At 45.0% G+C, this 72,089-nt stretch overlaps 1 long non-coding RNA gene across 1 annotated transcript; it reads right to left on the bottom strand.

The window, feature by feature from the left end:
• Nucleotides 1-21,566: 21,566 nt before the first annotated feature.
• LOC141060573 (uncharacterized) lies at nt 21,567-59,788 on the bottom strand. Its single transcript, XR_012222722.1, has 3 exons — nt 59,736-59,788; nt 23,260-23,439; nt 21,567-23,013 (listed from the first exon to the last, which is right to left on the bottom strand). It is a non-coding gene; the product is annotated as an uncharacterized lncRNA (long non-coding RNA).
• Between the last annotated feature and the right edge of the window lie 12,301 nt (nt 59,789-72,089).

Here is a 72,089-nt window from a genome sequence, read left to right on the forward strand (position 1 = left end):
GGAGGAGGATGATGATGGGGATGATTACTTAGGGGAGGAGGATGCATCTCGTGGGGCAAGTGAAAATGTTGGCGTGGCAAGGTCTGGTACAGGGTTTGTGCGTGACTGGAGGGATGTGGCTTTGCCAGAAAGTGCTCCTCCACCCAGCACTCGCAGTGCATCATTGACACCGGGAACATTGGCCCACATGTCAGATTATGCCTTGCGGATCCTAAAAAGGGACCCCTGTATTGCCAAAATGATGAACGATGACGACTACTGGTTGGCCAGCATCCTGGATCCACGCTATAAAGGCAAATTACAAAACATCATGCCACAGGAGAACCTTGACCTAATATTGGCTAATAAACAAGCAACTCTGGTAAATCGGTTGCTTGAGGCATTCCCAGCACACAGCAGCGGTGATGGTTCTCACACGAGCCGTACGGGCCGGGGGCAGCTTGGCAGAGGTGTTCGTGGTGCACACAGCAGAAGTGGCGTTGGAGACAGGGGTTTCATGACAATGTTGTGGACTGATTTTTCAAATACCGCTCACACAACTGGTAATACTGCATCGATGGAAAGTGACAGGAGACAGCAGTTGTCAACTATGGTTACAAACTACTTTTCCTCCCATATCGATGTTCTCCCACACAGGTCATTCCCCTTTGACTATTGGGCCGCTAAACTGGACACCTGGCCTGAATTGGCCCAATATGCCTTACAGGAGCTCGCTTGCCCAGCTGCAAGTGTGCTATCGGAAAGAGTCTTCAGTGCAGCTGGATCAATCCTGACAGAAAAAAGGACCCGTCTGTCAACCCAAAATGTGGATGATCTAACCTTCATTAAAATGAACCACGCATGGGTTTCCAAGGATTTTGTCCCACCTTCCCCTGATGACACATAGGGTGACAGAAAAATGGCTTGCTTTGGTCCACCTCTTCCTGGTACTTCACCTATTTCGCCTTTTGCATCAGCTGAATGTCCAACATCAACATATGCCACTTTCTAAAACTCCCTAACTGTGCTGCCTCCCCCCCCATGGCCGGGGTCACCACCTAGCGCACGACACCATGCGAGTGCCGTTGCCCTGGACAGGTGGGTAGGCCGACTCTTGGGCGCGGGCACTGGCACAGGGTCCCTCATAGTGCAATCAAGTGTCTCTGACGGTGGTGGTGCACACCCGCCGTCAGACACACCGCTGTACTATGAGGGGCCCAGTGCCAGTACCGACACCCACGAGTGGGCCCCCCTTGCTTGGGCAGGGCCCCAGCATTTGCAATCTTTACCTCTCCCTGCTCCTCCGCTGTGTAATCTGGGCCGTCAAATCCATACTGTGCCTGACACCGTCTGAGCCTGCCTCCTGAGACATATATTTTGAATGTGTACGCTATCCATACATGTTATCTGGGGATACGGTACCCTTTCTAACCTTTGTGCAATCACGTGCAATCCATACTGGGCCTAACACCGTCTGAGCCTGCCTCATGCTGTATAGACATATATTTTGAATGTGTACGCTATCCATACATGTTATCCGGTGATACGGTACCCTTTCTAACCTTTGTGCAATCACGTGCAATCCATACTGGGCCTAACACCGTCTGAGCCTGCCTCATGCTGTATAGACATATATTTTGAATGTGTACGCTATCCATACATGTTATCCGGGGATACGGTACCCTTTCTAACCTTTGTGCAATCACGTGCAATCCATACTGGGCCTAACACCGTCTGAGCCTGCCTCATGCTGTATAGACATATATTTTGAATGTGTACGCTATCCATACATGTTATCCGGTGATACGGTACCCTTTCTAACCTTTGTGCAATCACGTGCAATCCATACTGGGCCTAACACCGTCTGAGCCTGCCTCATGCTGTATAGACATATATTTTGAATGTGTACGCTATCCATACATGTTATCCGGGGATACGGTACCCTTTCTAACCTTTGTGCAATCACGTGCAATCCATACTGGGCCTAACACCGTCTGAGCCTGCCTCATGCTGTATAGACATATATTTTGAATGTGTACGCTATCCATACATGTTATCCGGTGATACGGTACCCTTTCTAACCTTTGTGCAATCACGTGCAATCCATACTGGGCCTAACACCGTCTGAGCCTGCCTCATGCTGTATAGACATATATTTTGAATGTGTACGCTATCCATACATGTTATCCAGGGATACGGTACCCTTTCTAACCTTTGTGCAATCACGTGCAATCCATACTGGGCCTAACACCGTCTGAGCCTGCCTCATGCTGTATAGACATATATTTTGAATGTGTACGCTATCCATACATGTTATCCAGGGATACGGTACCCTTTCTAACCTTTGTGCAATCACGTGCAATCCATACTGGGCCTAACACCGTCTGAGCCTGCCTCCTGAGACATATATTTTGAATGTGTATGCTATCCATACATGTTATCCAGGGATACGGTACCCTTTCTAACCTTTGTGCAATCACGTGCAATCCATACTGGGCCTAACACCGTCTGAGCCTGCCTCCTGAGACATATATTTTGAATGTGTACGCTATCCATACATGTTATCTGGGGATACGGTACCCTTTCTCACCTTTGTGCAATCACGTGTAATCCATACTGGGCGTGAGAACGGCTGGCGAGCTGTTAAGCAAGCTACAGCACCTGTCCAGACAAGTACAGGGATTCCCTAGCGAGGAGACTTATTTGATTGTTTTCAATGTTGGGACAGCAATTTTTGGCGAGCACTATACTCTGGAGAATGATAGATGGGGCCCACCATACACTGGAACATTCCAAAGGTGGACATCAGACACTGGAGCAGCATTTACAGGGCCCATTATACACTAGAGCATTAGAAATGGGGCCCATTATATTTGGAGCATTATTTGGGCCCATAAGACAGTGGAGCTTCATCCATGGGGACCAACATGTACTGTAGCATTATGTGGAGCTCATCATATACTGTTTCAAACATTATATTGGACCAATGATTCTGTATGGAGAAATAGATGGGCCTCGTCATGAGATGTAAAAAGTGAGGTATTTTTCATTGTACTATACCGCTATTTCTCTGCCGTATCGGAGCATGATGAGTTGTGGTATGTGTTAAAGGGGCGATCTTTCGCCCAGGGCACATGAAAACCTGCAGCCAGCCCTCCCCCCCCCACAACTTTAGCCAAATAACCCCCATTTTTCAGTGCGTAACTTGTATTATGAAGTTAATTAAGGTTGACAAGCTTAAGTAAGAAGAATTGATGCTTTTGGCATTCAAATGGGCACTGTAGGTGTGTTTCCTGTCCTCCTCTCACTGCCAACTTTTATTCCCCATTGACTTACATTGGGTTTCGTGTTTCGGGACGACCCCGACTTTTCCCTATAATCGGACGATCTTGCTCGACCCGACTTTTGGAAAAGTCGGGTTTCACGAAACGAAACGCGACCCTAAAAAACCAAAAGTCGCTCAACTCTAGTGACGGATGTATGACTCTGGTGACTGACTCATTTGAAACCCCTTCCCTCTGATATTACGCATGTGGATAGGGAATTAGTTCAGCAGTCAGCGCCAGTCAGTGGCAAGCCTTAGGCCACTGTGCACACCGCGCCTCTACACTAGCGTCCGATTGTGCTACTCCCCACGGCACTATCGTCTCGCGGCAGTGTCCTACACCGCGCTGCAGCTCTCTTTGGCGCCCGCTGTAGCGATGCCGCGCACACGGTAGGTCTAGATGGACGCAGTTCCTTCTGCCTTGTGTCCTGCACCTGTCACCTGATACCGTGTGTGCATATATCTGAGACCTGTGACGCTAACAGGCTCAGCCTTTTTGTGTTTACCCTTACTGGCATCTCTGTGATTAAACAGGGATTGCTCTGCGCACCTGGGTGACGTTTAACCCCGTGCGCATTATACCGCCATATAGCACGTCTGCCATTACTTAGCAGCAGTTATAACACCTTCTGCACGGTGAACCCCGAGCGGCGAACGCACTTTATTATTTATTTTATTTAGTGCGTTCCGCCGTTCCTAACACAAGTGGCATCCAAATGCTGTTCGTATTTTACTGTTTGAAGGGTATGTGTGTTTTCCAGCATTTTCAGGTAAAAAATGCTGTGGAAAAATGTAATTTTAACATCAATAACAAAATTGTAAAATTTACATTGTTAGCATTTCGGTTTTTGCCTTTTTTGTAAGTAACATTTTTGGGGCAGTATATATTTCTTTCAAAATGCAGAAAACTGAAATGTAGGATCTAAATATTACAAAAAATATATGCTTAAAATGTTGTGGAGAAAAAGACCAAAAGAAAAAAATATCAAAAAGATTAAAATTCATGCCTTTTTTTTTTTACAAGAGCTGAACAACACTGAAAAGAGGTGCATGAAGAAGCCCTTAGATGGCACATAACAGTGTACTGGAAGGTGGCACTCGTGTAAAGTTACTGGTGGTGATGGCAGTAGAGAGCATGCACTGTATGTAAATCAACATAACCTATTATGTATTCCCTGAAACATATATGGCTATGTGGTTGTCAATAAACAAACAATAAATAACATTATACTAATTTTTTTCCCTATATTATTAGCTCAGGCAAGAGTAGATACAGACAGATAAGGGACCTTGTACAACATCAGTATATGGGCCCTTTTCAGTCCAATAGCTCACCATAATGCCCAACTCCAGCTGTTTTACAGATAATAGTGGGCCCCCTTACCTCTTGGGTCTCTGTGCAGCTCCGCATGTTGCACCAATGGTAATGTGTTTTCCTGGCAAATAAATATCCTTAAAATATTATAAATTAGAATAAGTCTGGGTCAGACGGGCATATGAAAAATCATCCAAATTTCATCCAGAATACTCAGACGTTTCATCCATGCGACATCCATATGTCCGTTTTTACACCCTTGTGACATTCGTGTGACTTCCGAATGTGATTTGTGCTTATAAATCTGCATTCATAAGTGTACAAGACCAAATACAGTTTCCTAGCTTAATAATGGAAATGTATCCACAAATGTCAGATGCTGCATCGATGATTTTTTTTTTGTGGAATTCGTTTTTTTTAAATCCAACCATAGACCCGATTGGGCAAGTCTCATCCGTAATAAGAGAATAGTGCATGCTGCGGTTTTATTTTTTACATGGACACTGAAAAAAAATTGTCATCAGAACAGTCCTATTGTGTTACATTGGTCAGTGTGCTATTCAATTTTAACGCAGATAGCACAGATTCAGATCATATGCACATCTGAATGAGCCCTTAAGTTGTTTTCACACCACTTAGGAACAGAAAGAATGTATGAAATATGGATAAAAGGGGGCAGTCTAGCATGTAGCTATTGTTAATCTATGAATCAATTCACAATGACGTATAAAATATGTGCGTATTTTAATAACGTAGCATGGACTAAGTTTAGTTGTTGACAAAACACCCATTGATGTCTTATGGAGATTACCTAAAATATGTATGCATCAATATTGCATCTATATTTACATTATCATTTGCTTTCGTTGGTATTATTTCCCACTAGATGTGTGCCCGATGCTATCGCATCGGGAGGGCAGTAACATCACAATGGGGGCAGCTTTGTGACACTAGGGTGGCGGCCCACCCACTTCCGTGCAGTCACATCCGGCAGGAAAGACGGTGTTTTGCGGCCTGTGCTGGAGATGGTGTGCGGCGCCACCAGAGGGTGGCCGCACCCAGTCTCCAGCACAGACCTCAAGCCGTGGTCTTTCCTGCCGGCTGTGACTGCACGGAGGTGGATGGGCAGGCAGCGGCGGGATTCGGCGTGTGTAATCAGGCAGTGGGTTCTGGTGGGGGTCCGGCGGCGGCATCCCTCTCGTTACACCCCCTCATTATACCCCCTTCATTACACCCCTCTCATTATACCCCCTCTTCACACCCCTTTCACAGCCTCGTGATCACAGCAGCGGCCTGGACCCGAGCGGCAACTAGGATCCGAGCGGTGGCTGGGATCCAAGCAGCGGCCAGGATCCCAGCGGTGGTCGGGATGGCAGCGCAGCCTGGATCCGAGCGGCAGCTGGGATCGCAGCAGTGACCTGGATCCAAGCGGCAGCTGAGATCCCAGCGGCCGCTAAAATACTAATGGAATACTAATGCTTCTGTTTTGACATAATTATTGGAGATTCATTTTACAGATCTCTTACACACGTGGTCAAAATTGCTGGTACCCCTCGTTTAATGACAGAGAACCCCACAATGATCACAGAAATAACTTGAATCTGACAAAAGTAATAAATCAAAAATCTATGAAAATGAACAAATGAAAGTCAGACATTGCTTTTCACTGATGCTTCCACAGAATTTAAAAAAATAAAACTCATGAAATAGGTCTGGACAGAAATGATGGTATCCTTTAAAATGTGGCAAAAGGGACAGGTGTGTCCACTAATTAGCATCACAGGTGTCTACAATCTTGGAATCAGTGAGTGGGCCTGTATAGAGGGCTACAGATACTCACTGTGCTGTTTGGTGACATGGTGTGTATCACACTCAACATGGACCAGAGGAAGCGAAGGAAAGAGTTGTCTCAGGAGATTAGAAAGAAAATTATAGGCAAACATATTAAAGGTAAAAGTTATAAGACCATCTCCAAGCAGCTTGATGTACCTGTGACTACAGTTGCACATATTATTCAGAAATTTAAACTCCATGGGACTGTAGCCAACCTCCCTGGACTTGGCCGCAGGAGGAAAATTGATGAAAAATCAAAAAGACTGATAATACGAATGGTAACAAGAGAGCTCAGAAAAATTTTCAATACAGATTAAAGGTCAACTTCAAGCTCAAGGAACATCAGTGTCAGATCGCACTAACTGTTGTTGTATGAGCCAAAGTGGACTTCATGTGAGGCGACCAAGGAGGACACCATTGTTGAAAAAAATCATAAAAAAGCCAGACTGGAATTTGCCAAACTACATGTTGACAAGCATCTGGGAGAATGTCCTATAGACAAATGAGACAAAAATGGAACTTTTTGGCAAGGCACATCAGCTCTATGTTCACAGATGGGAAAAATGAAGCATATCAAGAAAAGACCACTGTCCCTTCTATGAAACATGGAGGAGGCTCTGTTATGTTCTGGGGCTGCTTTGCTGCATCTGGCACAGCGTGTCTAGAATCTGTGCAGAAACATGCAAAACACAAGCCGCGGAGACACCATCACATGTTTCTCAACGCAAGCAATGACTAGCCAGGTCTTTCCCCGGGAAGGAACAACCACGGGAAGGGCAGTATCCAATGAAGGAAACCACCTATGCCAAAACATGGTATCCATCCACAGACAGCTGTTTCGGGATATTGCCCCTCATCAGTGTGGAGTAGGAAACTGGCCAGTAGGAGCAATGCCTAGTAAAAGACTGTGAAAAATGAGGATGAATGAACTCATGGAGATCAACATCCAACACTGCAGAGACACCATCACATGTTTCTCAATGCAGTGATTCTAGAGCAATGCCCCCATCCCTTATGGGAAATATGTAAAAACACAAGCTGCGGAGACACCATCACGTTTCTCAACGCAAGCAATGACTAGCCAGGTTTTGCCTCTCTATCTGGACACCTCACATCTATGAATTGGCTGGTTCCTTATTGTGCCTCCTGATGAACCATGTGGACGGGGAAATGCGTCGAGACTGGAACCTAAGTTTGGGTTAACCCCCAGCTGTTTCTTTGATTTTTTCTGGCAATTGATATCATTTATTGCCTTCTATGGGAACCAATATGGATATAATTCTGATGTTCCTTCATTGAACCACGCTATTTACCTCTTGTTTGAGCTTGTCTGATTTACTGCAGAGAGATTGTTTTTGGTTCTATCTGATAATGCATTTGGAATCTATGCTTTCTGTAGTCTATTAATACCCAAAAAGACAAGATTGCTATTATCTACTGGTAGCTTATGGAATCTATATTTTCTGTGGTCTATTAATGCCAAAAAAGACAAGACTTGCTACTATTAGTTATACAAGAGTTTTCTCTATGTTTACATGTAATAGGCTGTCTTATATATTATATATTAATAGCCTGTGTATTATATTAAGCACTATCTTTTTCATCTTTCTTTATTTGCTTATTGTTTTCCCACCTGTAGTTTATAAGGGTCATTTAGGGCGAGTCTGGGAGAGTCGCCACAGAGTGGGGGCGCCAAATAATCGTATCTTTTAGCGTGCCAACCTCCACTGTCAAGAAGGGATAGCAGGCTAGCGTAGGGCTATCGTAGGTTATTAATGTATAGAGTTTGTAATTGTGTCATTGCATATCTTTTCTTGCAATGCAAGATTGTAAAAAGATGTGATTAACTATATAGCAGCCAGTGCATAGGAGATGTGATTAGAAATCTGTGTATTTCCATGTAAAGTTTGCATCACACTGTATACTTTCCTGTTAATTGTAAGTGTTAGCTGTGTGAATATTTGCCTAATACTTACCTATGTCATTTGTACTCTTACAGTTTTACCGCATGTTCTATACCTGTTCACAAATATACAAGTTAGACTACAGAGAACAGTCTGCTTATTTGGAAGACAGAAAGAGGTTTATGCTGTATGCTAGATTGCACACTGGTCAACGTGTATGAAGGCAGAACAATAAAACAATTGCTAGATGCCTGTGATAGCGAATACGACTTAAGGAGCCACTTGTACCCATATCCCACTGCCTGCGGATACTGCAGCGGCCGCCATACAGTCACAAGTACCTAGAGTGCAGCCTACCAAGTGCTTCATCATTCCCGCCACGCGGAAGACGCCGCACAGACTGTTTCCCGCTAATATACTCAGCAGTATGCAGCTAAGCACACAATGTCTCGAAACAGCACATCCTCACTCAAAACAAGGTCACGAGCAAGCTCCAGCAGGTCATCATTAGCAGAGCTCGCTGCTGTCGCTCGTGCCAAAGCCAAAGCAGCCAAAGCAAGATCCTCCTTCGCCAAAAGAGAGATGCATTTAAAGCTGAGACAGGCAGAGCAAGATGCAGAAACCGCACATCTGCAAGCCGAAACCGCATGTTTACAGGCAGTGAGAGAGACGGAAGCCGCACGTCTGCAGGCAGAGAGAGAGGCCAAAACCGCATATCTGCAAGCCGAAACCACACGTTTGCAGGCAGAGAGAGAAGCGGAAACTGTACTTTTGCAAGCAGAGCTAGCAAAACTTGCGGCAGACAAAAAGACAGCAGCTGCAATAGCTAAGGCAGAGTATTTGGAAGCTATGAAGGATCCTGATTATGAGAGACGCAGTAACATTCCCGGACCAGATCTAGAGCAGCAAGATCCAGCCCAGCGTGTCGCAGAATATGTCCGTCAATATTCCGGCATGGATGACAGCCCTGACACACCACATCGATCAGCCTATGCCGATTACCAGCGATCCATCCCGAATTTCACTACCATCGGCAAGGAGACGTCCAGCACAGAGATGTCGACCACAGCTACCGTTCCACAGAACAGAAGGTACAGCCTCTACGCAGACTGAAAGGGACACCCTTTGCATCAGATCGGTATTATACAGACTATCCTAAGCCAGAAGCTCCTTACAGGTATGATAACACTCAGCATGACAACTGCACACCAGCTCATGTTGGCGCTGACCCAGCCACAATGAACTTTGTGAGGTTCTTTGCCCGCCGGGAACTGGTGACCAAGGGTCTTGTAAAATTCATCAATCGAGCTGAGAGCTATAGAGCATGGCGAGCCTCCTTCTGGAATGCCATTAGAGACTTAGATCTTTCTAGTAGTGAAGAGTTATATCTATTGGTAAAGTGGCTTGGGAACGAGTCAGCTGAACACGCCAAAAGAATCAGAAACATTAACATAAATTACCCACACATAGGCCTCCGTATGGTGTGGGAGAGACTTGATGAATGTTATGGGCCAGTAGAAGCTATTGAAAATCCCTTGGGTTGCCCTCCCAGGGCCGTGGGGTACTCTGTACCGGGCCGGTATCCATGGGATGTGTCACAGCGGCGGCGACCCGGACTGTGGCCCTGGGCGCCCAAGTAATAGGAAGATGTGAATGTTATTAAATGAATAGTTCGTGACGCCACCTGTGGTGTTCGGCAAGGGAGGTGTTAAGCCGACGCTGCAGACAGATCCTCTGGGACAGATGGTGTGGTGCAGCAAGGATGGTATAGCCCTCCACAGGCAGGGCTGTTGTTCCAGGGCAGTGTAGATGTGGAAGCACCTAGATGGTGTAGTGTCCGGCGCAGGGGATGTAGTAGTGTCAGGCGGACGGACGCAGGAAGGAATGGAGGACACCAGGGCATGTAGTTCCAAAGTTTTACTCACAGTCTGTAGTGCCCGCTTCTGTGCCGTGTCCTCCGGGTCAGGGACTCAGTCAACCTCCAGGTAAGATGGAATGCTCCCTTCCACACTCCGCTTATGTGCCTTTCCTGAACGTCTCCTCTATAGCGCCTTTAAGTGTGAAGATCTCCAGTACCGTGTTACACTGGAGTTCCTCCTGACAGATGTTCCCAAGAACTCTACTTGCACTGCAAACAGCTGAAGCCTGCTTCGGGGACTCTCTACTCCTAAGTCCCGGCTCTCTATCCGTATTGCTGATGTGCCCTCAAGTCTTAGATGGGAGTAGCGCATTTACAGCCCACTACTCCACCGGTGTCTGCTGCAGAACCATTAGTGTTCATACAACCTCGGGGACCGGGCCCCGGCCTTGCGCTTAGAACTTCTAGGCAGGGTTCTTCCTCTAACCCACGTCCTCTGTGTTCACTTTTACTCCTACGTTCCGTACTTGTCCTTTCCCTTCTATGGAAGCTCAGGCTTCAGTTCAACGTCCTTCTTTCCTTTCCCGTGCCAGCTGGCTCAGGTCACTGAGGCAGCTGCAGCATTCCTTCCTCCATCCCTTCTTCCAGGAATCCCCACTCCTCCTGAGTGGCTTCATTCCTCACTGACCTCCTGTCAGACTGACTGACTGAACTGACCTCTCATCCTAAACCATCCCATATATATATATATATATATATATATATATATATATATATATATTTTCTGAACTCCACCCACCTCCCAGCACGTCTAGTGTTCCAAGCAGGGAACCACCAAAGGTGCTCTGCCTCTCTCTAAGCAAGGAGCCGCAATGTGGTTATGCTGAACTACTCTATTGTGTGGGATGCGAGAGTTGGAGCGTGGTCAGGAGCCCCCAACTTACCTGGATGGTGGGGCACCACACCTTAGGAAAAGGTGCAGTACCTCTGTGGTGACTGAGCCTCAGGGGCGCCACAGCCTTGTATAAAAGACTTGATGATTTCCCTAGAATAGTGAATAAGGGTTATCAATCACTCATGGAACTGAGTGACTTGTTAATGGAGGAACAAGTTGCTCAGACAGAATGGGACCTGCCAGGGTTGGCATACCTGGACACTGCCAGAGGTGTCAACCCAATTGCTCAAAAACTCCTTTACAATCTACAAGAGAAGTGGATCAGTCACGGGTCCCGTTACAAACAGACTCATAAGGTCGCATTTCCCCCTTTCAAGGTGTTCGTAGGCTTTGTTACTCAACAAGCAAGAGTTAGAAATGACCCCAGTTTTGATTTCACTATGTCGTGTAGCACTGCCCCTGGTGTCAAACCCTGTAAAACATCAGTGACAGTTCACAAAACTAATGTTACTCCCACAGGGTTTCCTTACAGGGCAACCAAGTCCTCCCTGAAGGAAGAAAAACCTCAGGATCTCAGCAAACACTGCCCCCTACAAAAGAAGCCACATCCTCTGCTAAAATGCAGAGCCTCCAGGGAAAAGTCTCTAGAGGACCACAAAGGTTTCCTCAAAGAAAACAAGATAATCCTGAATGCTATCTATGTGTTTTCAACTCTGCAAACTTATATCTGGTAACCAGCTTTTCCAATCTCTGCTCTGAATCCACTCCTGTGTCTCCATTCAATGTCAGCAAGCAGTTAATCCTGAATGCTATCTATGTGTTTTCAACTCTGCAAACTTATATCTGGTAACCAGCTTTTCCAATCTGTGCTCTGAATCCACTCCTGTGTCTCCATTCAATGTCAGCAAGCAGTTAATCCTGAATGCTATCTATGTGTTTTCAACTCTGCAAACTTATATCTGGTAACCAGCTTTTCCAATCTCTGCTCTGAATCCACTCCTGTGTCTCCATTCAATGTCAGCAAGCAGTTAATCCTGAATGCTATCTATGTGTTTTCAACTCTGCAAACTTATATCTGGTATATAGTTTTCTTCAACTTACTCTGCTTGTCCCCTTATGTTGTGAGGTCAAGAAACTTTTCAAAGTGCTTTATGATCCATGTAGTGCTGGACATGTGTTTATTTGACCACAACATTTTATTGGGTCCTGGTGTCTCAATTTAGTGTGATTGATTAACGAGAAGAGAGAGCCAAAAAAAAAAAAAAAAAAACCTTAGCCTTAACCTCCTATATATTCAGACATAGCTAGGGGGAGCATTTATGCAGGGGTGGCATTTATGCACATGTAATCGAAGTACATGTATCAAAGTACTTCTGGCAGTTATAACATGGCAGTTAGACAGGGCAGGAGACAGATAAGAGATTTATATACATCTACTCCCCGTACATTTGGAGTACAAGAAATATATACCATATGCATTTGTGTAATTTATATCCTGGCCGCTGCATTCACACACATCCACCGCCCTGGCATTAACTCTCCACACTCCATCCATATTGGCCCCTCGCTTCTTTCCTCTCCTATGTATAGCACTCACGCTCTTTTCACATTGTTAAATTGCACAGATCCAGGCAGTCCCACCATTCAACACCAGAGACGCTCTCACAAATCACTTAACCATCTGCTCACTCTTTCTATCCTCCTTCTCCTAGTCGCAGGAGACATTGCTCCCAACCCTGGTCCCCCATGTTATAGAAAGTCAAACCCCTCCACTGCTACACTCAGAAACCCCTCTAATCTTATTAATATTCCCTGCATGCCATCTGTCTCTCTTAATTGTGCACTTTGGAATTCTCGCTCAGTGTGTAACAAACTCTCCTTCATTCATGACTTCTTCCTTTCTAATTCTCTTAACCTTCTGGCTCTTACTGAAACCTGGATCCAGCAGTCAGATACTACCGCTGCTGCTGCTCTTTCATACGGGGGGCTACACTTCTCTCATACCCCAAGATCAGACAATAGAGCTGGTGGAGGCGTTGGTCTGCTCCTATCACCAAAATGTACCTTTCAGGTTATCCCTCAAGTACCCTCACTTGTCTTCCCTTCTTTTGAGGTCCATGCCGTCAGACTCTACACCCCCTTCTCCATGCAAGTGGCGGTGGTGTATCGTCCTCCCGGCCCCTCCCATCAGTTCCTGGATCATTTTGCCACTTGGCTTCCACATTTTCTCTCCTGTGACATCCCTACCCTCATCATGGGAGATTTCAACATCCCCATTGCTCTTCCCCTCTCCCCATCTGCTACTCACCTTTTATCTCTAACCTCCTCATTTGGCCTTTCGCAGCTTACTAATTCTCCAACGCATGAAGACGGAAACTCCCTCGACTTGGTCTTCTCTCGGCTTTGTGCAGTGGATGATTTTGCAAACTCCCCTCTCCCGCTCTCTGACCACAATCTTCTTTCATTCTCTATAAAGAACTGCCAGGCTGCTCAGGTCACCCCCACTGTCCAGACTTATAGAAACATACAGGCCATTAACACCCAGAAACTTCTGAAGAACTTGCAGTCTTCATTGGCCCCTATCTCCTCCCTCTCATGTCCTGATTCTGCATTGAAGCATTACAATGAAACACTTCAAACTGCCCTGGATGAATTTGCACCCCCTATAAATAGAACACCACAACACAGACGGCGACAACCCTGGCACACGGTGCAAACACGTTTCCTGCAGCGGTGCTCCAGGTGCGCCGAACGTCTGTGGAGAAAATCCCAGCTACACGAAGATTTCATCCATTTTAAGTTTATGCTTAGAACATACAACACTGCCCTTCACCTCTCCAAACAAACCTATTTCAACACCCTCATCACCTCACTGTCCAATAACCCGAAACGTCTCTTTGACACTTTTCATTCTCTACTCAATCCAAGAGTACAGGCCCCAACCACGGAGCTCCGAGCTGACAATCTGGCCAATTACTTCAAAGAAAAAATTGACCAGATCCGACAGGAAATTATCTCCAAATCCCCTCATACCATGCACTGTCCTCCCTCCCCCACTGCATCTAACTCACTCTCTGATTTTGAACCAGTCACAGAAGAAGAAGTAAGCAGGCTCCTTGCATCTTCTCGCCCAACTACTTGCACCAGTGACCCATTTCCGTCACATCTCCTCCAGTCCCTTTCCCCTGCTGTCACCCCTCACCTAACTAAAATATTTAACCTCTCTCTCTCTTCTGGTATTTTTCCCTCCTCATTTAAGCATGCCATCATACACCACTACTTAAAAAACCATCCCTCGACCAAAACTGTGCCGCTAACTATAGACCTGTCTCTAATCTTCCCTTCATCTCTAAACTCCTGGAACGCCTGGTCCACTCCCGTCTTATCCGCTATCTCTCAGAAAACTCTCTTCTCGACCCTCTCCAATCCGGTTTCCGCTCTTTACACTCCACTGAAACTGCCCTCACTAAAGTCTCTAATGATCTGCTAACAGCTAAATCAAATGGTCATTACTCCATGCTAATTCTCTTGGATCTCTCTGCAGCATTCGACACTGTGGATCATCAGCTCCTCCTCACTATGCTCCATTCCATTGGCCTCAAGGACACTGTTCTCTCCTGGTTCTCCTCCTATCTCTCCGACCGCTCCTTTACTGTTTCTTTTGCCGGTTCCTCCTCCTCTCACCTTCCCCTTACTGTTGGGGTTCCTCAAGGATCGGTTCTAGGCCCCCTCCTCTTCTCCTTGTACACTGCCCCTATTGGTCAAACAATCAGTAGATTTGGTTTCCAGTACCATCTCTATGCTGATGACACCCAATTATACGCTTCTTCTCCTGACATCACGCCAGCCTTTCTAGAAAACACTGGCGATTGTCTAAACGCTGTGTCTAATATCATGTCCTCACTATATCTGAAACTGAACCTGTCAAAGACTGAACTCCTTGTGTTTCCTCCCTCTACTAATGTACCTATACCCGACATTGCTATTTCTGTGTGTGGTTCCACTATTACTCCCCAGCAACATGCCCGCTGTCTTGGGGTCATACTTGATTCCGAGCTTTCCTTTGCCCCCCACATTCGATCACTGGCTCGCTCTTGTCATCTGCACCTCAAAAACATTTCTAGAATTCGACCTTTTCTTACTTTTGACTCTGCAAAAACTCTTACTGTTTCTCTTATTCATTCTCGTCTCGACTATTGTAACTCTCTTCTAATCGGTCTCCCTCTTACCAAACTCTCCCCTCTCCAATCTGTCTTGAATGCTGCAGCCAGGATCATATTCCTCACCAATCGTTACACCGATGCCTCTACCTTGTGCCAGTCATTACACTGGCTACCCATCCACTCCAGAATTCAGTATAAACTTATTACCCTCACCCACAAAGCCCTCCATGGCTCAGCACCACCCTACATCTCCTCCCTTGTTTCAGTATACCACCCTACCCGCGCCCTCCGTTCTGCTGATGACCTGAGGGTAGTATCCTCAATAGTCAGAACCTCCCACTCCCGTCTCCAAGACTTTACACGTGCCGCGCCAATTCTTTGGAATGCACTTCCCAGGTCAATACGATTAGTCCCCAATCCCCACAAGCGTGTCCTGAAAACGCATTTATTCAGACTGGCCTATCGCCTCAACACATTAACCTAACCTATCCCTGTGTGGCAGAGCCAAACGTTTTACCATAACCAGGTTCCCAGCATCATGTTCCCACATGCTTTATGCATCCATTAGCCCTCTGTGTCTGTACTGTTACACACTTAACATTATGGCTGGTCCATACAATCAGAGCAACTGTTACCACCCACCTTTCGTGTCTACCTCTTTCCTCATAGACTGTAAGCTTGCGAGCAGGGCCCTCACTCCTCTTGTTATTTGTTATAATCTACTGTATGTGATTATTGTTATGCTGTAATGTCTATTGTCTGTACAAATCCCCTCTGAAATGTAAAGTGCTGCGGAATATGTCGGCGCTATAAAAATAAAATTTATTATTATTATAAGATATGTTTAAAATGCTGTGCGACGACCTCACACTTCGCCAAGAACTGTGAAACCAGTGTGAAATGCGAGGAACGTGGTAGCATGGAGCACAGCACAGTCTTACACCCTGGGCCACCCTCAGGGGTATCATCCCAAATAGAAGAGAGTGGTGAAAGGCCAATGGTCACCAATGTAGACACTCCAGTAATCACTTCTCAGTGTACAGAGATCTGTAAGGAACTTGTAACAAGAAGATCCTGCTCGAAGATCTGCCTTGTCAGAGTCTATCCAGCGAGCCACTGTGATATGGCAATCAAGGTGTATGCAATCTTGGATAATCAGAGCAACAGGTCTCTAACTAAGTCCTTTCTCTTTGACTCCTTCAACATTGCTGGCCCTGGTTCTCCTTACTCCTTGAAAACATGTGCGGGTACTGTCGAGACGGCGGGGAGAAAAGCAACTGGGTTAAAGGTAGAGTCTATGGACGGTCAAACCTGCATAGCTTTGCCATTAATACTGGAGTGCAACCAGATTCCTGACAATAGGTCTGAGATACCTACACCAGAGGTAGCAGCTCTCCATACTCATCTGAAGCGTATTACCCGTCTGATACCGGAACTGGATCAAGAAGCTCCAATTGTCTTACGCCACGGAAGAGACATAATCTGTCCTCTAACTTTAAGGACTCGTAGTAACGGTCTACAGAACGCCCCATATTCTCAGATAGTTGACCTGGGATGGGTTATTGCAGGAGACGTCTGTTTAGGTGAAGCGCACAAACCGACCTCTCTCAGCAGTATGCTCACCAACACTCTTGAAAATGGACGTCCGTCTCTCTTCCAGCCATGTAAGAGTAGCTTCCTGATAAAAGAGTTGTCATGCAATGCTCCTCTTCCTTGTCCGTTAGCTGATCCTTCCTGTGAAGACCGCACATGTGTCGGGGCGACCAAGATCACATAGGGTGCTCAGTTTTCCACAGAACAAGAGAAGACAACAAGGTAGCAATGTCCATAGAAGACAATGTTTTTGGACATCATGGATCGAGAGATGGTAAGTGATGAGTCAAAGAGTTGGATGGCCCCTCTACCATTTAAACCCCAGAGGCAATGCTTACCCAGCAACAGAGAACTTGTCTATGGTCGATTTGTCTCCCTCAAACACAAACTTCAGAAGGCACCTGAAATGAGAGAGCACTTCTTTGCCTTCATGGAGAAAATACTTCAGAATGGCCATGCAGAAATTACAATTGTACTTCAAGATTCCGAGGAGTGTTGGTATTTACCCATTTTTGTCGTGTATCATCCTAAGAAACCTGGTCAGATAAGAGTAGTATTTTACTCAAGCACAAGATATAAAAGGTGTCTCGCTAAACAATGTCTTTTTGTCTTGCCCAGACCTCAATAACAGACTTCTAGGAATACTTATTCGCTTCCACAGAGATGCAGTGGCATTCATGGCCGACATACAACAGATGTTTCATTGCTTCCTTGTCAAAAAAGAACATAGAAACTATTTGAGGTTTTTCTAGTACCGCGATAATGACCCCTACAAAGACATAGTGGCGTATCGGAAGAAAGTACAAATCTTCGGGAATGGCCCTTCCCTTGCTGTCGCCATCTATGGTCTTAGACATTCAGCCAGAGAAGGCAAAGCAAAGTATGGGTCGGATGGTAGATCGCTTGTGGAGAAGGATTTCTACGTGGATGACTGCTTGAAATCCACACCCAGAGATGAATCGGCAGTTAGTATCCTAAAAAGGAAACAAAAAATGCTCGCTTTGTCCAATTTGAGGCTGCACAAAATTGCTTCCAACAGCCAAAAAAGGATGGCAGCATTTCCCTCAAGATTACTCAACTGATCTAAAAGACTTGGATTTAAACACATACTCCCTTCCCATGCAACCGAGTCTTGGTTTGCTCTGGGATTTGAAGAGAGATTCATTCACCTTTCGGATCAAAGAAGAAAAACCTTTCATGCGTAGAGGCGTCCTGTCCGTGATAAACAGCTTGTACGATCCTCTAGGATTTGTAACCCCTGTAACTATCCAAGGTAAAATGATGTTGAGAGACTTCACCCAAGAGATGTCTGAATGGGATGATACGCTTCCCATGGAGAAGAGAGATTTGTGGGTAAGATGGAAGAAGTCTTTAGAAGCCTTGTCAAATCTTTATGTGGCACGACCATACGCTTCCGTACCATCAACAGAAGTCAAGACGCAAAGGCGCTGTATCTTCTGTGATGCCTCAACCAAAGCGATTGCAGCAGTAGCATATCTGAAAACTACTGACATTAAAGAACAATGCCATGTAAGGCTTGTTATGAGCCGGATAAAACTAGCGCCAGTCCAGGAGCACACAATACCCAGACTGGAACTCCGTGCAGCTGTGCTAGCATTAGAACAAAAACTTGGCACTCAAAAGAAAAATTGATTTGACAGTTCCTTTATTGTAAAAGGCATCCAGTTAAATATACTTCTTTAAACGTTTTCGGTCATACAATTGACCTTCATCAGAAACAGAATTTTTTCACAGTTGGTTTTAACTGGGTATATTCATTAATAATGTAGAGAAACAGACGTCTGGGAAGCAGCAGCTACTGAGAATGAAAGGACACCATTCATGTAGGAAATCACCAGACTCACGGGTTTGACACCTTGGGTTATACAGGGACCGGTAGATCCAATAATTGGTGTGGGTGTCCAGAAATTTGTACTGTAATATATTCAGGAAACTATCCTGTATTGTTTGTGACAGGCATGCCTGCTGGTATGAGAGACGCTGCGTCTCTCATACCAGCAGCACATGCGTCCAGCCACAGACTAAGGGCTATCCCTCTGCACCCTCAGTGCTTCTCCTGAACAGCGCGTTCACTCTCCCTGTGACACACTTGCCTCCTTGGGCAGGACAGACCAGTTGGAAAATCACAGCACCCAGTTGTGGACATTCATGCCTGTCACAAACAATACAGGATAGTTTCCTGAATATATTACAGTACAAATTTCTGGACACCTTAAGGACACAACCTGGATTACGGGCCCTGCATTCTTATACCGTTCAACGCCTTACAGTGACAAATCAGACACCTTTGAACTGGTAAATCCAGATGCAGATGAAGAAATCTGCCCTCAGGTATCCCTTCTACGTACGGTGACTTCAGACAATTACCTCAAATCCCACCATTTCAGCAGGTTTTCAACCTGGAACTCGCTTGTTCATGCCATTGCTTGTTTAATTCATGTGGCTCAGTCTTACAAGTCAATATCACCCGCCAGTCAGAAGCCTTGTAAAGGTTGGTACCACTGCAAGTACGCCTTTACCACTCCAAACCTGTAAAATGCCAGGAACACGATAATTCGTACCATACAACGTGAGTTTTGCTCCAAAGAAATAGACAACCTCAACAAAGGTCAACCCATTTCTAGGGACAGTGTCTTGAAAAAGTTTGATCCAATCATTGACAAAAATGAGCTGTTAAGAATTGGAGGTCGTCTTCAAGAAGCCAAGGTGGAATTTGTGGAAAAACACCCTGTAATAATTACCGGTCATCATCAAGTCACTACTCTGCTCGTACAGCACCATCATGTTTTGGTGAAACATCAGGGCCGATTGTTTACCGAAGGGAATCTACAAATTGCTGGACTATGGATAGTCGGAGCAAAGAGATGTGCGAATAAACTCTTCAACTGTGTGACTTGTCGCAAACTTCGTGGCACGACGCAAAACCCAAAGATGGCCAATCTCCCATCAGACAGACTTAGTATGGATCCTCCCTTTATCAACATCGGAGTGGATGTATTCAGGCCGTGGTCTGTGGTTGCACGGCACACTAGAAGAGCCCAAGCCAACTCAAAACGCTGGGCAGTTATGTTCACTTGTCTGTCTATCAGAGAGGTCCACATCGAAGTAATTGAATCCATGGACACTTCAAGTTTCATAAATGCACTCTGACATTTCATTGCCATTAGAGGCACCGTGAAGCCCATTCACTTTGATAAAGGCACAAATTTAATAGGAGCAGTGAAAGAACTTCAAATTTCTTCCAACCTAGACATTACGAGTGTGGAAAGATACTTGAGTGAGAAGGGATGCACCTGGACCTTCAATTTACCACACTCTTCTCACATGGGAGGCGCTTGGGAGAGGATGATTGGAATAGCACGTAGAATCTTAGACTCTATCTTCTTGCAAGTAGGTAGCACAAGACTCACACACGAAGGTTTGACTATGTTCTTGGCAGAAGTTTCGGCCATCATAAATGCCAGACAATTGACTGCACTTTCCATTGACGCTGGAGATACAACCATTCTCACTCCCCCATGTACTCACTCAGAAGACCAACACTACCAGTGCTCCATTGGGAGAATTCAGCAACAAGGACCTCTACAGACATCAATGGAGACAAGTTCAAACTCTCTCCAATACTTTCTGGGACAGATATTGCTTTCTCTATCTCTCCATCTTACAACCTAGGAAGAAGTGGCAGATCAACAAGCCGAACATCAATCCCAGTGATATTGTGCTCATTAAAGACAGTCACACCAATATGAGTGGCCACTAGGCCTCATCACCAAGGTATTCCCAAGCAAGGACGAGAAGGTGCGCAAGGTCGAGGTCAAAGTGTGGAAGGCTGGGGAGAGTAAACTATTCCTCAGACCTGTTGCGGAACTAGTTTTATTGTTTTTGCCAAAAGAGCCTGTAAGTAGCATCAGTTGATGCCAAGCAGGGAGCGTTCAGCCCTCTGGATATAGGGCAATATGTTTTGTATTTATATGCTGGTTTACTTGTTGTAGCACCATCTAGTGGTGGCTGAATTTATAGCCTGTGTCTTTAACATCAGACAGAGTGTTGGATTGTGGGATTGAAGCAAGGTTTACTGGGAAGAAGAGTCCATTTTCTTCTGTGTACTTCATAGGACACACGTGTTTATTTGTCCTTCTGTAACTCCCAACTTGAGCTTGCTATCCTGGTAAAGCATATCTGGTAAGATTAATATCTCTTTTCTTGAAATGCAGTATTGTACAGAGATGTGATTAACTGTATAGCAGCCAGTGCATAGGAGATGTGATTAGAAATCTGTGTATTTCCATGTAAAGTTTGCATCACACTGTATACTTTCCTATTAATTGTAAGTGTTAGGTAAGTATTGGGCAAATAATCACACAGCTATGTCATTTGTATTCTTATAGTTTTACCGCATGTTCTATACCTGTTCATCAATATACAAGTTAGACTACAGAGAACAGTCTGCTTATTTGGAAGACAGAAAGTGGTTTATGCTGTATGCTGGATTGCACACCGTGTCAACGTGTATGAAGGCAGAACAGATGCATTGTTATTGCTTTTGTTGCACATGGATACACTGGTCAACGACTTTACAGTACAAAAGACCTCTTCAAGAGTATTACGTACAGTGGGGAAAATAAAATTCATAAACCACAAGAAAAAAAAAAAAAAAAAAAAAAAAAAAAAAAAAAAGTATAAATTGCCAAAAATTACGAATTTTATTAAATGCAATAGCATACCATACAGTATTTAATGAAACAAGAAATGACAAGGACACTGCTATCCAAAACAGGGAGCCTATATTGCACAATTGCCCAAATTAGCATACATTCATAAAGTACTATAAGAAATACTAAATAGTATATCATAGAGAGACAACATATATATGCTATACTGAAAAGTCAATGAACACATTGGGATTAAATCCATATAAATTTATCAGGACTATAGGAGCTTTCCATAATGGAAACAGGCATGGCCTATCTATTATTTTATATAGAGCTTGAGTGCCCAAATTCTATCGCTACACTATTAGTAAATACCTCATAATCCCAAAAAGTGGTGTGTGACTAAAAAGACATTCCCCAAGAGGGCACTTAGAAGATTAAAGTATATGGCGCTGGCTTCCCAGTCGCCCCAACGGGCGTTTCGCTTCTTCGTCAGGAGGCGTGTCTAAGGGCTTGGTAAATAAGCATTATATACAGTGGACAGCCAATCACAAATGAGAAAGCCGCACACGTCACTAAATTGCCATGTGGCGCATCCTAAATACGTGCCGCCGCTTCCTGCTTTTACGGCGCATGTGCCGCTGACGTCACACTCCAAAGAAAATGACTACGGGCTTGCAGACCTGGAGTAGAAGCGGCGACGCGTCGCTATAGCGACTATGCAAGCGCACTCCTCTCCTACTGTCTACTCGCCAGAAAGTCGGAGCTGACAAAGCTAGACATGCGCACTAGGAGCAGCGGTTAAATCAAATTAAACTATATCATGCAAGGAACTATATGAAGGATCATTTAATTCTAATATATATCCAAAGGACCATGTCTCAATAAACTATATGTAGAGCTCCATACTACTATTGTGACAATATGTGCATCTAAAAATAAACATAAAATTATGAATGAAACTTGGTGCAAAGTAATAAAAAATTACATACATGACCAATTACTTGTGAAAATGCAAAAATTGCTACGTAATATGTGATCATAATACATAGTAAGATTATAAATAGCACTAAGACAGTGTAATGGAAAATATTACATACATGACCAATTACTTGTAAAAATTTGCAAAAAATTGCTAAGGGATGTATTATCATAATACACATTCAAAATTAGTGAAAATATTATTCATTAATTGTGTTGTTCAACTTAAATATAAAATTCAAGACATAGACACACTAAAATATCCCTACCATATAGCTCAAAAGAGTATACACCCAGAGCAAAAAAATATACATCCAGCTCAATACAAAATAGAGGGATACATAATTACACAAAAAAACCCTACAAATAATTATACAAGATTCTTGTGTGGTCCAGGAGATCCCTTGTGATTAGATCCATGCTATATATATCTTGTTCCTAAAAAGGATGACGAGTGAAGAAAGCAGTCAATATCCGTCCATCAAATTGGAAACCTAAACAAATAGTAAAAAAATCAAAATTAAAATCTATTAAAAAATTAAAATAACCAGCCCTCAAAAAACCAGTAAGGATTATAATTATAAAAATGAACTGAACCCGAAACTCTCATTCAGCCCAAAAGGGGTGATCGAATGAAGTCTGTATATCCACCTACTTTCTACCTGGGATAAGCATTTAAACAAAATCACCCCCCCCAGGGCCAAGAGACACCTGATCAATAGCTCTGACAACCAGCTTACTTGAATCCAACTTATGATGATCCTTAAAATGCTTCGCAAGAGTCTTCAACGTATCCATAGGGTCAGAGTTCTTTGCCTTTTCAATATCACGTACATGTTCACGTACACAAATTTTTAATTCTCGAGTAGTCATTCCGACATAAATCAATCCACAAGGACATTGAGCGTGATAGTTGACCCCTGTGGATGAACAGGTAAGGCGATGCAGAATTTTAAAAGTACGGGACCCATCAAAATTAGGAAATTCTTTGCATTTTACCAAATTTCTGCAGGCTTTACAGAGCCCACAAGGAAAAAAGCCCTTAATAGGCTGACTGACCAAATTGTTTTTAACCCCTTCACCCCCAAGGGTGGTTTGCACATTCATGACCGGGCCAATTTTTACAATTCTGACCACTGTACCTTTATGAGGTCATAACTCTGGAACGCTTCCATGGATCCCGGTGATTCTGACATTGTTTTCTCGTGACATATTGTACTTCATGTTAGTGGTAAAATTTCATTCAAATAACTTGTGTTTGTGAAAAAAATGGAAATTTGGCAAAAATGTTGAAAATTTCGCAATTTTCCAACTTTGAATTTTTATGCCCTTAAATCACAGAGATACGGCACACAAAAAACTTGATAACTAACATTTCCCACATGTTTACTTTACATCAGCACAATTTTGGAACCAAAATTTTTTTTTGTTAGGAAGTTATAAGGGTTAAAAGTTGACCAGCGATTTCTCATTTTTACAACACCATTTTATTTTTAGGACCACATCACATTTGAAGCCACTTTGAGAGGTCTATATGATAGAAAATACCCAAAAGTGACACCATTCTAAAAACTGCACCCCTTAAGGTGCTCAAAACCACATTCAAGAAGTTTATTAACCCTTTAGGTGCGTCACAGGAATTTTTTTGATTTAAAAAAAAAATGAACATCTAACTTTTTTTCACAAAAAAAGTACTTCAGGTTCAATTTTTTTTATTTTACCAAGGGTAACAGGAGAAATTGGACTGCAAAAGTTATTGTGCAATTTGTCCTGAGTATGCTGATACCTGATTTGTGGGGGGAACGACTGTTTCGGCGCATGGCAGACCTCAGCAGGGAAGGAGCGCCGTTTGACTTTTTCAATGCAAAATCGGCTGGAATTCAGATCGGACGCCATGTCACGTTTGGAGAGTCCCTGATGTACCTAAACAGTGGAAACCCCCTACAAGTGACCCCATTTTGGAAACTAGACCCCCCAAGGAACTTATCTAGATATGTGGTGAGAACTTTGAACCCACAAGGGCTTCACAGAGGTTTATAACATAAAGCCGTACAATTAAAAAAATCATTTTTTCCACAAAAATGATCTTTTCACCCTCAATTCTTATTTTTCCAAGGGTAACAGCACCCTAAAAGTTATTGTGCAATTTGTCCTGAGTACGCTGATACCCCACATGTGGGGGTAAACCACTATTTGGGCGCATGGCAGAGCTCGGAAGGGAAGCAGCGCCATTTGACGTTTTTGGCTGGAATTGAGATCGGACACCATGTTGCGATTGGAAAACCCCTGATGTACCTAAACAGTGGAAACCCCCCACAAATGACACCATTTTGTAAACTAGACCCCCCAAGGAACTTATCTAGATGTGTGGTGAGCACTTTCAACCCCCCAGTGCTTCACAGAAGTTTATAACGCCCGGGCGTGAAAATAAAAAATTCGTATTTTTTCCACAAACATGATCAATTAGTCCCCAATTTTTTTATTTTCCCAAGGGTAACAGGAGAAATTGAACCCCAAAAGTTGTCCAATTTGTCCTGAGTACGCTGACACCCCATATGTGGGAGAAAACTACTGTATGGACACACGTCAGGGCTCGGAAGGGAAGTAGTGACGTTTTGGAATGCAGACTTTGATGGAATGGTCTGCGGGTGTCATGTTGCCTTTGGAGAGCCCCTAATGTACCTAAACAGTGGAAACACCCACAAATGACCCCATTTTGGAAACGAGAACCCCTAAGGAACTTATTTAGATGTGTGGTGAGCACTTTGAACCCCCAAGTGCTTCACAGAAGTTTATAACGCTCGGATGTGAAAATAAAAAAAATCATTTTTTTCCACAAAAATGATATTTTTGCCCCCAATTTTTTATTTTCCTAAGGGTAACATGAGAAATTGGACCCCAAAAATTGTTTTGCAATTTGTCCTGAGTAGGCCGATACCCTACATGTGGGGGTAAAACACTGTTTGGGCGCATGGCAGAGCTTGGAAGGGAAGGAGCACCAGATGACTTTTTCAACTCAGAATTGGCTGGAATTGAGATCAGACGCAATGTTGCATTTGGAGAGCCCCTGATGTGTCCAAACAGTGGAAACCCCCAATTCTAACTCCAACCCGAACCCCAACACACCCCTAACCCTAATCTCAGCCCTAACCCTAGCCCTAACCCAAGCCCTAACCCTAGCGGAAAAATGGAAATAAATACATTTTTTTAATTTTATTATTTTTCCCTAACTAAGGGGGTGATAACGGGGGGTTTGATTTACTATTTATGGCGGTTATTTTTGGCAGCTGTCGCACACTAAAAGACGCTTTTTATTGTAAAAATAGTTTTTGCATCACCACATATTGAGAGCTATAATTTTTCCGTATTTTGACCCACCGAGTCATGTGAGGTCTTATTTTTTGCGGGACGAGTTGACGTTTTTATTGGTACCATTTTCGGGCACGTGACATTTTTTGATCGCTTTTTATTCCTATTTTTGGGACGCAGAAAGAACAAAAACCAGCGTTTCATGAATTTCTTTTGGGGGAGTGCGTTTACACCGTTCCGCGTGCGGTAAAATTGATAAAGCGGTTTTATTCTTCGGGTCAGTACGGTTACAGCAATACCTCATTTAGGTCGTTTTTTTATGTTTTGTCGGTTTTATGCAATGTAAACTATTTTATATAAAAAATTATTATTTTTGCATCGCTTTATTCTGCGAGCTTTAGCTTTATTTTTTCGCTGATGATGCTGTGTGGTGGCTCGTTTTTTGCGGGACAAGATGACGTTTTCAGCGGTACCATGGATATTTATATGCGTCTTTTTGATCGCGCGTTATTACACTTTTTGTTTGGCGGTATGATAATAAATCATTTTTTGCTTCGTTTATTTTTATTTTTTAAGGGGTTCGCTAAAGGGGTTAACTAATGGGACAGTTTTATAGGGCGGGTCGTTACGGACGCAGCGATACCTAATATGTGTACTTTTGTTTTGGTTTTTTGTTATTTTCAAAAAATGAATTTATTGGGGAATTTTTTTTTTTTTTTTACTAATTTATTTGGCGATTTTTTTAAAATTATTTTTACACTTTTTTTTATTTTTTTTTTACTTTATTACATAGTCCCAGGTGGGACATCACTGTCCTGTGACAGATCGCTGATCTGTCACATCACAGATCACTGACAGATCAGCGATCTGTCACAGGCAGTGCCGAAGGCTTCATCATGCCTGCGCTTTGCAGGCACTGAGGAAGCCAGCTCCCTACAGGCCCCCGTCGCCATCTTGGATCCGGGGGCCTGTAGGGAAAGAGCCCCCCGCAGCAGCGCTGCACTTTGCGCTGCCGTGGGGGGGCTCATGGAAGCACGGAGGGAGCCCCCTCCCTGCCGATGCTTCCCTTTAACTCCTGGTACACCGTGATCATGTTTGATCGCGGTGTGCAAGGGGCTAACGTGTCGGGGGCGGTCCGTGACCGCCCCTGACACATCGTGCCGAGTGTCAACTGTGATAATCAGCTGACACCCGGCCGTGATCAGCGGCGCTCACCACGTGGGCGCCGCTGATCGCGGTAGACGTACTATCCCGTCCATGGGCATAGGGGCCCGGGTCCCATGGACGGGATAGTACGTCGGATGTCAGGAAGGGGTTAAAGCTCTCATAGTGACTTCTCACTAATAGATCTCGCAGGTTTTTTGATCTTTTAGCAGTGACTAAAGGGGATGATGGAATTATATTTTTAATAATGGGGTCCATTTTAAGGACATCCCAATGCTTCTGAAAGATCCCTTTCAGAGCCTCCCATTGATTATTAAATGGGGTAATCAATCTGATCGGTGCATTAGTGCTTTTATCCTTAGTAGAAGATTTATATAATTCATTCCTAGTAACCCCACAAGCTCTCTGATATCCCCGCCGAATGGCTCTATGGCTATATCCACGTTCACGGAACCTGGAATATAAATCTTTTGCCTGATAGTCAAATGTCTCTTTAGTCGAACAAATTCTTTTATTTCTAAGATGCTGACCAATTGGGATACTGCTGATGGTTGAACGCCGATGATAAGAGTCCGCATGTAAAACGGAGATTAGACCTACCGGTAATGTTATTTTCAGGAGTCCATCCTGACAGCACCATGGGGGGGGGGGGGGTGACCTTTCATCCTTACAGGGACAGGAAATACATGAGAGGTTTTAAAGGTCCCCTCCCACACCGCACTCCAGTGATTTTCCAAATACCACACCAGTATGGATGCAATTAAAATTTGAGATTTAGTACACCAATACAAAACATAGGGAGGGAACTACCAGTGCTGTCAGGATGGACTCCTGGAAATAACATTACCGGTAGGTCTAATCTCCGTTTTCCAGGACGTCCTATCCTGACAGCACTATGGGGAATACCAAAGTAGGAATTCGCTTAGGGTGGGACTACTGCTTGTAGCACTCTACGACCGAAGGTCGACTAGCTAGCTGTCAAAGTGTCCAACTTATAGTGTCTACAGAGCGTGTTTGGAGTAGACCAGGTGGCAGCCCCGCATATTTGATCTACTGAGGCTCCCGCCCTCTCTGACCATGATGTCACTATTGCCCTGTTGGAATGGGCTCTAAGTCCTACAGGTATAGGCAAACCTTTGGCCTCGTACGCAGAGGTGATAACCGCCTTGATCCACCTTGCCAGGGTATGTGTAGCTGCACTTTTGCCCCTATTTTTACCGCCATACTGGATAAATCGTTTTGTGTCCTGTCGCCAATCCCAGGTGACTTCTAAGTAGCGGATGACGCGCGTCTAACATCCAGAGAATGGAACAGTTTTTCTTTATCATTCTTTGAGGCTGGACAAAATGAGGGTAGGATTATCTCCTGGTTTAGATTTTGCAGAGATGCTACTTTCGGGAGGAACCTCGGGTCTAGTCTGAGCACTATGTGATCCTCAAAGATCTGAATATAGGGATTCTGGACTGAGAGGGCCTGGATCTCGCCTAAGCGCTTGGCTGAGGTGATAGCTACTAAAAATACGGTCTTTTGTGTGAGCTTTGTAATGTCTATCTCTGACATTGGCTCATAAGGGGGTCTACACAGAGAGTTGAGAACTAGATTTAGGTCCCACGGGGGGGACAGTTCTTCTCAATGTGGGTCTTAACCTCTGGGTGGCTTTAGTAAATCGTGCTATCCATGGATGGGAGGATAGGGAGAAATTGAAGAAGGTACTTAAGGCCGCCATCTGGACCTTGAGAGTGCTCGGGGTCAGGCCCTTATCAAATCCTGCCTGTAGGAAATCCAGGATCTGAGGGATATTTGGCCGAGATAGGTCTAAAGGGGTACTACCACTTTCTGAGCAGAACCTCTTCCAGATTTTACAATATATTGCCCTCGTAACAGGTTTACGGCTGGCCTGTAATGTAGAGATCACTTGGTCCGAGAGGCCACTGGACTTCAGGATGTCCCTCTCAGGATCCATGCTGCTAGTTGTAGGTTTCCTGGGTTTGGGTGTAGAACTGGGCCCTGGGAAAGTAGGTCCGACGACACTGGTAGATGGAGTGGTCCCTTTTGAGCCATCTTCTTGAGGAGGGGAAACCAACTCCGCCGGGGCCAAAAGGGTATGATTAGCATTACTCGAGCTCCCTCCTCCTGGATCTTTCTGAGAACCCTTGGTATTATGGCGATAGGGGGGGGAACCCATATAGGAGTTCCCCTCTCCAGCTCTGGTTCAGGGCGTCAACCTCTTCTGGATGGTCTGCCGGATTGAGGGAGTAGAACCTCCTTAGCTTGCAGTTTTTCCTCATCGCGAAGAGGTCCAGTTGGGGTGTCCCCCAGCGATGGCACAAGTCCCTGACGATCTCCTCTTTCAGCTCTCACTCGGTGGCCCGGACTTCTTGCCTGCTCAAGTAGTCGGCTATATTGTTTTGGGAGCCTTCTAGGTGTACTACCGTCAGGGAGCGAGTGTTGTTTTCCGCCCAGGTGAGGATGCGAGCTGCTAGATCCTGAAGTCTCCCGTGCCTTGGACCCCCTTGGTGGCGTAGGAAGGCTACTGTGGTCACATTGTCCGACATGACCTTTATATGCTGATTCTGTAGGCATAACTTGTTTCTCTTCAGCGTTTCCCAAACCGCTCGTAGTTCTCGGTAGTTTGAAGACTGTATGCTGATGTTCTTGGGCCATGTTCCTTGTAGGTATCTTCCCTCTAGGTGGGCTCCCCATCCTTCTCTGCTGGCATCCGTGGTGATGGTCACACATGGAGACATGATCCAAGCAACCCCCTGGCTCATATTTCTGTGGCTGGTCCACCAACTCAGGGACGATCTTAAAGCTGGAGACGGTCGGAACTTCTTGTCCAGCGAGGACTGTCCCATCTTGTCAGGATCTCCCTCTGCAGGGTTCTTGTGTGGGCCTGGCTCCACATAACGCAGGGTATGCATGCGGTTAGTGTGCCCAGGATTTTCATTGCGGTCCTTATTGAAACCTGGTTCTGACGAACCTTGTCCATGATGGGTTTTTCTTCTCTTCCGGTAAGAATGAGATTCTTCTTTTGGAATCCAACATGACTCCCAGGAATTTCTTCTGAGAACTGGGCCGTAGGTCTGACTTCTCTCTGTTTAGAATCCAACCTAGGCTCTTGAGCCTGGAAATTACTGAAATTATTTGTTCCTTCAACTCTTCCGCTGTACGGGATATCACTAAAAAGTCGTCTAAGTAAGGCACAATAATTATGCCCTCCTGTCTTAAATTTGCCACGACTTCGGCGACCAGCTTCGTAAAAACTCGAGGTGCTGACGCCAAGCCGAACGGAAGGGCCTGAAATTGAAAGTGGTAGTATCTGCCCCCTTTCTTTAGAGCGAAGCGTAGGAACCTCTGAGATTGAAGATGGATGGGCACATGATAAAAAGTGCGTATTAAGTCTATAGTGCACATGGAAGCGTTCTGATCTATTAGCGGGATGGCGGTCTTTAGGGATTCCATCCGGAATCTCTTGTACCGAACCCAATGATTTAATGGTTTTAAATTTATGATGGTTTGGCTTTCTCCCGACGTTTTTTTTTTATCGTGAAGAGTGTTGAATAGTGGCCCTGACCTCTCTCCGCTTCTGGGACTGGAACCACTACCTCTGTCTTTAAACAGGTCTCCTATGTCGGTCCATATAGGATCTATCAGGGCTCTGGAACGGGGTTCTGTAACCACGAATCGTGTTGGGGGGGTTTGTAAATTCGAGGGAATAGCCCTGGGAAATTGTATTGAGGACCCATGGGTTTTGGGAGATGAGTCGCCAAGCCCCCGCAAAGTGTCTGAGACGCCCCCCTACCGGTATGGCGTCATTGTCTTCTGCTTCTGGAACTTTGTCCGGAGCGAGACGGGGGAGCCCTACTTCTTCCCCCCCTCGAATACTCCCAGCGAGGAGATTTCCCTTTCCCCCCCAATATTCCTGTCTCTGGTAAGGACGGAATCTTTGAAAGGAAAACTGCTTTTTTGGTTTTTCCTCTGGAAGCCCTTTTTTGTCGTCAGAGGCACTCTAGAATCTTATCTAAAGCAGGCCCAAATACTTTCCCCCCCCCCCCCCCCCCTAATTTATTTTTAGACTGGTAGACCCCGACCAGGTTTTCATCCATATGGCTCGATGGGCCGCATTGGATAAAGAGTTATTCCTGGCCACAAATCTTACAGATTCCGCCGAAGCATCTGCCAGAAACCCAGTCACGATTTTTAACAGGGGAATGCTCTCAAGCATATCACCCCTAGGGGTCTTTTCCTTCAATTGTTGTTCCAACTGGTCAATCCATAGATGCATGGATCTAGCGACTGAAGTGGCGGCTATGCTTGCTTTCATCACCGCCGCTGAGGCCTCCCAAGACCTCTATAAGAGCACGTCGGCCTTTTTTGTCCATGGGTTCTTTGAGACTGGAAGAGTCCTCAAAGGGAATCAAGGTTTTCCTCGACACCTTGGCCACCTGGGAATCGATCTTAGGCACCTCGTCCCAAGTGTTGATGTCTTCCGGGTTAAATGGAAGTCACAGTTTAAAGTCTCATGGCACATTCAGTCTTTTTTCGGCATCTTCCCATTCTTCCAGGATGATTGCCCGGATATGGTCATTGACTGGGAAGACCTGACGAACCCTGGCTCTTAATCCCCTAACATCGCATCCTGGATGGATTGCTCCTTCGGGGCTTCCTCGATCTGCATCGTACTCCTCACTGCACTAAGGAGCTCGTCCGTGTTCTCCGACGTGAAGAGGTACTTTTTCCCTGTCTCCGGGGGTTCCGAGGCGATCTCGCCCTCTTCCTCCGAGTCCGTACCTCCTCCTCTGAAGACTGGTCGGACTCCCATCTTGGTCTTTTGGATTGGGACCGGTCGGCAGACTGCGTGGGTAGCCATGACGAGACGGAGGCCTGCACCTCTTCTCTGACCACTGTGCGCATCTCCGTGAGTAACGTGGCCTGCTCGTCTCTGATGATCCGCAGGGTGCAGTCTTCACATAAGGGCTTCTTCCATGCACTCGGCAGCTTGCTGGCACAGATGGGGCATTTGGGTTTGCCTGATGCCCTAGATGTTGCTGCAGTCGGGGGTCGACATAGTCTTGTCCTAACAAAGAACAGGAGTCCGTTTTTACTAACAGCTCCTGTCTTCGGAATAACAGCCCGCCATGCCCCCTACTCACGGACGCTGGCTCTGGCTGATCGTTCCTGCGCCCGTGTTCCCCGTCCATGATGGCAGCGCTGAGAGGACCACAGGTCTGTATCGCTTCCCCCGCTTTCTTATCCTACCTTATCTTGCGCTGGAACGCTCTGTCGCTTCATCCTGACGTCGCAGGACCCTGTGACTGGAAGTCGTCATTCCTAGGCGCCCGGAAGTGACACGGCCACCGCTCTGGCCCTGTCTCGCGGGAGTCGCGCTGGGGGGAAGCGACAACGCCCCGGAGCGACGCTCCACGGGACCGCAGGCGGGAAACCCCCCTTAGGGGGTGCCGCGCGCACCGTCCGACCAGAGGAGTTGGCAGTTGGGACCCCGAACCTCCTGGCCCCGATAAGTTACTGCATGCCGCGGCTGCGGCACTCTCGTGCCTGTCCTTACAGGGACAGGAAAAACACTGGAGTGCGGTGTGGGAGGGGACCTTTTAACCTCTCGTGTATTTCCTGTCCCTATAAGGATGAAAGGTCACCCCCCCATGGTGCTGTCAGGATAGGACGTCCTGGAAAAGAGCATTAGTGGATGTGGGTTTACGGTACACATCTGTGGACAAATGGCCATCCTCCATGCATTGAATATCCACATCCAGAAAATTAACTCTGCGACCATAAGAATAAGTCAACCTGATATTCAAACGGTTATTATTGAACTCAACCATCAAAGCATCCAACTGCTCCACTGAGCCTTCCCAGATGAACCAGATGTCGTCAAAATAACGAATCTATTTGTGGATTTTATCCATCTGGCTCACCGGGTTGCCCTGGAATATGTTACGTTCCCAAGCCCCAAGGAACAAGTTGGCATACAAGGGGGCACAACATGCCCCCATGGCTGTTCCTTGGAGCTGAAGAAAAACCTGGTTATTAAGAGTGAAACAGTTGTGCTTCAGTATGAACTCCAAAAGAAGAATTATGGTCTCAGAGGTTTTTCCAAGGTTACTGGAATGTAGATACGACACCGCACGAAGACCATCCTCATGTCTAATCGAGGTATACAGACTCTCAACATCCGCGGTCACCAGCAGCAACTAAATTGCCATGTGGCACATCCTAAATACATGCCGCCGCTTCCTGCCTTTACGGCGCATGGGCTGATGGTGACCGCGGATGTTGAGAGTCTGTATACCTCGATTAGACATGAGGATGGTCTTCGTGCGGTCTCGTGGTATCTACATTCCAGTAACCTTGAAAAACCTCTGGTTGAGACCATAATTCTTCTTTTGGAGTTCATACTGAAGCACAACTGTTTCACTTTTAATAACCAGGCTTTTCTTCAGCTCCAAGGAACAGTCATAGGGGCATGTTGTGCCCCCTCGTATGCCAACTTGTTCCTTGGGGCTTGGGAACGTGACATTCCAGAGCAACCCGGTGAGCCAGATGGATAAAATCCACAAATGGATTCGTTATATTGACGACATCTGGTTCATCTGGGAAGGCTCAGTGGAGCAGTTGGATGCTTTGATGGTTGAGCTCAATAATAACCGTTTGAATATCATGTTGACTCATTCTTATGGTCGCAGAGTTAATTTTCTAGATGTGGATATTCAATGCATGGAGGATGGCCATTTGTCCACAGATGTGTACCGTAAACCCACATCCACTAATGCTCTTTTACATGCGGACTCTTCTCGTCGGCGTTCAACCATCAGCAGTATCCCAATTGGTCAGCATCTTAGAATTAAAAGAATTTGTTCAACTAAAGAGACATTTGACTATTAGGCAAAAGATTTATATTCCAGGTTCCACGAACGTGGATATAGCCATAGAGCCATTCGGCGGGGATATCAGAGAGCTTGTGGGGTTACTAGGAATGAATTATATAAATCTTCTACTAAGGATAAAAGCACTAATGCACCGGTCAGATTGATTACCCCATTTAATAATCAATGGGAGGCTCTGAAAGGGATCTTTCAGAAGCATTGGGATGTCCTTAAAATGGACCCCATTATTAAAATTATAATTCCATCATCCCCTTTAGTCACTGCTAAAAGATCAAAAAACCTGCGAGATCTATTAGTGAGAAGTCACTATGAGAGCTTTAAAAACAATTTGGTCAGTCAGCCTATTAAGGGCTTTTTTCCTTGTGGGCTCTGTAAAGCCTGCAGAAATTTGGTAAAATGCAAAGAATTTTCTAATTTCGATGGGTCCCGTACTTTTAAAATTCTGCATCGCCTTACCTGTTCATCCACAGGGATCATCTATCACGCTTAATGTCCTTGTGGATTGATTTATGTAGGAATGACTACTCGAGAATTAAAAATTCGTGTACGTGAACATGTACGTGATATTGAAAAGGCAAAGAACTCTGACCCTATGGATACGTTGAAGACTCTTGCGAAGCATTTTAAGGATCATTATAAGTTGGATTCAAGTAAGCTGGTTGTCAGAGCTATTGATCAGGTGTCTCTTGGCCCTAGGGGGGGGTGATTTTGTTTAAACGCTTATCCCAGGTAGAAAGTAGGTGGATATACAGACTTCATTCTATCACCCCTTTTGGGTTGAATGAGAGTTTCGGGTTCAGTTCATTTTTATAATTATAATCCTTACTGGTTTTTTGAGGGCTGGTTATTTTAATTTTTTTTATAGATTTTAATTTTGATTTTTTGACTATTTGTTTAGGTTTCCAATTTGATGGACGGATATTGACTGCTTTCTTCACTCGTCATTCTTTGTAGGAACAAGATATACAGTATATAGCATGGATCTAATCACAAGGGATCTCATGGCGCACACAAGAATCTTGTATAATTATTTGTAGGGTTTTTTTGTGTAATTATGTATCCCTCTATTTTGTATTGAGCTGGATGTATATTTTGTTGCTCTGGGTGTATATTCTTTTGAGCTATATGGTAGGGATATTTTAGTGTGTCTATGTCTTGAATTTTATATTTAAGTTGAACAACACAATTAATGAATAATATTTTCACTAATTTTGAATGTGTATTATGATAATACATCACTTAGCAATTTTTTGCAAATTTTTACAAGTAATTGGTCATGTATGTAATATTTTTCATTACACTGTCTTAGCGCTATTTATAATCTTACTATGTATTATGATCACATATTACGTAGCAATTTTTGCATTTTCACAAGTAATTGGTCATGTATGTAATTTTTTATTACTTTGCACCAAGTTTCATTCATAATTTTATGTTTATTTTTAGATGCACATATTGTCACAATAGTAGTATGGAGCTCTACATATAGTTTATTAAGACATGGTCCTTTGGATATATATTAGAATTAAATGATCCTTCATATAGTTCCTTGCATGATATAGTCAAATTTGATTTAACCGCTGCTCCTAGTGCGCATGTCTAGCTTTGTCAGCTCCGACTTTCTGGCGAGTAGACAGTAGGAGTGGAGTGCGTTTGCAAAGTCGCTATAGCGACGCGTCGCCGCTTCTACTCCAGGTCTGCGAGCCCGTAGTCATTTTTTTTGGAGTGTGACGTCAGCGGCACATGCGCCGTAAAAGCAGGAAGCGGCGGCACGTATTTAGGATGCGCCACATGGCAATTTAGTGACGTGTGCGGCTTTCTCATTTGTGATTGGCTGTCCACTGTATATAATGCTTATTTACCAAGCCCTTAGACACGCCTCCTGACTAAGAAGCGAAACGCGCGTTGGGGAAGCCAGCGCCATATACTTTAATCTTCTAAGTGCCCTCTTGGGGAATGTCTTTTTAGTCACACGCCACTTTTTGGGATTATGAGGTATTTACTAATAGTGTAGCGATAGAATTTGGGCACTCAAGCTCTATATAAAATAATAGATAGGCCATGCCTGTTTCCATTATGGAAAGCTCCTATAGTCCTGATAAATTTATATGGATTTAATCCCAATGTGTTCATTGACATTTCAGTATAGCATATATATGTTGTCTCTCTATGATATACTATTTAGTATTTCTTATAGTACTTTATGAATGTATGCCAATTTGGGCAATTGTGCAATATAGGCTCCCTGTTTTGGATAGCAGTGTCCTTGTCATTTCTTGTTTCATTAAATACTGTATGGTATGCTATTGCATTTAATAAAATTTGTAATTTTTGGCAATTTATACTTTTTTCTTGTGGTTTATGAATTGAATTTTGAGTTTTTGCCTTATTTTCTGGGTTGTGTTAGTTATTAGTGGGGAAAATAAGTAGATTTTGCACATTTTCCCCACCTACAACAAATGTAGAGGTCTCTATTTTTTTATTGTAGGTACACTTCAACTCAGAGACAGAATCTAAAAGTAAAAAACAGAAAATCCAAGTTACAGTCTCCTAATTTAAAAAGACCTTGGGCAAATGGGAAGAGTGTTCGTCCAAGAAAAACAAAAGTAAGAGGGGACAGTAATACCTGGTGTCAGAACTGTAGAACTAGACAAAAAAAAAAAAAAATTTACAAAACTGAACATAAGGTTCTTAGTTTAACATTCTGATCAGACTGTATGACGCTCACTAGTTTGTAGATTGAAGTCTGTAAATTTCCAGCATTTACTAATTTTGTGCAAGAAACAAGTAGATGTCACAATAAAATGGTAAGCGTCTTTTTAAATTTTACTTCCATTTTAAAATATATTTGAGGTGCTAATAGCTTACTGCAACTTATTGATATTGTGTGTTTTTTTTTTGTTTTTTTTTTTTTAAGAAAAATAACAGTTGTTTGGTAGAGGTTTCCTAAGGTAAAACTTTTCATCCTAAAGGTGCCCGAAACATAAAATCATGGCAAAACAATTTCTTGCTTGCCAAACATGCTAGAGATAAGCGAATCTCTTAAAATTCAAATTCACTAAGTTCACCAAAGTAAAAAAAAAAAAAAAAAAAATATATATCAATTTGCCCCAAATTTCAAGTACTCGAATTGTCCTGAAAAGACATATGTGAAACGCTGAGGTCACATAGAAGTGTATCCAGTTCCTTTCAAACTCTTTAAGACAAACACAGCCCCAATAATGCCAACGTGATCTCAATATTTATGGCTATGGGTAAATGGATGGTAACTAGTGATGAGCAAAGTGCTCCGATAACGTCTTATTCGAGCATGCTTTGGTGTTATCCTAGTATCTTGGGCGTGCTCGTATATTATGGTCAGGTCCCCACTGCTGCCTGATTTGCGGATGTTAGAAAGACACAACACACATGAGGATTGCCTATTTGTTAGGGAACACATGTGTTGAAGCTGTCAAACAGCCACAAATCATGCAACTCCGGGGACTTGAACATAATATATGAGCATGCCCGAGCTACTCGGACAGCTCCAGAGCATGCTCAGATAAGATGTTATCAAAGTACGGTTGCTCATCACTATTATGGCTCTCTCTCCCCATCTCTGTGGCTATGCTGTCAGCTCAGATGTCCTTTCACTGTCCAGATTCACCCCAAAATGGCTGCTTCCTTTCCTGCCTCTGTTATTATACAAGCTATAATAGTCTGACCTGATTACTTTGCTATATCATGTGATGTGATAGCTACAAAGCATTATGAGGACGCCTGCCCGGCCGCACCCAAAGTCATATGAGCCTTCTCTGGCTGATGCAACCTTCTGCAGAAGGTAAAATAGTGGCTTCCATTTTCTATGACTCAGTTGCAAGTTGTTCGAATTCGCCTGGTTTAGCAAATTCCTAAAATATGTTATGAAATCGAATTGCAGTAAATAGATTTGCACATTTCTACACACATACATGCAGAATATTTCATGAGTAACATTAAAGTGTTTTATTTGGTGGAGATCTGAATTGATGATACTCCTGTGATAAATTGTATGTGACCTGTAAATCAACTCTGCAGTTTTGAAACACATCTGCTTTCCATAATGTGGCTTTCCTAAATCTCCAAAATGCTCTAACTTCTGAAATTGAAATTACTCATGACATGATTACAGTCAGACAATGTCTGAAGAAAGTCCTGTGCTTCACAGAAAAGGAAATGGAAAATGCCAATATATCAAAATGAAGGTGACTTCAGATTTCTGGTCAATAATTCTATTAGTATCGCTCTCAGATAGAGGCACAACTAAACAAAAGTATCATCAATCTGATATTTGCCATCTGATTTTAGTTTCATATTTAAACCTATAGAAAAGAAAGACTGTTTTTATTTTTTTGTGTATTCTAACTATCCCTTTTATTTTACCCCCTGAGGACAACCATATATCGGGGACACATGCTGCTTTGCTACACTGTCTACTTCACTTCTTCTCAAACTGTGAGCCGACTTCACCAGTGAAATCCCCCCCAAGTAGTTGGTGAGGCGCGTCAGGGGAGACAGTTTACAAATAAATGGCTGTAGCAATCTAGCAACTTACAGTTATTAGTTAACAATAAGGCTATCACATTTTTCATGTAATATAGTATGGATGGGTCGCCCTCACACCCAGGGCTGTGGGGTACTCGGTACCGGGCCGGTGTCTCACAGGGAAGTGTCACAGTAGCGGTGACCTGGTCCGTGGCCCTGGGCGCCCATTGTAAATGTTCAGTGTGAATGTATAAGTCGTGACACCACCTGTGGTGTTCGGCAATGTAGATGTTAAGCCGACGCTGCAGACAGTTCCTCTGGGACAGATGGTGTGGTGCAGCAGTGATGGTATAGCCCTCCACAGGCAGGACTGTAGTCCCAGGGCAGAGTGGATATAGCGACACTTAGATGGTGTAGTGTCGGGCGCAAGGGATGTAGCAGTGCTGGGCAGGTTGACGCAGGAATAAGTGGAGGACACCAGGGCATGTAGTTCCAAAGCTTTACTCACAGTCTGTGGTGGCCCACGTCCTCCGGGTCAGGAGCCCAGCCAACCTCCAGGCAAGATGAAGCACACCTTTCCAACACTCCTCCAACTTATGTGCCTTTTCTCAACGTCTCCCTCTTATTGTCTTTAAGTGACGTACTCCTAGTACTGACTAACAATGGAGTTCTTCTTGTCCGATGTTCCTATGAGCTGTACTTGTACGGCAGACAGCTGTAGCCTGCTTCGGGGACTCTCTGCTTCTAAGTCCCGGCTCTCTATCTTGTTGCTGTTGTGCCCCCAAGCCTTGTGTGGGAATAAAGTGATGACAAACTTCTATTCCTCTGGTGTCTGTTGCTGGACCATAAGTATCCAAACAACCTCGGGGACCGGACCCCGGCCTTGCGCCTAGAACTTGAGAGGTGTTCTCCTCTAATCCTCAATCCTCTGTTCTCTTCCTCTCCTCATGTTCTGTACTAATCCTTCCCTTCTTATGGAGAGTCAGGCTTTCTTTCAGTGTTCCTTTCCTGTGCCAGCGGACCCAGATCACTGAGGTCGGCTGTAGCACTTTCCCTCCTTCATCCCTCTCAGGGGGATCTCCTTACCCAGGTCCGACCTCGTCAGACTCCTGTGACTAACTCCCTATATCCAGTTGGGTCACCCTCCCAGGGCTGTGGGGTATTCTGTACCAGGCCGGCTTCAGGGGAATGTGTCACAGCAGCGGTGACCCGGTCCGTGGCCCTGGGTGCCCAAATCAATGGGGGAATGTAAATGGTGGAATGTAGTTCGTGACGCCACCTGTGGTGTTTGGCAAGTAGGATGTTAGGCCGAAGCTGCATGCAGATCCTCTGGGGCTGTTGGTGTGTTGCAGCCTAGATGGTGTAGCTCCCCACAGGTGAAGCTGTAGCCCCAGGGCAGCGTGGATGCAATGGAGAAGTGCAGGCGGTGTGGAGAATGGTACCCAGCTATAGCGGTGCTGAATGTGTTAGCACACAAATGAATGAAGGACACCGGGGCTTGTAGTTCCAAAGCTTTAGGCTGTGTGCCCACGATGCAATTTTTAAGCATTTTTGCCTCGATTTTCAGCGCGAAAACGTTTAAAAAATCTTGTACAGAACGCACCCCATGCATTCCTATGGCATTCCGCACATGCTGCGCTTTTTTCCACAGCGGAATCGCATCGCGGGGAAAAAAAAAAAAAACGCAGCATGCTCATTCTTTTGTGCGGAATCGCAAAGAATTGCCGCGATTCCGCACCCATAGGAATGCATGAGAATCGCTTACTTCCCTCATGTGGCTATGCCCACAATGCGCGAAGTTAAGCATCTCATGTGCGGTTGGTACCCACAGTGTGGAGGAAAGGAGACTGTCCTCCAGGCCCTGGGTACCATACCCCTGTAAAAAAAAAAAGAAAAAAAAAAAAATTCGGGGTATATTTACCTTCCGACGTCCCGCACTGCCTTCCCGGGCCTCAGCGCTCCCAGTAATGCCTTGCGGCAAGGTCCTGTGATGACATGGTCTCGTGAGACCAACGTCATCACAGGTCTCGCAAGGCATCGCTGGGAACATCGCTGAGACTGCGCGGGACGTTGGAAGGTAAATATACCCCGATTTTTTATTTTTTCATTATTTTTTTACATTCTTTTTACTATTGATGCCGCATAGGCAGCCTCAATAGTAAAAACCTGGTCACACTTGTCAAACACTATGTCTGACAAGTGTGACCAACCTGTCAATCACATTCCAAGAGATGCTTCAAATCGCTTGGAAAGTGCTTGAATATCGCATGCGAAAATCGCGGCAAAATCGCGCGTTTTTTTCTGCGCGATTTCTGGGAAGTAGTCCGGTTTTCAGTGTCCGGATTTAAACGCAACGTGGGCACATAGCCTTACTCACAGTCCGTTGTACACACACACACACAGGTGCCTGTGTCCAGGCCATGTCCTCCGGGTCAGAGACTCTATCAACCTCCGGGCAAGTTAGGATTCTCCCCTCCAACACTCCGCCAACATGTACCTTTCTGAACGACTCCTCTATAGCACCTTAAAGTGTTAAGATCTCCTAGTACTGAGTTACACTGGATTTCCTCCTGACTGATGTTCCCAAGAACTCTACTTGTACGGCAGACAGCTGTAGCCTGCTTCGGGGACTCCCTTCTCCTGAGTCCCGGCTCTCTATCCGATTGCTGTTGTTCCCCAAGTCTTAGATGGGAGTAGTGCATTTACAGCCAACTACTCCACCAGTGTCTGCTGCAGAACCATAAAAGTGTCCATACAACCTCGGGGACCGGGCCCCGGCCTTGCGCTGAGAACCTATAGGCAGGGTTCCTCTTCTAACCCACGTCCTCTCTGTTCTCTCTACTCCTTCGTTCCGTACTTGTCTTTCTTTCTTATGGAAGCTTAGGTTTCAGTTCTACATCTTTCTCCTTTTCCTTTCCCGTGCCAGCTGGCTCAGATCAGTGAGGCAGCTGCAGCACTCCTTCCTCCATCCCTTCTTCCAGGGATCCTCACTCCTGTCTGAGTGACTTCCTACCCAACTGACCTGCAAGACTGAACCCCTCATCCTACACTTTCCCACTCTTATGTATCTTAACTCCACCCACCTCCCAGCACGTCCAGTGTTCCATGCTGGGAACCACCAAAGGTGCTCTGCTACCCTCTGAGCAAGGAGCCGCAATGTGGTTGTTCAGAACTACCCTGTTATGTGAGGTGAGAGTGTTGGAGTGTGGAAAGGAGCTCCCACCTTACCCGGATGGTGGGGCACTACACCTTAGGAGAAGGTGCAGTACCTCTGTGGCGCCACACTATCCTCTTCCCGCTCTTTAGTTCAAACTAAACTCCACCCACCTCCCAGCACGCTTCGTGTTCCAAGCAGGGAGCCACCAAAGGGTGCTTTGCTACACTACTGTGTTGTGTGGGATGCAGGTGTTGGAGCGTGGTCTGGGGTCTCCACCTTACCTGAATGGTGGGGTACCACACCTCAGGGGGAGGTGTAGTACCTCTGTGGCGACTAGACCCTCATGGACGCCACATGGACACATTTTAGAGTATATTTATTTTACTTAATGGAAACCTGTCAGATCTGAATTCCCTATAAGGGTAAAAGCAGATCATTCTAGGGGGTTATTATAATTAATATCAGGGTAATGCCAGTGTAAGGGCATGTAGGTAAGGTAGTAGTGAAGGCAACCGACCGGGGGGGGGTGGTCCATTACTGGCCACAGACAGACAGGATCGTATCCAACAGGTCTTCTTTATTATTTATCCGGCAGCTACACAACAACTTCACAGCCTCATTTTGTGACTACTCAACAGCCTCCGCGGCCTCCCACAGCCGCTACACGACACCACACACAGCAGCTGCTTGTCAATCTCCACAGCCGCACTCAGCAGCCGCTCGATGATTCCCTCAGCTACACACAGTAGCTGCTTGACTTCGTACACAGGCCCGGGTACCTTCACTTTCTTTCATTGACAAATGGACATCCCTCACGGCTCTGTCACTGTGGCTGCCCTAGGCCTACCACCACAGCGTTTCACCAGTCCGAGTCCGTTTAGTGGTACCCCAGGCTGTCTGTCTGCGGCCTCTCTTTGCTCTCCGTCTGTGGCCTCTGCTGTCTATGTCTGTGGCTAATCCTGTCAGGGCCACCCCCCGTAACTGGCACAACTGTCAGTCCTCTCAGGAACTTCCTCCTCAGCCGTTCTTATTTCCTGTGCTCCCTGCGCTGACCGACTCTTCCAGAACCTTCTATCACCTTCTGCTCTGGTAACACCGCCCCCCCCATGACTCAACGATTTTTTTCTAACCAATGGCTGATGTTTAGTCCTATCCTTCAACCCTACAACTCTCCACTGCCCTCTAATGGTCAAACACCAACGCTACGCTTCTTTCTCTTTATCTACAGCTGTTTTCCATCTCTCACTCCTACACTGCCTTACACCCTTTGCCTTCCTATTACAGACAGGTTCGTCCGTCAATTCACCTTCCCTACACGCACATGCACACATTGAGTATTTGGTGAGTTTTTTACCCCGGTATTTGTAAGCCCAAACCAGAAGTGGAATGATCAGAGGAAAAGCATATAGAAATATTTGCACCACGTCTGCATTTTTAATCCACTCCTGGTTTTGGCTTACAAATACTGGGGTATAAAACTCACCAAATACTGGATGTGTGCATGCAGCCTAAGGGCAGAGACACACTAGAAATGAAAAAAACGGTCCGATTTTGATGCAGGAGAGTTATACGACTGTAATGCAATTGTCATGCGAGTGTCCTGCGTTTTTCATGTGAGTACAATCAGATTTTTAACACCTAGCATCCGATTTACATCCAAATGCATGCAATTGCTATCAGACTGCAATGCGATTTTAACAAGAGCTTTTACATACAGCAGTTCTGTCATTTACACATCGTTTTAAAACGAAATACTTTTCAAAACACACACGTGTATATATATATATATATATATATATATATATACACACACACACACACACATACATACACACACATATATATATATTATATATACACATACAGTACATACACACTGTACATAATATATACTATACAGTGTACACACTATTTCTATTGCATAGAGATATAGATAGATTAGCCGTTAATTCGTTTGTCAGCTTCTGTAAAATCATTAAAGAAGCCGACAGGATAGGAGACATGGTTTACATACAGAAAACCATTGCAGAACACTTAGATTTATGTCAGTGACTAATACTGTTAGTAGCATATGTGTGGCGCCCCTGAGGGTTCAGTCGCCACAGATGTACTGCACCTCCTCCTGAGGTGTGGTACCCCACTATCCAGGTAAGGTGGAGACACCTGACCACGCTCCAACACCTGCACCCCACACCACAAAGTAGTGTAGCAAAGCACCTTTGGCGGCTCCCTGCTTGGAGTGTAGCATAGCACCCCTTGGAACACGAAACGTGCTGGGAGGTGGGTGGAGTTTAGTTCACATAAAAGAGCAGGAAGAGTTGAGTGAGTCGTTCAGTTAGTCTTTCATTCAGTCAGTGAGGATGTAGAAGGACGGAGAGTGAGAAAGAGAAGATCCCTGGGAGAGGGATGGAAGAAGGAAGTGCTGCAGCAGGCCACAGTGATCTGGGTCTGCTGGCACAGGAAAGAGACAGAGAAAGGAAGCTTGATTTCTCCATTGGGAAGAAGGATTAGCACGGAATGTGAGGAGAATAAGAGAACAAGGACCAGGGTTAGAGGAGAACCCTTTTCAAGTTCTAAGCGCAAGGCCGGGGTCCGGTCCCCGAGGTTGTACGGATACTAACGGTCCTGCAGCAGACATCGGAGGAATAGAAGTAGTGACCACTTTATTCCCACACAAGACTTGGGGGCACAACAGCAACATATTATTGAGCCGGGACTCAGTAGCAAGGAGTCCCCGAAGCAGGCTACAGCTGTCTGCCGTACAAGTAGAGTTCATAGGAACATCGGACAGGAGGAACTCCAGTGTAACTCAGTACTAGGAGTACTTCATTCAAAGGCGCTATAAGAGGAGACGTTCAGAAAAGGCACATATGTTGGTGGAGTGTTGGAAAGGAGTACTTCATCTTGCCTGGAAGTTGGCTGAGCTCCTGACCTGGAGGACACGGCACGGATGCGGGCACCTGTACCTGCAACAGACTGAGTAAAGCTTTGGAACTACATGCCCTGGTGTCCTCCACTTATTCCTGCGCCAACCTGCCCAGCACTGCTACATCCCTTGCGCCTGACACTACACCATCTAAGTGTCACTTCACCAACACTGCCCTTGGACTACAGCCCTGCCTGTGGAGGGCTACAACATCACTGCTGCACCACACGATCTGTCCCAGAGGATCTGTCTGCAGCGTCAGCTTACATCTCTATTGCCGACCACAGGTGGTGTCACGAATCACTCATCCTAAGCACACTGAACATTCCCCTTTTACAATGGGCGCCCAGGGCCACGGTCCGGGTCCCAGCTGCCGTGACATCTCCCATTGAAGCTCATCGGGCCCGGTACCGAGTGCCCCACAGCCCTGGGTGTGAGGGCGTCCCATATGTGTGTAAAATTTGGGACCTGTATGTATTTAATAAAAGAATGTATTCCCAGAAAAAAATTGCATGAGAGAGAAAGCCAGTGATGAGGGCAAATATTAATAGCCTAGAGAGGGACCATGGTTATTGGCCCCCCACTGGCTAAAAACATCTGCCCCCAGCCACCCAAAAAAAGAGGCATCTGTAAGATGCGCCTATTCTGGCACTTACCCTCTCTCTTCTCATTGTCCTGTAGTGGGTGGCATATGGGGTAATAAGGGGTTAATGTCACCTTGCTATTCTAAGGTGACCTTAAGCCTGGTTAATAATGGAGAGGTGTCAATAAGACACCTATCCATTATTGATCCACTAGTCTGAAAGGGTTAAAAAAAACACAGACATTAAGAAAAGACTTTTAATGAATTAATTAAACACACATTTTTCCATCTTTATTAAACTCCCAATCCAAATCGAAGCCCATGTTCCCCTATTTAAAAAAATCAAAAATAAAAAAGCAACAATATCCCATACCTATCCGCCATGCAGTCATGTCCCACGCTGCAATCCAGCTCAAGGGGTTAAATAGTTTATAACTGGGAGCGGTGCTAATGCTATCGCCCCAGCTGTAAACCACTGTGTAATGAATGAAAAGATGCCTGCGTAGCCTCCCTGCCTGACCGGAGATTAACTAATTAGCGTGGGAAAGTTTCTGAACATTTTCCCACGCTGTCAGTGGGTCGCCTGCCAGGGCCGTGGGGTACTCGGTACCGGGCAGGTAGCTCAGAGGGAAGTGTCATAGTAGCGGTGACCCCGTCCATGTAAAAGGGGTAGAGTGATGGGGATAAAGTCATTGAGATGATTCGTGATGCCACCAGTGATTTCTGGTCAGTTTGACCAGCGCTGCAGGGTTGCTTCTCTGGGACAGATGGTGTGGTGCAGCAATGATGTTGTAGCCCTCCACAGGTAGGGCTGTAGTCCCAGGGCAGAGTAGATGAGGTTGGCCAATGAGGAGAGAGTGAGAAGTAGATGGTGCAGTGTTAGGTACAGAGATGTAGCAGTGCTGAGTGGGTTGGCTCAGGAAGAAGGCAATGAGACAGATGAATGCAGTTCCAGTTCTTTTACTCATGTTCTTGGCACAGACAGGTGCCCGCTTCCATGCTGTGGTCTCCAGATCAGGGCTCAGCCAACTCCCAGGCAGATGGAATTAACCTCTCCAGCTCTCCCTTTCGTGTGCCTGTTCTGAACGTCTCCTCACTAGCGCTATGTTAAACCCAAGTTCCTCCTCTCAGATGTTTCTTCGAACTCTACTTGTATGGCAGACAGCTGTAGCCTGCTTTGGGGACTCCTTGCTATCAAGTCCCGGCTCACTCACGTTGCTGTTGTGCCCCCAAGTCTTAGGTGGGAATAAAGTGGTGACAACTTCTATTCCTCCGGTGTCTACTGCAGGACCATCAGTATCCATACAACCTTGGGGACCGGACCCCAGCCATGCGCTTAGAACTTGAGGAAGGGCTCCACGCCGACCCTAGTCCTTAGTTCTCTTCTTCTACTTACGTTCCGCATTAATCTTTCTTCCTTCTGGAGAATCAGGCTTTCTATTTCTCTTTCCCGTGCCAGCAGCTTCAGGTCACAGAAGTCTGCTGCAGCACCTCCTTCACTCCATCCCTCTCAGGGGGATCTTCTCTCACAGACTGACCTAGTCCTAATTTTCTCCCGCTCTCTTGTGCAGTCTAAGCTCCACCCACCTCTCAGCACTCTTCATGTTCCAAGCAGGGAGCCATGAAGGTTGCTCTGCTACACTACTATGTTGTGTGGGATGCAGGTGTTGGAGGCTGGTCAGGTGTTCCCATCTTACCTGGAGAGTGGGATACTACACCTCATGAGGAGGTGCAGTACCTCTGTGGCGACTGAACCCTCAGGGGCGCCACATAAGTTCACCACAAGTCAGGGGGGAGTCAGCGCTGCCTCAGTGATGTCAGCGGTAGTAATATATATATATATATATATATATATATATATATATATATACACACACACATACACACACACACTCTATATATATATATAATATATTATAGATAAAGTAATATATATACTGTAAATGTCTTTGACATATACAGTATATATATTATATATTATATATATTTACATTGCATAGAGATATAGATAGAAGATTAGCCGTTAATTCATTTGCCGGCTTCTGTAAAATCATTACAGAACCTCTCCTACCCCCCCCCACAGGGCCTGTAAGCATATTGAAGAAAGCAGGATTTAGTGCTCCAATGTTGAATAGCAAGGCTTTTTAGTATGATAATGAGATAAGGCCCAAAACAGAGCTTCAAAGCTTGAGTAGGAGCCACGCCAGCATGGGGCAGGAAGGTGCCTGGGGGCCTCAATTAGAATATACCTGTCAGCTAGACACAGAAATACGCATCCATTGTCTCTCCCAGCCTCTACGACTCCATCCTAGGATCATGGATTATGAGCACACCTTTCGAGTTAGACTGCTAAAAAATATCCGCGTGACCCTGAGGAAATCACACATCTGGCAGTGCGACTCCCGAGTCGGTGAGGGCTCTGGGACCTGAGATATAGAGATTGGCCCTCCACAGCGACCCAATGGGGCCGTGTTTGCTCTCCACATGACAGGCAAAACAAACCACATTCACTGGCACCTCTCGTGTCCTGATACGATCATGCTGTAGAAAGTTACCCCCTTTCTTAGATATTGGGAATAAGTTCTGCAGGGAGCTAAAGGGTGGAGATTATTAGCCCACCCTCTGACACAGGGGGAGGGACCCAGCATGCTTAAGAACAGCAGCACATGGCAGAGACACTCACTCTCACAGAAGAACCAGACGATGATGATCTAAGCAGGAACTGGGGACAGATCTGCCAAGGGGGAGCAGCGGCCCGCACCTTGGGGTCTGTCCGGCAACTAAGATTCTTGTACCTGTAGACTGCAGAGCTCCCGGCACCTACATGCAACCTACAATCTGGTAAATTGACCTCCAGCTTAATATCTCTAAGTCTTGTACCTTTATTGTTATATTTTACTCTGACTGCAAATCCAGTGTAATTCCATAATATAGCTTACTGTATATTTCTGTAATTATCTAGTGCGCCCTTAAGGCAATTAAACCGTAAAATTAATCTGGGGCTGATGCTTTTAGAAAATAGGGGGGAAGCCAGCACTGCTTAAGGTTAGAACACATAAATTGAAGTGCATATGCACATAATATCCAGCTGTATTCAAAAATGAGATATTTGGCAAAAAAATTGATCAATTCAATTGAGCCACCCCGCCGCGCCAAGGCAATCTCATGTGGGGGGGTCCTACTCTACATTTATAATAAATACTGTGCCATTACGGCCTCCTAAGAGCATGACCACATCAAGTGCAATCTGTACCTGAACATTGCTGGATCGCTCCCATGAAGCAAGTGCAGATGAAGGCCAACCAGGTCTGAACACAGACATATCAGGATTGACCTCCACACATTGCCCAAACCAGGAAACATAGATGAAGGGCGATATTGGCCCGGACACAGGTGCACAATTAAATAAAGCTTGGGGCAGGGCGGGGCTGCCGTGTGTGTGTGCACAGCAGCCTAGATCCATCATAATGAACACAGAAAAATTTATAGCGGACCTGGTTGGCCTTCATCTGCACTTGCTTCATCTGGCTTCATGGGAGCGATCCAGCAATGTTCAGGTACAGATTGCACTTGATGTGGTCATGCTCTTAGGAGGCCATAATGGCACAGTATTTATTATAAAATGTAGAGTAGGACCCCCCATATAAGATTGCCTTGGCGCGGCGGGGTGGCTCAATTGAATTGATCAATTTTTTTGCCAAATATCTCATTTTTGAATACAGCTGGATATTATGTGCATATGCACTTCAATTTATGCGTTCTAACCTTAAGCAGTGCTGGCTTCCCCCCCTATTTTCTTGCTGATGCTTTTACTCTGATTACGAATCTTAGAATACCCAGCGAGTAACAGGACAACCTCCCCAGCGGCCATTTGCTCTAGGTGCAGTTCCCTTACTGACCTGAGAGACAAAGGGGGCACCGGAGAGCTGTGCTGTGTAGTTACATCACATTGGTGACATGGGAGGAACTGGTCATGTCCTCCACATTGGAGGACATTACGCAGACAGGATTAGCACTATCCACTCTGCCTACCAAATCCGAAGGGTTGTCCTGGCCTTCACTGTTTAATCTATGTACAGTGAACTAAACTTACACACAGGACTCTGAGTTGGGCCCATGTAGTAAGATGCCAGTCAGTGGAGCAAACTGGTAAAAGGAAAGGTAATCATATGGGAGGTCTAAGGGTACCGTTACACCTAGTGATGCACCAGCGATCCCGACCAGCGATATGACGCTGTCGGGATCGCTGGTGCATCGCTAGGTGGTCTGTTGTGAGTTCATTTTCCCCTTCGTCACTGAGGTCTGGTGAACTCCCTATTCTGGTAAAGGAAGGTAATGAGCCTGATTATCAGGCACCTGAGTCTAATGAGGAGGACTGGCTGAGTGGAGTCACTGACTGGATATAAGGCTGCCGACGCCCTTCTGCCCTGCAGGTGATTTCTCTGTGGACTTCTAGGACACCAGTCTGATTCCAGCTTCCCTAAAGCTAAGTTTCTGCTTTGCCTGTTTGCATTTATGTTTTGGGTTTGTTTTCCTTGCTTTTCTGGATTCTGCCATTCCCTGCTGGGATGAGCTGAATCTCCTTTCGCCGGTTGCTCTGTCTTCAGAATATTCCTGAGTACTGACATAGCTTTTTTGAAGCCTAGCGTCTTCAGGGCCTTTTTCACTGTCAGTCTGTTGGCTCTTATTCTCATAGGGTTTTTCACGGATTGCAGACAGCAGCCTTCCTGTCATTTCCTATCTAGGTAGTTTGGGCCCCGTCTTTGCTCAGTCTATCTTTCTGTCTGTGTTAGTGTTTTCATCTTGCTTCACCGTCATTATATGTTGGGGGCTGCCTATTGCTTTGGGGTCTGCTCTGGGGCAGTTTAGATTTCCCCTCTTTCTTTAGGCCTATTTAATTCTCCGGCTGTGATCGAGGGGTCTAGGGCATCGTAGGAACCCCCCACGGCTACTGTTAGTTGTTGTGATAGGATCAGGGGTCTGCAATCCGATAGCTGCCAACCTCTCTGGTTTTCTGGACTTAGCTAGCATTTTTGTTTTTCCTCCTACGGTGACTCAGTCATAACAGTGGTCTCTAGTGAGCTGCCACACAGGCAGATCTCACCAGCGACATCGCAGGGGTCGGGGATCGCTACTTACCTGTCAGACGCGGCGATCCGGCATCCTCCCGCCCGGCTCCACGCGTCGCTCGTCTCTCCACAGGAAGCAGCCGATGAGGAATGGTCCAGGACGTTCTTGCGCGACCAGCGATAATCCGCGGGGGAGCCGGTCGGAGGCAAGTATCACATGCAGCGATATAGCTAGCAATATCGCTGCAGCATCACAAAATCGGTGACTTTACAGCGATATTGCTGGCGATATCGCAGGCGATATCGCAGTGTGTAACGGGGGCTTTAGTTAGGGACATAATCAGAAAACAAGGAGGTCTACAGAATACAAGCCGAGGTCAGAAAACAGAATAATCAATAACACCACAGGAATCAGGGATGGGGACCAGTTCCAGCTGCACTTAATGACTGGTAGTGTAGAACAGGAATACAGGAACTTAAACAGCAGGGAGTCCAGGGCTAATCAGCAGGGAGCCATCACAACCAGACACAAATGTTAACTCCTAAGCTCCCTAGATGTCCACACAAGTACTAAAGAATACACAGAACTGCCTTGTTATCGCTTCACGTCAGCCACAGCAAAGGCACAGTGCCACCCTATGACAGAAACAACGCGTTTCAGACAGACAGGCACTGGCACTAATGTAACAATATCATTTTGTAAAATGCCATACCTTTAGGGTCAGAGCTCAAACTTTGTTTCATTGCAATGTGTAGCTGGTACCATTGGTTTTCTCTGTTTGGTGCTTTTTTAATCTCTATTTGAGCACTACCCTAACAGGCCCTGCACCAAGCATATCACAATGCATCAGTTTAACCGGTTAGTATCAAAGATAATTTTAACCTTCATGACCAGGCCAAAATTTTTCAATTCTGTCCGCACTTTATGTGGTCAAAAACATAACAGCACTTCAACAGATCTCACTGGTCCTGTGACTGTTTTCTCGTGACATATTGTACTTCAAGATAGTGGTAAAATTTGATTGAAATTACTTGCATTTATTTGTAAAGATCTCAATTTTTGGAAAAAAATGCAATTTTCAATCTTTATATCCTTAATCTCTTTACCTCCCAAGGTGGTTTGCACGTTAATGGCCAAGCCAATCTTTTTACAGGAAAGATATATATCTTTGTACCGTGTGAGCCAGTAGATAGAAAAATTAAAAAATTCAAGCCAATTTTTATAATTCTGACCACTGTCACTCATAACTCTGGAACGCTTTAGTGGATCCCACTGATTCTGAGATTTTTTTTTTGTGACATATTGTACTTCATGGCAGTGGTAAAATGTATTCACTATAGCTTTTTTTATTTGTGCCAAAAATGAAAATTTGGAAAAGTTTGCAATTTTCAAGCTTTCAATTCTTATGCCCTTAAATCAGAGAGATATGTCACACAAAATAGTTCATAAATAACATTTCCCACATATCTATTTTACAGCAGCAGAATTTTTTAAACTTTTTTTTGTTAGGAAGTTATAAGGGTAAAAAGTTGACGAGCAATTTCTAATTTTTTCAACAAAATTTACCAAACCATTGTTTTTAGGGACCACCTTAAATTTGAAGAGACTTTGAGGGGTCTATATGGCAGAAAATACCCAAAAGTGACAATTCTAAAAACTGCACCCCTCAAGGTGCTCAAAACCACATTCAAGAAGTTTATTAACCCTTCAGGTGCTTCACAGAAATTTTTGTAATGTGGAGAATAAAAATGAACATTTAACTTTTTTCACAATAAATTTAATTTAGACCCCATTTTTTTATTTTCACAAGGGTAACAAGAAAAAAAATGGACACCAAAATTTTTTGTATAATTTCTCCTGAGCATGCCGATCCCTCATATGTGGGGGAAAACCCCTGTTTGTGTGCACGGCAGAGCTCGGAAGGGAAGGAGCGCCATTTGACTTTTTGAATGCAAAATTTGCTGCAATATTTAGCAGATGACATGTCGTGTTTGGAAAGCCCCTGATGTGCAGTAAAAATCCCCCACAAGTGACACCATTTTGGAAACTAGACCCCTCAGGGACCTTATCTAGATGTACGGTGGGCACATTGAACCCCCAGATGCTTCGCAGAAGTTTATAACGTTGAGCCGTGAAAGGAAAAAAATAAATAAAAAAAAAAAAAATAATAATATCACATTGTCCCCGCAAAAGTGTTTTTTAGCCCAAAATTTTGCATTTTCATAAGGGTAACATGAGAAATTGCACTATATTTGTTGCACCATTTCTCCTGAGTACGCTGATACCTCATATGTTGGAAAAAACTACTATTTTGGCATCCGGTGGGGCTCGGGAGGAAAGGAACATCAATTGACTTTTTGAATGTAAAATTTGCTGGAATCATAAGCAGACACAATGTCGCATTTGGAGAACCTCTGATGTGCCTAAATGTAACATATCTGCTGGCATCACTGCATGGCTTCCCATCAGGATGATACACCGACTTACTCACCACTCCGGGCTTTTTCTGTTAGTTCTGCCCTCCGCCTGCTCCATGCTGTAAACCACGTGTCCTCTGTGTGCATACTTCCTGGCTGTGTGCTCTAGGTCGGCGGTGCCTGCACTTCCTGAGTCTAAAAGACAGTGTGCGCATTCCTAATGTGTTCTCAGCCTATTGCCAAGAGGTACCAGGTACTTAAGGCATCTCCACCAATTAGAAGATGCCTAAGCAACATACTCTGTTTGTGGTCTGCTATTGAGTTGCCAGGTGCTGTCCTTTTTACCGCCACCCTGGGACTGTATACCTGTGTAGGGGTGGCAAGGGAAGGCAAATTAGGAGGTGATGCTGATAGGCGGGGAAGGTGTGCTGATCCAACATAACTGGGAGGTGACCCACTTCGCGCAAACAGACTGGAGACTGAGACAGTACTGTAGTTCAACAGGTCTGGTTTTATTCAACGACTTTGCCGACGTCCACACTTTAATACAGGACTGCTCACTTTTCCTCCTCACACAGACCTGGGTACCTTAGATGCCTCTGTGCCACTGTAGTGGTGTCCTCTGCAGTTCTCATCACTGTGGCTGCCCTAGGCACTTCCACCACAGCGCTTCCCCGTTCAAAGTACACCGGTACCTATTACGTTCAGACTGTCTCCGTCTGATGCTTCTGTGTTCCTGGGTCACCCCCGTGACAGTCTCTACTGTCTGGTGCTCTCTGAGGGCTCTCTACTGTGCAGCAGACCCTCCTTTCTAGTGAGCTCCCCTGGCTGACTGGATTTTCTGGAAGCTTCTCCCAGCCTTTATTCTCCCAGCCTAGGTAGCTCCGCCCACTGTCACCTGACAGTCACCTTTGACCAATGAGTGTGAACTTGACCTGTGGCAGTTATGTAACCACTCTTCTGTGCTCCCCACTGCCCTCTAATGGTCACACTCAATACGGCACCCTTTTTTCCTTCTCAGTGCCTCCATTTCTACACTGAATTATTCCCTCTGCCTTTTACTAAAAGCAGATTTCTCTGTCAGGTCAACCCCCCCACACCTGTATCATACGTGTCTTGTTTCTGTCACCCTGGGGGCTCTATACCCAGGCTTGAATCCTTCATCCTGAACTTAGTCCCATGTCTGAACTAAGGGTACTGTCACACTTATCGCTGGTACATCGCTATGACGCTGTCAGGATCGCTGGTACATTGCTGGGGACAGGGGGGGGGGGGGGGGGGGTCGCTACTTACCTGTCACACCAGGCGATCCTGCATCCTCCCGCCCGGCTCCACGCCTCGCTCGTCGTCACAGCAGGAAGCGCCGCAGGAAGCTGACGATGAGAAACAGTCCAGCCTGTTCTCGCGCGATCAGCGATAACCAGCGGGGGAGCCGGTCGCTGGTAAGTATCACACACAGCGATATCGCTATAACGTCACTAGTTGTAGCGATATCTCTTAGTGTGACATGCCCTTTAGTCCTTTACCCGAATCTGTTTGTATCCTTGTCTGAAGCCTTCCCTACCCTGCTGTGTCTATCCTTGTGTCTTCTCCTTTTGTTCGCAGAACCTGTACCTATCTGGTTGTCACTGCACATCGTTAGTGCCCCTGGTGTTCACTTGGTACTTCACTGCGTGTACTTGTGTTTATCTAGTCCTGGCTGCTCCTTTTCCTCATCAGCTCTACTCTGCTCCCTCTTTGCCTCAGTGGCTCTGCTCTGCTGCCCCGCATCCTGCGGCTCTTCTCTGCTCCCGTCACGCATCCTGCAGCTCTGCTCTTGTCCCGCAACCTGTGGCTCTTTGTTAGTTCATCAAAAAAGTGTCCACAGGACCAGGGAAGAAATATCAGAAGTGCAATCATTTAATCCATTTAAAAACATGAAACTTTAATAAATTGAGGTAAAAAATAACCCCCTAGTGCAATAACACAATTAAAATCTATACATTAATAAACTATGATAGCCCTATGCTAGCCTGCTATCTCTTCCTGACAGTGGAGGTTGGCACTCTAAAAGAGACTATTTGGCAATCCCACACCCCGGAGCGGCTGTCCTAGACTCACCCTAAATGACCCTTATAAACTACAGGTGGGAAAACAATAAGCAAATAAAAGATGTGTGGTGCCCCTGAGGGTTCAGTTGCCACAGAGGTACTGCACCTCCTCCTGAGGTGTGGTACCCCGCTATCCAGGTAAGGTGGAGACACCTGACCACACAACATAGTAGTGTAGCAAAGCACCTTTGGTGGCTCCCTGCTTGGAACACAAAGCGTGCTGGGAGGTGGGTGGAGCTTAGCCTGCACAAGAGAGCAGGAGAATATTAGGAAAAGGTCAGTCTGTGAGAGAAGATCCCCTGAGAGGGATGGAGTGAAGGAAGTGCTGCAGCAGACTCCTGTGACCTGGAGCTGCTGGCACAGGAAAGAGCCATAGAAAGCCTGATTCTTCAGAGGGAAGATAGTTCTCTTCTCCTTACGTTCCGTACTAAACTAAGGACTAGCGTCAAAGCAGAGCCCTTCCTCAAGTTTGAAGTGCACGGCCGGGGTCCGGTCCCCGAGGTTGTATGGATACTGATGTTCCTGCAGCAGACACCGGAGGAATAGAAGTTGTCACCACTTTATTCCCACCTAAGACTTGGGGGCACAACAGCAACGTGAGTGAGCCGGGACTCGGTAGCAAGGAGTCCCCAAAGCAGGCTACAGCTGTCTGCTGTACAAGTAGAGTTCTAAGTGACATCAAGAAGGAGGAACTTGAATTTAATACGCAACTACAAGTACTTCAGATTAGGTGCTAGTGTGGAGACGTTCAGAGAAGGCACATGTTGGAGGAGTGCTGGAAAGGTGTACTTTCCCTTGCCTGGTGGTTGGCTGAGCCCCTGACCTGGAGGACACGGCACCAAAGTGGGCACCTGTAAGCGCAACAGACTGAGTAAAGCTTTGGAACTACATGCCCTTGTGGCCTCCACTTATTCTTGTGCCTTGCACCCGGCTCTGCACCATCTACGTTTTTACACCATCTCCCCACTTACCAACCTCATCTACACTGCCCTGGGAAAACAGCTCCACCTGTGGGGAGCTTCAACATCATTGCTGCACCACACCATCTGTCCCAGGGAAGCAACCCTGCAGCGCTGGCCAAACTGAACAGAAACCACAGGTGGCGTTATGAATCATCTCAATAACTTTATCCCCATCACTCTACCCCTTTTACATTGACCGCCTGAGGCCACGGACCCGGTCACCGCCACTGTGACATCTCCCATTGAAATCACCGAGTACCCCACGGCCTCTGGGGGCGAGCCAGATGAAAAAGATAGTGCTTAATATAATACACAGGCTATTAATGTACAATATATAAAAGACAGGCTATTACATGTAAATAAACATGAGGCTGGAAGCTAAGTTTGGGTTAACACCCAGCTGTTTGTTTGATTTTTTTCTGGCAACAGATATCATCCATTGCCTTCTCTGGGAACCAATATGGATATAATTCTGATGTTCCTTTATTGAACCTTGCTATTTTTTACCTCTTGTTTGTGCTTGTCTGATTTACTGCAGAGAGATTGTTTTTGTCTCTGATAATGCATTTGGAATCTATGTTTTCTGTAGTCTATTAACCTCTTTACTCCCAAGGGTGGTTTGCATGTTAATGCCCGGGCCAATTTTTACAATTCTGACCACTGTCCCTTTATGAGGTAATAACTCTGGAACGCTTCCATGGATCCCGGTGAGTCAACACTGTTTTCTCGTGATATATTGTATTTCATGTTAATGGTAAAATTTAATTCATATAACTTGTGTTTATTTGTGAAAAAGACAGAAATTTTGCGAAAATTTTGCAATTTTCCAACTTTGAATTTTTATGCCCTTAAATCACAGAGATACGTCACACAAAACACTTAAGTAACATTTCCCACATGTTTACTTTACATCAGCACAATTTGGGAAGCAAAATGTTTTTTTGTTAGGAAGTTATAAGGGTTAAAAGTTGACCAGCGATTTCTCATTTTTACAACACCATTTTATTTTTAGGGACCACATCACATTTGAAGTCACTTAGAGAGGTCTATATGATAGAAAATACCCAAAATTGACACCATTCTAAAAACTGCACCCCTCAGGGTGCTCAAAACCAGATTCAATAAGTTTATTAACCCTTCAAGTGCTTCACAGGAATTTTTTGAATGTTTAAAACAAAAAGAAAAATTAACATTTAACTTTTTTTTCACAAAAAAATTAATTCAGGTTCAATTTTTTTTATTTTACTAAGAGTAACAGGAGAAATTGGACTGGAAAAGTTATTGTGCAATTTGTCCTGAGTACGCCGATACCTAATATGTGGGGGTGAACCACTGTTTGGGCGCATGGCAGAGCTCGGAAAGGAAGGAGCGCCGTTTGACTTTTTCACTGCAAAATTGGCTGGAATTCAGATCGGATGCCATGTCACGTTTGGAGAGCTCCTGATGTGCCTAAACAGTGGAAACCCCCTACAAATGACCCAATTTTGGAAACTAGACCCCCCAAGGAACTTATCTAGATATGTGGTGAGCACTTTGAACCCCCAAGGGCTTCACAGAAGTTTATAACGTACAGCCGTAGAATTAAAAAAATCATTTTTTCTACAAAAATGATTTTTTCACCCCCAATTTTAATTTTCCCAAGAGTAACAGGACCCCAAAAGTTATTGTGCAATTTGTCCTGAGTACGCCGATACCCCACATGTGGGGGTAAACCACTATTTAGGCGCATGGCAGATCTTGGAAGGGAAGCAGCTCCATTTACCTTTTTTGCTGGAATTGAGATCGGACGCCATGTCGCGTTTGGAAAGCCCCTGATGTGCCAAAACAGTGGAAACCCCCCAATTCTAACTCCAACCCTAACCCCAACACACCCCTAACCCTATGTCACGGGGCAGTTTGGACAAAGCAGGAGACGTGGAACCTGGGCCCCTAAATTGCCCCTCAGGCTAAGGAGGTACCCTGACTTTCCTTAACTTGGGGGTACACTTGAAGGTAGTGAGGCCCAAGTCCCCGACCTGTCCCCATCTCCTGTTTGGCCCTGAGCTAAACCACCAACCCCCTCCCCAGGAGGTGAGACAGGGAATAAAGTGTACTGCACAACACCCAAAGGAAAAAGGGAAAAACACTTATCTTGCTCTGCTGCCGTCATCAGGCAGCAGAGTGAATCACCGGATAAGCTTTTCGCAGTGGCTCAACACCTAAGAGCCAGCTGCCACCTTCACCATCTAACTCTGCTGCGGACACCGGGCAGTCAGAGTTCACACCAAGTTCAGCAGTGGCTCTTCACTTCACTGTGGTCCGCCTCCAAAAGGAAAATGCTGCTATTACCAACATCTGCTCATAGACCATGTGACCCTATATAGGAAAAGGGAATGGTCAAATGATCAGGGGCCAAAAGCTGCTATAACCCCACTGACCACTGGGGGCAAAAGGTAAACTAAAGAAAGAATCAGATGTAATGACACTTGTGGCCACCGGGGGCAAAAACCCATATCAAGCCCCCAGAAGCCTAAAAATAAAGGTTTTCATGAGGGAACCCAGACTCTGACACGGATCCAAGAATTGGACCGTGACAGTACCCCTCCTTCAGTGAGGGGCCTCAACACCGTATTACACTGCATAACACCTACAGTGCGGATGCCTTGTACCATGAGAGTTCACTTCAACCATCATCTGACACTCCGGGTCATGGCAAGAGAGGGTAGATGGAGGCGAAGACGTATACTCTGGAGGCACCACAAATCTCCAGAGCGCCGACCTGGGGAACGAGCTAGGCCTGGGTATAACAAAGGATAACTCAGACACCCATGCAAACACATACGCACCCAGGTCCGGACCTGAACGTTTATTGCCATTCACTCTCTTGCCACTAAATGGTGAACTCCTCACAGCACCGACAACAGAGGCGTCCCCCGTGTCGTAACACTCACACCTCCACAAGGCTCAGAGGCAAACTCTCCTCTCTGCCCCCCGCTCCTAGGAGGACTCCGACTCAGAGGGGCAGCTTGTGGTGAGGGTCGCGACTTACCCCTACTCCCTGGCAGCACCCCCGCTGCCATTACTGGAGGAGAAGGGGATATGGAGGAAATATACACTACTTGGTCGTCTTCCTCCACGCAACCAGGAGGGGGTGGCTTCTTAGATGGTAAAGAATTTTCGGCGTGAGCCCTGCGGACCATATCACTACTGTGCTCACTACAGGGACGTACCCCTTCACCTCTGGGAACCCCAGATAGCACCATGGGGACACCAACTCCTCCCACCTGCCTGGGTGCGTCTGTCTGTATGAGCAAGTCCCGCTCCCCAGCAGGGACTCCAGGGGGCATATTCGCCAAAGCCGCAAAAGACTCGCCCACCGACAGTAGAGATGGTGAATCGGCCGGCAGGGAGAAGGCCCAGGATTGGGGGATCTCCTTTAAGGAGGGCTATAATGAATCCCACCCGCTGTACCTCACTCCCTAGTGAACGAGGGCAGAGTATGAAGTGTAGCCTGCAGGCCTCCTGAAAAAACAAAAAATTCTCTCCCTCCAGAAAACCTGTCTGGGAGAGGTAACTTGGGCTCTGGTCGAGCCTGCATCTGAGCTGAGGCCCCGTACCCCTCCCACTTCTGCAGCTCCACCACACCACGCAGCACCCCACGCTCCTCAGTGAGGGTCTGCAGCAATTGGAGACAGGTCTGCATTAGGGCCACGGCTCACCAGGAAAAACTGTGATGGTTGGTAATAATGTCACGGGGCAGTTGGGACAAAGCAGGAGACGTGGAACCTGGGCCCCTGAACGGCCCCTCAGGCTAAGGAGGTGCCCTGACTTTCCTTAATTTGGGGGTACACTTGAAGGTAGTGAGGCCCAAGTCCCCGACCTGTCCCTATCTCCTGTTTAGCCCTGAGCTAAACCACCAACCCCCTCCCCAGGAGGTGAGACAGGGAATAAAGTGAACTGCACAACACCCAAAGGGAAAAAACACCAAAACACTTATCTTGCTCTGCTGCAGTCATCAGGCAGCAGAGTGAATCACCGGATAAACTTTTCGCAGTGGCTCAACACCTAAGAGCCAGCTGCCACCTTCACCATCTAACTCTGCTGCGGACACCGGGCAGTCAGAGTTCACACCAGTTTCAGCAGTGGCTCTTCACCTCAGAGCCCGCTGCTCACTTCACTGTGGTTCGCCTCCAAAAGGAAAATGCTGCTATTATCAACACCTGATCATAGACCATGTGATCCTATATAGGAAAAGGGAATGGTCAAAAGATCAGGGGCCAAAAGCTGCTATAACCCCACTGACCACCGGGGGGCAAAAGGTAAACTAAAGAAAGAATCAGATGTAATGACACTTGTGGCCACCGGGGGCAAAAACCCATATCAAGCCCCCAGAAGCCTAAAAATAAAGGTTTTCATGAGGGAACCCAGACTCTGACACGGATCCAAGAATTGGACCGTGACACCCTTGCCCTAATGGGAAAATGGAAATAAATACATTTTTTCATTTTATTATTTTTCCCTAACTAAGGGGGTGATAACGGGGGGGTTTGATTTACTATTTATGGCGGTTTTTATGTTTGGCGGCTGTCACACGCTAAAAGACGCTTTTTATTGTAAAAATAGTTTTTGCATCACCACATTTTGAGAGCTATAATTTATCCATATTTTGACCCACCGAGTCATGTGAAGTCTTATTTTTTGCGGGACGAGTTGACGTTTTTATTGGTACCATTTTCGGGCACGTGACATTTTTTGATTGCTTTTTATTCCGATTTTTGGGACACAGAATGAAAAACAAACAGCGTTTCATGAATTTCTTTTGGGGGGTGCGTTTACACAGTTCCACATGCAGTAACATTGATAAGGCGGTTTTATTCTTCGGGTCAGTACGGTTACAGTGATGCCTCATTTATGTCTTTTTTTATGTTTTGGCGCTTTTACGCAATGAAAACAATTTTATAGAAAAAATAATTATTTTTGCATCCCTTTATTCTGCGAGCTATAACTTTTTTATTTTTTCACTGATGACGCTAAGTGGTGGCTCGTTTTTTGTGGGACAAGATGACGTTTTCAACGGTACCTTGGTTATTTATATCCGTCTATTTGATCGCGCGTTATTGCACTTTTTTTCCAGCAGTATGATGATAAAGCATTATTTTTTGCTTCATTTTTTATTTTTATTTTTTAAGGGGTTCAATAAAGGGGTTAACTAGTGGGACAGTTTTATAAGGCGGATCGTTACGGACACAGCAATACCAAATATGTGTACTTTTATTGTTTTTGTATTTTTTTATTTTCAAAAAATGAATTTATTAGGAAATATTTTTTTTAAATTTATTTAGCGATTTTTTTATAAATTATTTTTACACTTTTTTTTTTTAACTTTATTACATTTTCCCAGGGGGGACATCACTGTCATGTGACAGATCGCTGATTATGTTTGATTGCAGTGTTTCGGGGGTTAATGTGTCGGGGGCGGTCCGTGACCGCCCCTGACACATAGTGCCGGGTGTCAGCTGTGATAATCAGCTGACACCCGGCCGCAATCAGCTGCGTTCCCCCCGTGAGCGCAGCTGATCGCGCTAGACGTACTATTTCGTCCTTGGAACTTAGGTCCAGGTCACATGGATGGAATAGTACGTCTAATGTAGGAAAGGGGTTAATACCCAAAAAGACAAGATTGCTACTATCTATTGGTAGCTTATGGAATCTATATTTTCTGTGGTCTATTAATACCCAAAAAGACAAGACTTGCTACTATCTATTGGTTATACAAGAGGTTTCTTTATGTTTACATGTAATAGGCTGTCTTTTATATATTGTACATTAATAGCCTGTGTATTACATTAAGCACAATCTTTTTCATCTCTTTTATTTGCTTATTGTTTTCCCACCTGTAGTTTATAAGGGTCATTTAGGGCGAGTCTGGGACAGCCGCTGCGGAGTGGGGGTGCAAAATAATCATATCATTTAGGGTGCCAACCTCCACTGTCAGGAAGGGATAGAAGGCTAGCCTATAGGGCTGTGTTCTTGCACTAGGGTGGTGTTTTTTACTTCAATTTATTAAAGTTTCATTTTTTAAAGGGATTATATGATTGCACTCTTTGTTAGTCCAATCTGAACTAGTTCCTACCTGTTCCCATATCCCACTCGTACCTGCCAGTGTTCCTGCCCCCAGAAACAGTTCCTGTCCCTCCAGTCTGAACTGGTTCCTACCTGTTCCCATATCATACTCATACCTGCGAGAGTTCCTGTTCCTCCAGTCTGAACCCCGTCTGCCTGCCAGAGTGTCAGCCGCGCACGACTGCCTGCCAGAGTGCCCGTCTGCCTGCCAGAGTGCCAGCCGTACCCATCTACCTGCCAGAGTACCCGTCTACCTGTCAGTACATCATCCATGCCCACCAGTACTTGCCAGTCTAAACCTCAGTTATCTACAGTACTTGCCTGCACCTGTCGTTAGTGTCCTGTTCCCCTGTGTGATCAGCTGCTACTACTAGTTTTTTTCTATATTATTGGACTATATTTCCTAGTAGGCACCATTCTATTTTTGATCAGCAATCCCCCTAATCTGATCAACACAGCTGCTACTACCAGACGCCGCCCTGGAGTGGTACCTGGCAGCTACCTGCTGCACAAGCCTGACCTCACCACTACAGGCTTCAGTGAACACCAAGGTAACTGCTTAGTCAGGCCCCTCCAGGGTTGGTCTGGTTCGTGGCACTCGTGCCATTCAGTTTGGGTGCGTGGGTCGCCCTCCCAGGGCTGTGGGGTACTCGGTACCGGGCCGGTATCAGTGGGATGTGTCACAGCAGCGGTGACCCGGACCGTGGCCCTGGGCACCCAAGTAATAGGAGAAGTTGTGAATGGTGGAATGTACCGTAGTTAGATGAATAGTTTGTGACGCCACCTGTGGTGTTCGGCAAGGGAGGTGGTAAGCCGACGCTGCAGACAGATCCTCCGGGACAGATGGTGTGGTGCAGCAATGATGTTATAGCCCTCCACAGGCAGGGCTGTTGTCCCAGGGCAGTGTAGATGTGGAGACACTTAGATGGTGTAGTGTTTGGCGCAGGGGATGTAGCAGTGCCAGGCGGACGGACGCAGGAAGGAATGGAGGACACCAGGGCATGTAGTTCCAAAGCTTTACTCACAGTCTGTAGTGCCCGCTTCTGTGCCGTGTCCTCCGGGTAAGGGACTCAGTCAACCTCCAGGCAAGATGGAATGCTCCCTTCCACGCTCCGCCAACTTATGTGCCTTTTCTGAACGTCTCCTCTATAGCACCTTTAAGTGTGAAGATCACCTAGTACTAAGTTACACTGGAGTTCCTCCTGACTGATGTTCCCAAGAACTCTACTTGTACTTCAGACAGCTGTAGCCTACTTCGGGGACTCTCTACTCCTGAGTCCCGGCTCTCTATCCGTGTTGCTGTGGTGCCCTCAAGACTTAGATGGGAGTAGTGCATTTACAGCCCACTGCTCCACCAGTGTCTGCTGCAGAACCATTAGTGTCCATACAACCTCGGGGACCGGGCCCCGGCCTTGCGCTGAGAACTTATAGGCAGGGTTCCTCTTCCAACCCACAACTCCTCTCTGTTCTCCTACTCCTTCGTTCCGCACTGTTCTTTCTCTCTCTTATGGAAGCTTAGGTTGCTGCTCTACATCTTTCTCCTTATGTTCCTTTCCCGTGCCAGCTGGCTCAGATCACTGAAGCAGCTGCAGCACTCCTTCTTCTCAGACCCATCCTCAGACTCTCCTGACTGACTGTCCTTCTCTCGCCTGACCTCCCGTCAGACTGACCTGTAATCCTAAACCATCCTGCTCTTTTATGTATTCTCAACTCCACCCACCTCCCAGCACATCCAGTGTTCCATGCAGGGAACCACCAAGGCACTCCTAATGTCTAGGAGGAGAGAGAGCCCTCAATGTGGTTGTGCTGAACTACCCTGTCATGTGGGATGCAAGTGTTGGAGCGTGGAAAGGAGCTCCCAACTTACCTAGGTGGTGGGGCACTACACCTTAGGAGAAGGTGCAGTACCTCTGTGGCGACTGAGCCTCAGGGGTGCCACATGCGAGCGTTACACTAAACAGTAAAAAAACCCCAGAAGTGACCCTAGTTTGGAAACTAAACACCTCAAGGAATGTATTTAGATGTGTGGTCAGCATCTTGAACCTCTAGGTGCATCACAGAAGTTTATAACGTTGAACCATGAAAATAAAAAAATCACATTTTTCCCCACAAAAATGGTTTTTAGCCCCAAATCCTGGAGGGTAAAATCCTAGAGGGTTTTCTAAGAGATACTATACTGGAGTATCTGAAGAAGAATAACCTCATGACCCAGTATCAACATGGGTTTACAAGGGACCGTTCCTGTCAGACTAATCTGATAAGCTTTTATGAAGAGGTAAGTTCCGGACTGGACCAAGGGAATGCAGTGGACGTGGTGTACATGGACTTGTCAAAAGCTTTTGATACGGTGCCACACAAAAGGTTGATACATAAAATGAGAACACTGGGGATAGGGGAAAATGTGTGTAAGTGGGTTAAGAGCTGGCTCAAGGATAGGAAACAAAGGGTGGTTATTAATGGAGCACACTCAGACTGGGTCATGGTTAGCAGTGGGGTACCACAAGGGTCAGTATTGGGCCCACTTTTTAACGTATTTATTAATGACCTTATAGGGAGCATAGAGAGTAGAATTTCAATATTTGCAGATGACACTAAACTCTGCAGGGTAATCAATACAGAGGAGGACAATTTTATATTACAGGAGGATTTATGTAAACTAGAAGCTTGGGCTGATAAATGGCAAATGAGCTTTAATGGGGATAAATGTAAGGTCATGCACTTGGGTAGAACAAACAAGATGTATAATTATGTGCTTAATTGTAAAACACTGGGAAAAACTGTCACTGAAAAAGACCAGGGTATATGGGTGGACGACAAACTCACATTTAGTGGCCAGTGTCAGGCAGCTGCTGCAAAGGCAAATAAAATAATGGGATGCATTAAAAGAGGCATAGATGCTCATGAGGAGAACATAATTTTACCTCTTTACAAGTCACTAGTGCAACCACATTTAGAATACTGTGTACAGTTCTGGTCTCCGGTGTATAAAGGCCCCGTCTCACATAGCGAGATCGCTAGCGAGATCGCTGATGTGTCACCGATTTTGTGACGCAACAGCGATCTCACCAGCGATCTCGCTATGTATGACACATAGCAGCAACTGATCCCCCCGCTGGATATCGCTGATCGTGCTTGAATGTCCTGGGCCATTTTTTCATCGTCGGCGTCCCGCTGGTCAGCATGCATCGCTGTGTTTGACGCCAACGAGCGACCTCGTTGGCGACGCAGAACTCAGGACGCAGGCTGGAATAGTTCAGAACAGCTGATGTGTGACAATGCACCAGCGATCCTTACCAGGTCGTTTAATTATTAAAATTAGCTGGGAGAGCACACTTTAATTAAAATAAAATGAGACTCAATAGGTCAAATGTGGTGAACACCTGTGTAGACTATGTGCCCTCTCCCAGAAGGTTGGATGGCAGACCATCCGGTACGAAATAGAAGACCAACTGAGAATGATGAGAGAAAATCTGATAGGAACCATAAATATGAATTGATGAAAGTGAGAAAGATAAAATAGCTTAAATAAAATAGCCTTTATTTAAAATTTGGCTCAACAACAAGAAATGTTTAAATAAGTGCATAAAAAAGAGCAATTGAACCGCTATAGTATATTGAGCATATATATATAAATATATAGGACCATAAATAAGGTACAAATAATGGACCAAACAAAAATATGTTCATGTATCATATATACCCAAACCTCACAAGCCTGTAGCAGATTGTGAACCCTATGAAAATAGCCTTGCAGAAAAAATATATATAAAGTACAAAAATAGTGCAAAAAACAATGGGCTGGTTTCACACTTGCGTTTTTTTGCGCTGCTTTTTAGCGCAAAAAAAGCATGCGTTTTTCCCCCTATACTTTAACATGGGTGCGCACGTACGCGTTTGTATGCGCATGCGTTTTTTTGCAGTGTGCGCTCGGGCGCACAAAATGCATCCTGTTGCATTTTTTGTGCGTCCGACTTGCCCCCAAAAAACGCATGCACACGCAATGTGTTTTTTTTTACAGCAAAACACCCATTAAAGTCTATGGGTGCGCATACGTGCGCATTGTAATGCGCACGTATGCGCAAAAAAAGCATGCGGTTTTTTAAAAAATGCACCAAAACCCGCAAAAAACGCACACAAACGCATGATGCATTTTTTCATGCATTTGTGTGCGCAAAAAAAGCGCAGCAAAAAACGCAAGTGTGAAAGTAGCCTTACTCCCACAGGAGTAGTGCACAAAAAATGCGCATTGTGCAAAAAAATGCAATAGTGCAAAGTATGGTGCAGAAAGATATGCAGCAGTGCAATAAAAATACAAAGGTGCAAGCAATAATAACTTAGACTGCAGCAATAAATTGTGACTGTGCACCAACAGTGCGCTGAATCATGGGCCAAGCATATAGATCACAAATATGCAGCAGTGAAGGTGCCGGAGTACAAACAATAATAACTCAGACTGCAGCAAATGAAGGTGACTGTGCGCATAAAGTGTGCTAAATCATGGGCCAAACATATAAGCTAAAAGGCAGTAATGTGCTACTAATACCTGCAAATCCAGGGATGGTGGGTAACGCGGTGTGCCTGTAAAACGAGCCCCAACGCGTGTTTCCGACGTCTCCTTCGTCCATATCTTTCTGCACCATACTTTGCACTATTGCATTTTCTTGCACAATGCGCATTTTTTATGCACAACTCCTGTGGGAGTAGCCATTGTTTTTTGCACTATTTTTGTACTTTATATATATTTTTTCTGCAAGGCTATTTTCATAGGGTCCACAATCTGCTACAGGCTTGTGAGGTTTGGGTATATATGATACATGAGCATATTTTTGTTTGGTCCATTAGTTGTACCTTATTTATGGTCCTATATATTTATATATATGCTCAATATACTATAGCGGTTCAATTGCCTTTTTTATGCACTTATTTAAACATTTCTTGTTGTTGAGCCAAATTTTAAATAAAGGCTATTTTATTTAAGCTATTTTATCTTTCTCACTTTTATCAATTCATATTTACGGCACCTGTCAGTTTTTCTCTCACCGTTCTCAGTTGGTCTTCCAGGTCGTATCGTTGTCAGGATCGCTGGTGCGTCGTTGAAGAGTTCTGCCTGTTTGGCAGCTTACTAGCGACCATGTAGCGACGCACCAGCGATCCCTATCAGGTCATATCGTTGTCGGGATCGCTGGTGCATCGCTATGTGAAACGGGACCCTAAGAAAGACATAGCTGAACTGGAACGGGTGCAGAGAAGAGCGACCAAGGTTATTAGGGAACTGGGGGGGTCTGCAATACCAAGACAGGTTATTACACTTGGCGTTATTTAGTTTGTAGAATCGAATGCTTAGGGGTGATCTTAGTACAATGTATAAATATATGCGGGACAGTACAAAGACCTTTCCAATGATCTTTTTACTCTTAGACCTGTGACGGGGACAAGGGGGCATCCTCTACATCTGGAGGAAAGAAGGTTTAAGCATACTCACAGACGCGGATTCTTTACTGTAAGAGCAGTGAGACTATGGAACTCTCTGCCATATGATGTTGTAATGAATGATTCCCTACTAAAATTTAAGAAGGGACTGGATGCCTTTCTTGAAAAGTATAATATTACAGGGTATATACACTAGTTTCCTTAATATTGCGTTGATCCAGGGAGCTAGTCTGATTGCCGTATGTGGAGTCGGGAAGGAATTTTTTTCCCCAATTTGAAGCTTACTGTTTGCCACATGGGGTTTTTTTTTGCCTTCCTCTGGATCAACATGTTAGGGCAGGTTAGGATATGGGTTGAACTAGATGGACTTAAAGTCTTCCTTCAACCTTAATAACTACGTTACTATGTTACTATGTAAATTTTGTATTTTCATAAGGGTAACAGGAAAAATTCCATCATACAATTTGTTGTGCAATGTCTCTTAAGTACACTGATACCTCATATGTGGGAGAAAACTACTGTTTGGGTCCACGGTAGGACTCAGAAGGGAAGGAGCATCATTTGACTTTTTGAATGTAAAATTTGCTGGAATCACTAGCGGACGCTATGTCGCATTTGGAGAGCCGCTGATGTGCCTAAACAGTAGAAATCCCCCACAAGTGACCCTATTTTTGGAACTAATCCCCAGAAGGAATGAATTTAGATGTGCTTCACAGACATTTATAACGTTGAGCCATGAAAATAAAAAAATCACATTTTCCCCACAAAAATAGTTTTTAGCCCCAAATTTTGCATTTTCATAAGAGTAACAGGAAAAATTCCACCATACAATTTGTTGTGCATTTACTTTTGAGCACGCCGATATCTCACCTCATATGTGAGAGAAAACTACTGTTTGGTCACACGGCAGGGCTCGGAAGGGAAGGAGCATCATTTGACATTTTGAATGTAAAATTTGCTGGAATCATTAGCTGGAGCCATGTCCCATTTGTAGAAACCCCTGATGTGTCTAAATAGTAGAAACCACCGACAAATGAACCAATTTTGGAAACTAGACTCCTCAAGGGATGTATTTAGATGTGTGGTGAGCATCTTGAACCCCCAGGTGCTTTACAGAAGTTTATAATGTTCAGCTGTGAAAATAAATCCCATTTTCCCCTCAACAATGTTATTTTAGCCCCACTTTTTATTTTTACAAAGGTAACAGGAGAAATTGCACCATACAATTTGTTGTGCAATTTCTCCTGAGTATGCTGATACCCCATATTTAGGGGAACCTTTGAGGTACAGAGCAAAGCTCAGAAAGGGAAGACGTACCATATTGGAGTTCTTATTTTGCTGGAATGGTTTGAGGGTGCCATGTCACATTGGCAGAGCCCCTGAGGTGCCAGAAGAACAGAAACCCTCCAATATGTGAACTCATTTTGAAAACTACAACTCCCCAATGAATTTATCTAGGGGAGCAGTGACCATATTGACACCACATGTGCCTCATATAATTTTATACCAAATAAAAAATTAACTTTTTACTACTAAAATGTTGATTTAGCCCCAAATTTATCATTTTTCTAAAACCTAATAGGAAATTTTTTTACAAGAAACTGAGATTCATTTTTTCCTGAGTGTGACAAAGCTCAGAAGGGAACGAGTGCTGTGCTATAGTGCAGATTTTACTGGTGTGGTTTATGGTTGTCATGACCCACTGGGAGAGCCCATGAGGTGACAAAACAGCAGAAACCCCCATAAGTGACCCCATTTTACAAACTACACCTCTCAATGAATTGTTCTAGGGGTGCAGTGATCATATTGACACCACGGGTGTGTCACAGAATTTTACACCACTGGGCACTGAAGAAAAAATAACATTTTTGCCACAAAAAAAAATAGTTTTAGCTCCAGATTTTCCATTTTCCCACAATAAGTGGGTAAAAATGGCACCATAATTTGTCCCAGAATTTCTACTTAATGTGGCAATGTTATGTAGCTGTACAGTACTGCTTATCCATACGGAGAGACCCAGGAGGGACAGAGCGCTAAGTTTCTTCTGGAGCGAAGATTATATAGTTTGCGGACTCCATATACAGAGCCCCTAAGTGCTAGAAGAACAGAATCCCTCCCTCAAGAGATCCCATTTTGGAAATTATACCCCTTTGGGGATTTATCTACAGGTGTAGTGACAATTTTGACTCCATCGGTGTTTTTGAGAAACAAGCAGCAATGAATGTTGCAGAGTGAAAATTACAAACTGCCGTTGTAGTGACCAGCATGCTGTAGTAACCAGTGTGTTGTAGTGACCAGTACCTTATAATGACCAGTCCGTTATGCCCAAGTCACACCTCTGGAGACGTGCACACGTAAGTTAGTCAGGCTCTCATTGCTTCTGTAAGGCCAAATATCTGGACACTATATGTGGTTTAGGTAAAGTGTGGGGCTCAGAAGCAAGGGGGCATTTGGATTTGGGAGGACAGACTTTACTGAAATTCTTTTGAGGGGTGAAGAGCCATTTAGCTTTTCCCAAGCCTTTGTGCTACTAGTAACATGGAAGCCCCAATATTTCTGTTAATAGATGATGGACCTGATGTCACTGGTGTGTCAGATGCAACAGACAGTCGCTTTCCATCTGACTTCAGAAGGTCTCTGCGTTTGGCATTGCAGATGCCTTCTTAATCCTTCTGACTGTTGGACCCAGCGGCAAACTCCCTCCAGTTCTAATTGACACACCTGGATCTTGGTGTTTATAAACTCCCAGCCTGCTTCAGGACGTCACCGGTGATATTCACTTTTTGCCTTGTGAAGGCATGGAACTGTAGCTGTCGACTATCTTCCTGTCTGTTGCTCTTGGTGGAAGTTTGGTGTGATCTCTCTGGAGTGCTCAAGTTAAGTTCCTTTCTCCTTGTTTGTCTCCCTTGTTGTCTTTAGTTATCAGTGGGGACTGACCAATGCTCATCCCTCTTCCCCCAGATAGGGACTAGCTCTAGGGATATATCGGGCTTAGGTTTCCAGCTCAGCAATTGGTGTAGAACCAATTTTAGGATGGTAGGGTAGGCAGGGTGTTATGCGATCTGCCTAGGGGTCTCCACTCCCCCATTCCCTACTGTTTTGGGCTTCCTTCCCCTCATCCCTTCATGTTGCACTTAGTCTTTCCCTCACTGTGCGTGACACCTGAGTGGGGACTTGCTTTTTTTGTGGATTGAGTTGAAGTTTTTGTTAGGAACATTTTACATAATGTTTGGCATCACATTTATCCGGTGCTCTACTCTGAGCACTTACATCGGGGTTTCCATCTAAATCTCTAAGTGACGTGATTCAGATGAAAACCCAGAGGGATCCATTCACTATACTGTAATGAGGTAGCACAGTTACTCTGGACTCCATCTGGCCTCTGTTCAGCTGTGTCCTTCTTTTCAGAAGTGCACAAAACTGTGGCCGATGGCACTTTTATGCAATCATAAAAAGGCGGACACCACCACATCACAGGTCCTATACTGTAGTGTCCATAGTTCCACCATCTGCTTTATTATAGGGAATCTTCAGCCGGGGGTTCTGTCTGAATCACATATTTCAGAGATTTACAAGGACATCCCAAGGTAAGCGCTCAACACAGAATGCAGGATAAATGTGTGCCGAGCCTTACTGCGATCTTTAGGAAGTAAAGAATTGGCTTTCTTTTTTTTACACCGTTCCTTGTGTAGTATAAGTGATATGGCGACTTTATTTTTACAGCGATACCTCATTTATATATTTTTTATGTTTGGCTGCACACTAAAAAACACTTTTTACTGCAAAAACTAGCTATAATTTTTCCATATTATGGCCGACAGAGTCATGCGAGTGCTTGGTTTTTGTGGGACGAACTGATGTTTTTATTAGTACCATTTTCAGACACATGACATGTTTGGATCACTTTCTATTTTGATTTTTGGGAGGCAGAATTAACAAAAACCAGCAATTCAAGAGTTTTTTTTAATGGCATTTGGCCTGTTATAAATTCATAAGGCAGCTTTATTCTTCGGGTGAATATGATTACAGTCATAACACATTGATATAGTTTTTTATGTTTTGGCGCTTTTACACAATAAAAACTATTTTTTAGAAAAAAATAAATATTTTTGTATTGCTTTATTCTGAGAGCGATAACTTTTTTATTTTTCCACTAATGGAGCTGTATGATGGCTTGTTTTTTGCGTGACAAAGTGACATTTTCAGTGGTACCATGTTTATTTATATTTGTATTTTTTATCACGTTTTGTTCCACTTTTTGTTTTGTGGTATGACGACAAAGCATTGTTTTTTTACTTGTTTTTTATTTTTTTATAATGTTCACTAAAGGGATTAACTGGTGGGACAGTTTAATAGGACGGGTAGTTCCGGGCGCGTCAATGCCAATTACTGTATGTGCACTTTTATTGTTTTTTTTTCATAAATATATTTATTCGTGGGTACAATATATTTAGATTATTATTATTTTTTAAAAACTTTTTTAAACTTTTTTTTAACTTTTTTACTTTGTCCACTATGAGACTTTCATATTTTGCAGGCTGATCTACATCTTAGGCTACTTTCACACATCAGTTTTTTGCCGTCAGGCAGGATCCGGCTATTTTTAGAAAAAACGGATCCGGCATAAATTTTGGAGAACTGTAGAAACGGATCCGTTTTTTTGCTGGATCCGTCTAGCAGGTTATATCTGTTCCTGGGGGCTGGCCAATTGGATCTGAGCATGCGCAGACTTAAAAAAACGGATCCGGTGGCTGGATCCGTCTTTTTCTGGATCCGGCTCATTCCGGCGCCCATAGACTTTCATTGTAGCAAAAAGCTGGAAGCGCCGGATCCGGCGCTTCCGGCTTTTTCGCCGGAGACAAAAAACGTTACAGTAGCCGTTTTTTCCAGACGCCGGAATGAGACAAGTTGCCGGATCCGGCAAAAAACGGATGAAACGCAATGCCATCCAGCAC

The sequence above is a fragment of the Dendrobates tinctorius genome, unplaced genomic scaffold (genome assembly GCF_039654945.1).
Source record: "Dendrobates tinctorius isolate UK_male_01 unplaced genomic scaffold, ASM3965494v1 ptg000241l, whole genome shotgun sequence".
Lineage (NCBI taxonomy): Eukaryota > Metazoa > Chordata > Amphibia > Anura > Dendrobatidae > Dendrobates > Dendrobates tinctorius.